The sequence below is a fragment of the Bos javanicus genome, chromosome X, assembly GCF_032452875.1.
Source record: "Bos javanicus breed banteng chromosome X, ARS-OSU_banteng_1.0, whole genome shotgun sequence".
Classification (NCBI taxonomy): Eukaryota; Metazoa; Chordata; class Mammalia; order Artiodactyla; family Bovidae; genus Bos; species Bos javanicus.
In genome coordinates this window covers 141,763,637-141,835,725 of record NC_083897.1, presented here as the reverse complement: position 1 = coordinate 141,835,725, position 72,089 = coordinate 141,763,637, and positions in this window count along the sequence as shown.

The following is a 72,089-nucleotide window of genomic DNA, read 5'->3' as shown; positions in this document are numbered from 1 at the left end:
CATTGAGACTGAACCACAACAATCACTGGTTGACCCACTGCAACTTTTTTTATATTTTTTAGATTTTATAAGGGCTTCCCTGGTATACCGCTCACCTAGTAAAGAGTCCACCTGCAATGCAGGAGACGCTGGTTTGATTCCTGGGTTGGGAAGATCCCCTGGAGATGGAGCAGGCTACCCATTCCAGTATTCTGGGGCTTCCCTTGTGGCTCAGTTGGTAAAGAATCTGCCTGCAATGCAGGAGACCCTGGTTTGATTCCTGGGTTGGGAAGATCCCCTGGAGATGGGGCAGGCTACCCATTCCAGTATTCTGGGGCTTCCCTTGTGGCTCAGTTGGTAAAGAATCTGCCTGCAATGCAGGAGACCCTGGTTCCAAACCTGGGTCAGGAAGATCTTCTGGAGGAGGGCATGGCAACCCACTCTAGTATTCTTGCCTGGAGAATCCCATGGACAGAGGAGCCTGACGGGCTACAGTCAATGGGGTTGCAAAGTCGAACACGACTGAGCGACTATGCACAGCACAGCAAAGACTTTATAAATGCCTGACTTTAAGAGATGAACTTTCTCCTCAGCATCCCAGCGACCATGATCTGAAGCGTCTTAGCAATTCTGAGTTCCATCATGTCTGACTCTCTGTCTGAAATGAAAAACCACTAGCCTCCACGAGAGACAGGAAAAACAAAAAAGCTCTAAATGAATGCATTGAAGTTCTCCACCACACCCTGTGTAGGGATTGTCTGGCTGGATCCAATATCACTGATGTTCTTTCAATCACTTTTAATCACAAATGCATCGGAGCAATTTGAGGGAAGTGAGTCAGCCATGACTGAGCGACTGAACTGAAGAAGTTAAGGACTAGATATCAAGATCCTATTATTAAAGAACAAACTTTTTTTTTTCATGTCTTTCAAAAAGGAAAAAATAACATTTAAAAAAAACAGTTGCTTTGGTGACATTAATAGACTGGGTAACTTGCAGTGGATTGTTTAAGTGCTGAAGGCCAGTAAGAAGACAATGCAACAGTTCAAGGGAATAACAGAGCTTCATATACAGGTTCGCATAATCAAAGTCTTTAGTCCCCTTTTAAAAGAGCGTGTTGTTTCCTTGGGAACATTACTGTTCACATTCAACTGCACTCAGGAGGTCAAGCTCATCTGAATCATTTTAATTCTCAGTTAAATTTTTAAAAATGTCTCCTAACTCACTCAAGCATTGCCGGAATCTAAGACTTTTTGGCCCGTGAATTATGTCAGTTGCCAAACTGAGAAGGCAAGTTTTACCCGTATTTTTTTCCTGTCTCATGATTTTACAGACTGCAGCTCAGCATGAAAAGCAATGGGAATTTAACTCTTATAATGGGAACCTCTTACACTGCTGGTGGGAATGCAAACTAGTACAGCCACTATGGAGAACAGTGTGGAGATTCCTTAAAAAAACTGGAAATAGAACTGCCTTATGATCCAGCAATCCCACTGCTGGGCATACACACTGAGGAAACCAGAAGGGAAAGAGACACGTGTACCCCAATGTTCATCGCAGCACTGTTTATAATAGCCAGGACATGGAAGCAACCTAGATGTCCATCAGCAGATGAATGGCTAAGAAAGCTGTGGGACATATACACAATGGAGTATTACTCAGCCATTAAAAAGAATACATTTGAATCAGTTCTAATGAGGTGGATGAAACTGGAGCCTATTATACAGAGTGAAGTAAGCCAGAAAGAAAAACACCAATACAGTATACTAACGCATATATATGGAATTGAGAAACATGGTAACGATAACCATGTATGTGAGACAGCAAAAGAGACACAGATGTACAGAACAGTCTTCTGGACTCTGGGAGAGGGCGAGGATGGGATGATTTGGGAGAATGGCATTGAAACATGTCAATTATCACATGTGAAAAGAGTCGCCAGTCCAGGTTCGATGCATGAGACAGGGTGCTCGGATCTGGTGCAGTGGGATGACTCAGAGGGATGGGATGGGGAGGGAGGTGGGTGGGGTGTTCAGGATGGGGAACACATGTACACCCATGGCTGATTCATGTCAAGTATGGCAAAACCAGTACAATATTGTAAAGTAAAAAAAATTAATTAATTAATTTTTTAAAAAAAGAAAGAAAAGCAATGGGAATTTAACTCTTATAAAGATGAAGCCTAGGAAGTACTTGCCTGGTGGCAGGGTGGATAAGAATCTGCCCGCCAATGCTGGGGACATGGGTTCGATCCTTGGTCCCGGAAGACCCCACGTTCCACAGAGCAAGTAAGGGAGCACAGTGAGAAGCCCAAACACCTTAACTAGAGAAGGCCCACACATAGCAACGAAGACCCAGCACAGCCAAAGATAATTTAAAAATAAGTAAATATTTTAAAGATGAACCCCTTCTGCATTTAAACACACGAGCCCATGGACTATATAGTCCATGGAATTCACCAGGCCAGAATACTGGAGTGGGTAGCCTTTCCCTTCTCCAGGGGAATCTTCCCAACCCAGGGATGGAACCCAGGTCTCCCGCATTGCAGGCGGATTCTTTACCAGCTGAGCCACAAGGGAAGCCCAAGAATACTGGAGTGGGTAGCCTTTCCCTTCTCCACGGGAATTTTCCCAACCCAGGGATGGAACCCAGGTCTCCCGCATTGCAGGTGGATTCTTTACCAGCTGAGCCACAAAGGAAACCCATGTAAACACACACTAAATTGCAATATAGGGAAAAGATAAAAATAAAAAGACAAAAATAGCTTACCTAGAAGTTGATTGAATGGAAGCTTCATTCTTGTCCTGTTCATCTGAAATTTAGCAGGAGTTCAAACTGCTGTTTTTCTCTCATTTACTTATTTCCTGCCCATCCCATTCAGAGTCTTTTTTTTTTTTTTTTGGTATCCTCTCAACATTTCTACCTACATCAGTTTGACCAAGCACCAGGAGTTGGTGATGGACAGGGAAGCCTGGTGAGCTGCAGTCCATAGGGTCGCAAAGAGTCGGACACAACTGAGCGACTGAACTGAACTGAACCTACATTTTGAGTGGAGGCGTAGAAGCCAGTGGAACTGTAGGATCTGCTGTGCATTTATGTAAAGGTGAGTATCCTGAGGTTTGGGTATAAATAACACTACTGGGAGGGGGGGTCTGTCATTTTTCAAGAGATTCATCTTTCAGCCAGTGGATAAATATCAAACGTAGGCTCTATTCCAAATCCTGATGTAGGAGTCTTCATCAGTAAAACGATCTTTCACTTCCATCGTCACTTCAGTAAAACGAACTGTCACAGACATCTATTCCAGAGGCTTTATATTCAAGGAGAAATGGATGGAGGAAGAAAAAAAAATGATTAAAATAAACCACAGACGATGGGGGAAAAAATTATAGCTGTTATGGAAAAAAATATCTGCTCTACCCCTCGGAGAAGGCAATGTCACCCCACTCCAGTACTCTTGCCTGGAAAATCCCATGGACGGAGGAGCCTGGTAGGCTGCAGTCCATGGGGTTTCGAAGAGTCGGACACGACTGAGCAACTTCATTTTCACTTTTCACTTTCTTGCATTGGAGAAGGAAATGGCAACCCATTCCAGTGTTCTTGCCTGGAGAATCCCAGGGATGGGGGAGCTTGGTGGGCTGCCGTCTCTGGGGTCGCACAGAATCAGACACAACTGAAGGGACTTAGTAGCAGCAGCAGCAGCAGCAGCAGCAGCTCTACCCCTTGGATTCTGTAACAATGGATTATTATACCTGCTTTGTAATTTCATTTTTTTTAACTTTTCATTTTGTATTGAGGTATAGCAGATGAACGGGCTTATCTAGAAGTTGATTAGCTTATCCAGAAGTTGATTGAATGGAAGCTCAGTTCTTGTTCTTCCCATCATCTGAAATTTAGCAGGAGTTCAACCTATGGGATCGCACAGAGTCGGACACGACTGAAGCAACTTAGCAGCAGCAGCAGCAAACTGCTCTTTTTCTCTCATTTACTTGTTTGACTCCCAGATGCTGCTACTGGTAAAGAACCTTCTTGCCAATACAGGAGACATCAGAGACATGAGTTCAATCCGTGGGTTGGGAAGATCCCCTGGAGGAGGGCATGGCAACCCGCTCCAGTGTTCTTGCCTGGAGAATCCCATGCACAAAGGAGCCTGGCGGGCTACAGTCCACGGGGGTCAGAAAGAGTTGAAGAATACTGAGTGCCTGAGCACACACACACACACACACACACACACACACACACACATAGCCGATTTACAATGTTGTGACAATTTCAGGTGAACAACTAACGGACTAAGCCATACATTTCATTTTTCACATAACAAAAACCTGTGAAGTCTGACATAGAATGACTGAAGATTATTAATACTTCCTATTTTATTTTTTATTATTTTATTTTATTTTTTAACTGTACAATATTGTATTGGTTTTGCCATATATCAACATGAATCTGCCACAGGTATACACGTGTTCCCCATCCTGAACCCTCCTCCCTCCTCCCTCCCTGTACCATCCCTCTGCGTCGTCCCAGTGCACCAGCCTGTTTCCAGGGAGATCGGATATTTAAGTGTAGAACTATTAGAACCAATCTTATTGAAGGTTTTATCACAAAAGGATTTTATTGAATGCTTATAATAAACTAATGAATGATAAGTTAGATTGGCACATTTGTTGCTTATTAATCAGAAAAACATATGGAGTTACAAAAAAAAATTGTGCTATAGTCTAAATGTGCCCCACCAGAATTTGGGCTCCAGTCCTTCGGCCGCTGCGAAGAGCCTGTTTATTGGAAGAGACCCTGATTCTGGGAAAGACTGAGGGCAAGAGGAGAAGGGGATGACAGAGGATGAGACGGTTGGATGGCATCACTGACTCCATGCACATGGGTTTGAGCAGCTTCACCAGGGAGACAGTGAAGGACAGGGAAGCCTGGCGTGCTGCAGTCCATGGGGTCGCCAAGAGTCACACATAGTGACTGAACAACAACAAAATTCATACGCTAAATCTTAACGCCCTGTTTCTTAATTGACTCTACCCCAATTCAAAAATAACAAGTTTTCTTGTTTTTAAAGGAATATATTGTACAGCACAGGGAAATATAGCCATGATTTTGCAGTAAGTTTAAATGGAGTATAATCTATAAAAGAGTAATACTACTGTACTCAAAACGTAATGTATTTACTTGGTACATTTTCTGCCTTGTTTGTTAGGTATATTATATAGTCATGTTAGTTTCTTACTTTCTTTTATTTGCGGCAATATCACTGGGGAAAAAAAAAGAGAGAGAGAGTGCAAACAACAACCCAGCAAGCCCCCTAACTTAACCACCATGCAGTATTTTTATTATCTTTACTGACATAATACTGTAGTGCAAAATAATAAATCTTAGAACATCATCTAAAATTTCTCCCAGGAAAAATAAAATATATGACAATAAAAGTCTAAGACATAATCTATAATTTATCAGTTGATGTATTATCACAGGACAGCATAAAAGAAGTGAATAATACTTTTCATCACCTACTGATCCTTTCCCTTGATACCCCTGGTGGCTCAAGTCGGTAAAGAAACCACCTGCAATGCAAGAGACCTGAATTTGATCCCTGGATCGGAAATATCCCATGGAGAAAGAAATGGCAACCCACTCCAGTATTCCTGCCTGGAAAACTCCACAGACAGAGGAGCCTGGTGGGCTACAGTCCATGGGGTGGCAAGAGTCAGACACGACTGAGCAACTAAACCACGACCAATCTATAAAAATATGGAATCAGTTTGTTGTACATCTGAAACTAATATAATAATGTAAATTAACTATATAGCAAAAAGGAGAAAAAAGACCCAAATGATAGAACTTGGGGAGGAAGCCTTTGGGAGTTGATGGAGCCGCCTAAGAGGATTAGCAGCCTTACAGAAGACACCCCAGGGAGAAGGAAGTGGCAACCCACTCCAGTATTCCTGCCTGGAAAAGTTTATGGACAGAGGAGCCTGGCAGGCTGCAGTCCATGGGGTTATATGACTGAGCATGCATGCATGAGGGTGGAGGGAGATGGGTTGATAGCAATAAACTGGTTGAACTAAAAGAAAAAAAAGAAAGAGTAGAAACTCTAGGGAGCCACTGGCCCCTTCCACCTGGTGAGGACTGACCTAGAAGACAGCCTTCTGTAAAGGGGTGCCTCCCCAGACCATGAATCTGATGCTGCTCTGACATTGCAGGTTCCATGTGGGAAATAAACATCTCTGGTTTACCAGTCAAGACAATCTGTATATTCTGTTACAAAAGCATGGACGGACTAAAACAAATCGCATGTTGCAACTGTATCTCAAGCTTGAATTATGGCGGAAAGCAAGAAGCTGGTTGAGGAATGGCCAATAGAGCCTTTGGCTAGGGAGCTTTCACCATTTACAGTCACAGAACCCTGTGTTCTCCCAGGAGCTGCTTAAAGAGGCTGATCCACAGACCGTGGTCCTGATGTTCTGGGGGGTGGGGTGGGGGGTTGGCACTCGGGGAGATCCCCCATCACCTGGGAGGGGGCACGAGGAAGCCAAGAGCATGTGCTTGCAAAGCGCAGCCTCTGCATTCACTCTGCACAGCTCAGCGGGCCTTGCTGCCTGCCAGACTCCCTGCCCCCTCTGCCTGCAAACAGAAACTATAACGGGATCCCAGCCACACGGGCCCCCACTGTTTCTCCAGGGAGACCCCCAGCCCCCAGTTCTTGCTGGGTGCCTGTGAGCAGAGCCTGGCTCTGCAAGGCTCCATGGAGATCAGCTCTGCGGCTGCGCCCGGAAATTCCAGGAGGCCTGGGGGGAAGGCTGGAATGTGGCGCTTTAGTTTGCACGGAAGTCGCTGAATTGAAAGGGGGAGCGGGACACCCCAGCAGGGAGCCCGGACCCGCCTACAGTCTGGCGGTGGAGGCGCTGGGCGCCCGGGGGTGGAGGCTGAGGACGCGGCGCGGGGGGCCGTTCAGGAGCCCCTGGATGGAGCCACGGCTGACCCCGGGGAGAGACGCCCTGGACGGGGAAGGGGCTCCTCTCCGCCTCTGACTTCTCCTCGGTTTGTGCCTCTCCGCCCCACACCCCATTTGCTCTCCCTTTCTCTGTCCGTCTCTGCAGCTCCGTCTCCCATCTCTCTCCCACCCTATCTCCATTTCTTTAATGCTCTCTCTCTCTGTCTCTCTCTTTCTCTCTGGGTGCCTGTCTCTCCCTCTTTCTCTGTGTGTGTGTCTATCTCTCTGTGTCACTCTCTGTCTCTGTGTGTCTCTCTCTCTGTCCCTCTCTCTCATCTCTGTGTCTCTCTGTCTCTATGTCTCTCCCTCTCTCTCTGTGTCTCTCTCCCTCTCTCTGTGTCTCTGTATCTCTCTGTCTCTCTGTGTGTCTCTCTCTCTCTGTCTCTCTCTGTGTCTCTCTCTCTCTCTGTCTGTCCCTCTCTCTCTCTTTCTGTCCCTCTGCTGAGGCTCTCTTTCTCTCCCTCTCTCTGTCTCTCCCTCTCTGTGTCTCTCTCTGTTCTCTGTCTGTCTCTCTCTCTCTGTCCCTCTCTCTGTCTGTCCCTCTCTCTCTCTACACCTCTCTCCCTCTCTCTCTGTCTCCATCTCTTTAACACTCTGTCTCTCCCTCTCTCTGACTCTCCTTATCTCTGTCTCTCAGACTCTCTGTGTCTGTCTCTCTCACTTTCTCTTTCTCAGGTCTGAGTTTACTTGCCCCCAAAACAATCCTGAAACAGTCCTGAATCCTCCATTCACGAAGTCATTCCTCTCAAGTTCTTGGGAGTAATTCAGTGAACTCTTAAATACAGGATAAGAGACAGTCCCCAACTGCATAGTATTCACCAAAGGGGAAAAAAAAAAAAAAAAGGATAAAACCCTCTGCCTGCCATCCATCTGAGGATGGAGCTAGATTACAAAGCAGTCTCACGCTGTGTGATGAAATGGTGCTAATGAAGGCGTGTGCTCCTGCAGGAGAGGTGGGAGGAACCCTCTGCTTGAAGGAATCGCCATTAATTACATTTCCCTAGGTCTATGCCAGCACAGATACTATGTGGCTCTGCACAACACCGAGTCCTTGAACTAATATTTTTTCCTTTGTGATGCTGTTTTGGAAAAGAAAGTGGGGTTTTTAGTCATTTTAAAGGGAAAGATTACAGGAAAATATCACATTTACATATTTTATGTATGTTTTATACATGTATCTATAAATACGTTGAGGCTGAAACTCCAATCCTTTGGCCACCTGATGCGAAGAGCTGACTCACTGGAAAAGGCCCTGATGCTGGGAAAGATTGAAGGCAGGAGGAGAAGGGGACGACAGAGGATGAGATGGCTGGATGGCACCATGGAATAGATGGACATGGGTTTGGGTGAACTCCGGGAGTTGGTGATGGACAGGGAGGCCTGGCGTGCTGCGGTTCATGGGGTCACAAAGAGTTGGACACGACTGAGCGGCTGAACTGAACTGAAGTGATGTATGTATATATACATATACACATATATTATATATATATATATCTGTGTGTATATACATATATATATAGAGAGAGAGACACACAGACAGACAGAGAGACAGAGAAAGGGCTTCCATGATAGCTCAGCTGGTAAAGAATCCACCTGCAATGCAGGAGACCCCGGTTCGATTCCTAGGTTCGGAGGATCCACTGGAGAAGGGAAAGGCTACCCACTCCAGTGTTCTTGGACTTCTCTTGTGGCTCAGCTGGTAAAGAATCTGCCTGCAATGCAGAGACCTGGGTTCAGTCCCTGGACTGGGGAGATCTCTGGCATTCAGAGAGAGGAAATATGTGTGTGTGTATATATGTATATATAGAGAGGAAATATGTGTGTATATATATATAAAGAGAGAGAAAGAAAATGTGTATATATATATACAGAAAGAGGAATATACATATATATAGTCTGTGATTCATATTTTGGGGCTGCATATTTCTTTTAGGGGCTTCCCAGATGGCACTAGGAGTAAAGAACCTGCCTGCCAATACAGGAAATGTAAGAGACAGGAGTTTGATCCCTGGGTCAGGAAGATCCCCTGGAGGAGGGCATGGCAACCCACTCCAGTATTGTTGCCTGGAGAATCCCTTGGACAGAGGAGCCTGGCGGGCTACAGTCCATAGGGTTTCGAAAAGAGACAGGACTTAGCGATTAAACAATCCATGAAGTGTACATATAGCAATTTATATCTATCTATCCATCCACAGGGTTGCAAAGAATCAGACACGACTGAGTGCACACACACACACACACACACACACACACGTGAACTTCATGAAACACGGGATGGGCTGTCCCTACATAACTGAACAGAACATGAGATTTCTGCAAGGATTCAGCCTCCCGGATTGCAGAATAAGTATCGCATCTTTGATTCACACTGCAGGTAGGCAGTTCCACTTAAATGGCACCAATTGTCAAGTCTAAAAGAGCAATGGGTCCTTACAGATTTCTTCAGAAGTGTCTGTCACCGTGTTATGGAATGATTGCTGCCTGCTTGCAGAAAAGACAGCTCTTGTTATTATCTGAAAAAAAAAAAACCTTCTGGTCAACCAAAGCATGTCTCTTTTCCACTAATGTATTTCAGAGCCTGGAGTAGCTCCAAGCCAGGTCCCAACCCTACGGCCCTGCACAGAGCTGATCCCCTGAGTATATGTTATGCCATTTGACATCACGTCTTCTCGGATGGCCCCATGAGGACCTTCATAAAGGGTCTCACCCGCCAGTGGGATTCTTCACCAACCTTCATTGTTCAGTTGAGTTCGGTTCAGTTGCTCAGTCGTGTCCAACTCTTTGCGACCCCATGAATCGCAGCACGCCAGGCATTCCTGTCCATCACCAACTCCTGGAGTTCACCCAAACCCGCGTCCATCGAGTCAGTGATGCCATCCAGCCATCTCATCCTCTGTCGTCCCCTTTTCCTCCTGCCCCCAATCCCTCCCAGCATCAGGGTCTTTTCCAATGAGTACTTATACATAATTGATGAAACAAACAAACGTGGATTCATTTTGTGTAAAAAGTAATTGTAACGACAAGGAATGTAGTCTTTGGACATATCAATCGTCATATGGCTAATGATATATCTATCATAATGTATAGATACAATGTATAATACATTAATACATCATATAATATTTACTAGCATAGTAACATGATTTTTCTATTATATGGCTCCTTTCTGTCATTGTTTTCAAAGGGTTGATATGATGAAATAGGAAGCATTTATTTTGCATGAAAATGATTCTTTAATTAATTTTAATTGGAGGCTAATTACCTTACAATATTGTGGTGGTTTTTGCCATACATTGACATACATTCATACATCGACATGAATCAGCCACAGGTGTACATGTGGCCCCCTAGAAAATGATTTTTTAAATAGTGTATCCTTCAGTCCAGTTCAGTCACTCAGTCATGTCCGACTCTTTGCAACCCCATGGACTGCAGCACGCCAGGCTCCCCTGTCCATCACTAACTCCTAGAGCTTACTCACACTCATGTCCATCGAGTCAGTGATGCCATCCAACCCTCTCATCCTTATGTCAGATTATATTGGGCTGGTCAAAAAGTTCATTCAGGTGTTTTCAAAACAGGTGTTAACAGAAAAATATGCACCAACTCTTCAGCCAACCCAATCTACTCTAGTAAATGAAACTATATCACTATTTTAATATATTATGTATAACGTATAACTGGGCTTCCCCAGTGGCTCAGATAGTAAAGACATTGCCTGCAATGCTAGACACCTGGGTTAGCAAGTATCACTAGAGAATGTCATAATTCTGTTATATTTGTTGTTGTTTATTTGCTTAGTGGTGTCTGACTCTTCTGTGACTCCATAGACCATAGCCCGCCAAGCCCCTCTATCCATGGGATTCTCCAGGCAAGAATACTGGAGTGGGTTGCCATGCTTGCCTCCAGGGGATCTTCCTGAACCTGGGATCCAAAGTACATCTCCTGCATTGCAGGCAGATTCTTTCCCACTGAGCTACCAGGAAAAGCCATTCTATTGTACAGGGCAACCATATATTATTGTATTTACACACACTGTCTTTTTATTCTGTGACAAAGCTAAACGCCTTCTACAGGTCATGGGGACTGCCTTGGGGCACAGACTTGTTCAGCACTAATACATTATTACTGTCTATACACGTGGAAGAAGCAAAAATTGATCCGTGTGAGAAGGTAACACCTCTTGACAGGATGGGGAGGTGATCTCAGTTGTTCACAGACAGGGGTGACACCACAGCAGGTGCTGAGAGGGTCAGCCCTGGAGTCCTTTCTCATCATCAGGTCAGTTCAGTCGCTCAGTCATGGCTGACTCTTTGCGACCCCATGGACCGCAGCACGCCAGGCCTCCCTGTCCATCACCATCTCCCGGAGCTTGCTCAAACTCATGTCCATCGAGTCGGTGATGCCATCCAACCATCTCATCCTCTGTCGTCCCTTCCCCTCCCGCCTTCAATCTTTCCCAGCATCAGGGTCTTTTGCAATGAGTCAGTCTTTCGCATCAGGTGGCCCAAGCATTGGAGCTTCAGCTTCAACATCAGTCCTGCCAATGAATATTCAGGACCTCTGATCTCAGATGCCTGTCTACAGTCAGTCAGACTGCGGCTGAGTCACAAGCCTACCCGCCCGTGGCAGGCAGCTACGCACGCATAGGCATTGGTTACACGTCCACAGCTGGTTAACAAAAAGCAGGGCGTGCCAGAGACAGAGGCAGTGACAGCCATCCAGGGAGTCAGAAATCAAAGCCTCCCAACTATCCCCTCTAAAGCCTGCCCTGTAACACTGACCCGGGAACGCTGCTGAGAACATCTGCTTGCATGTCGCTGGCCCGTCGAGGACCGGGACATCCCTCTGTCTTCGACGAGCCCGGAGCAGGCGATGGGGAGGATTTTGTTCCTCCAAGCTCCTCCCCTCTCTTCCCTCCCTTAGTGTCTCCTATTCTGCCCTCTCTCCCGCCCTGCCCTTCCATCATTCATCACTCCCTTTCCTCTTTCTTCCCTTTCTCCATCAATCCTTCCTTCCATCCTTTCTCCCTCTCTCTGCTCCCTTCCTTCCTTCCTACCGCCATCCAGCACTTCTGACAGTGAGGTCACTGAACTGAGCAGTCCAGCAGCTCACAGCAGAGGATCTAAAATTACTGTTGACCACCGGCATCCTCAGTTGCAGTGTCCTGTCTGACTCTTTGCGACCCCGGGGACTGTAGTCCGCCAGGCTTCTCTGTCCATGGGGATTCTCCAGGCAAGAACGCTGGAGGGGCTTGCCACTTCCTTCTCCAGGGCATCTTCCCAACCCAGGGATGGAACCCACGTCTCTTTTGTCTCCTGCACCGGCAGGCAAGGTCTTGAACACTACGCCACCTGGGATATGACATCAAAATGTGGGCTGGAGAAATGGAAACGGCTCATGTCCGAGGACTACAGAGAATGAAACAAACACAGAATTTGTGTGTGTGTGTGTGTGTGTGTGTGTGTGTGTATGTGTGTGTGTGTAACACTATGCCAAAAGATTACAGCAAGAATGAAAACCACTCTGTAAATGGATCTCCTTGCTGTATCTTTTTGGTTTCCTACATTTTAATTTCATGTGCTGGTGGACTTTATTTTCGTTCTTAAAACACGTCTAGGATTTGCTTTATGAGCCTTTCATGAAAATTAATGTTAAGAGCGAAGATTTGCATGCATTAGTCGGGTTGCCTTCGATGTGTTAAATCATTTAATCCTTACAAAATTCTGAACCCCTCTTATTACATTTTTACAGACAGGAGTGTGGCCCACAGAGACTAAGTCATCCGATATCATACCTTAGTGACAAGGACAAGATGTACTGGGTTGGCCAAAACGTTCGTTTGGGTGTTTCCGTAACACAAACCGGAATGAACTGTTTGGCCAACCCCATAAAATGAAAGCTAGGATTCTAAGGCCCATGCTCTATTCTATTATATAGACTTCCTCCCATTAAGTGTGGTACTTGCTCAGTCGTGTCTGACTCTTTGAGACCCCATGGACTGCAGCCCGCCAGTCTCCTCTGTCCATGGGATTCTCCAGGCAAGAATACTGGAGTGGGTTGCCATGCCCTCCTCCAAGGAGTCTTCCTGACCCAGGGATAGAACCCAGGTCTCTTACACCTCTTGCATTGGCAGCCGCGTTCTTTACCACTAGCACCACCTATACGCTTCTTCCCATTATTACATTACAAATATAATTACCAGCATGTAAGTTTTAATATGGACTTCCCTGGTGGCTCCGCGGTAAGGAATTTGTGTGCAATGCATGAGACATGGGTTCGATCCCTGGGTCGGGAAGATCCCCTGGAGGAGGGCATGGCAACCCGCTCAAGTATTCTTGCCTGGAGAATCCCATGGACAGAGGAGCCTGGCGGGCTACAGTCCATGGGGTCGCAGAGTCGAACACGACTGAGCGACTAACACCAGGTACATGTATGTGCCAACAGGTAGATGATAGATACATGTCAGAGATACTCAGTGCTTATGAGTTTTTAAAAATTGTTAACTCACTTGAAACTTCTAATGAGATCCCCCAAATTTCTTTGTTTTAGGATTATATCTCTTCATAGTTTCCATATTAGAAATTAAAACTGAAAACAAAAAAAAAAAAAATAGGGACTTCAAAGGTGGTCTGGTGGCTAAGACGCCAAGTTCCCAATGAGGGGCTCTGAGTTCGAACCTTGGTTGGGGAACTAGATCCCACAAGCTGCAATGAAGAGTTTGCATGTGGGATCAACTAAAGATCCTGCATGCTGCAATAAAGATAAAAGATCCCACATGCTGTAACTAAGAGCTGGTGCAGCCAAATAATTTTTTTTTAAAGAAAAAATAGATATATTTGTTTCTTCACTCATTTACACACAACAATAAAACGTCCTGACATTTTGTCATTTATAACATGCTGTTATACAATGATATTTTCTAAATTAAGAAAAAGCAGCATGCTATACTACTGATGCTATAATTTGCTTTGCAAATCTCTATCTTCACAGAAGGCACTGAGATGCTCATATCTGCGTCTGTGTTCAATCTACTGTCATGCCACATGGAACACAGCTTCTGGAAAGCTCTAGTGATAGAAAGGAATTACAAAAGGGAAATAATGTCTTTGTGCAATAATGAAAATAAAAATAGATACACGGGCATCGTGGAAGTATCTGGGGTGATCCAGAAATCTCCAGGGCAAACAACACACTTTGAGAATTACTAATCAGTCTACCTATCTGTCTGTCTATTTATCTGTGAAATCTAGCTATCATACTATCTATGCTTCTATTTACTCATTCATCTACCTACATACTGATCTAAATATTTAGGTCTATGTAGTTTTTCAACTATCTATTCAAATCTATCAACAAATCAAGCTATCCATCTATCTATCTACAAGTCTAGCAATATAACCATCCACTCATCCATACATCCTTCCAGCCATCCATCTAACCATCCATCCACCCATCCATCCATCCATCCACCCTTTCATCTATCCATCCGCCCATGCATCCAGCCAGCCAGCCATCATCCACCCACCCATCCTTCCATCCATCCATCCATCCAGCTATCCATTTATCCATCTATGCATCCTTCCACCCTTTCATCCAATCATCCATCTATCTACCCATCCACTCATGCAACCATCCACCCTTTCACCTATCCATCCATCTATCCAGCTATCCATTCATCCATCCAGCCATCCATCATCCATCCATCCTTTCATCTCATCCATCCATTATCCATCCATCATCCACCCATCCATCCATCTCCCTACATACTGATCTACTTATGTAGAGCTACATAGTTACCTAACCATTTATCATTACTTTATAATGAAATATAGAAAGCCAACAGCAAATACATGGGCATGATCATGACTTTTACCAGCAGAGTATATTCTGAGAATTCTCTCCCGGCCCTTGTATTTCTCTTGTCATCAGGAATTTTCTGCAAAAGGTGGTAAGGAAATTTTCCTCATTTACATTGACGCTATTTTGGACATTTCTCTGAATATTCTGCTTACTGATAATGAGACAGACTGCCTCTTCAGTCTATATATGTTAAGTAAACAATTTGGTGTGCACATTAATTACTCTAGGGCTAAGCCTAGGAACAAGTGAGCATTATGAATATATTCCATATTTTTATCCCTCAAAGTATGTAGTTTAGATTTGTCCTTCAATTATTTGCTCATTCATACTTTTTCCCCTAATTGTTCAGACGATTGCAATTTCCCTTATAAATTTGGAGGGATTTCTTATATAGTTAGGTATTATTTTCTCGGCTGTGAGATTAGACATAGTAGAAATGTTCCTTCAATTGACCAATACTTTAAAAAGTATTTACCCATATCAATCCTATACTTTGATGGTAAAAATACTGACCGATTTTTGTGTTATATATGTTGCAATTTAAAAAAGAAACACTCTACAAACCTAAGCCAGTTGGACATTTTCCTACATTTTTTCTATTAAAAAAGGTTTACATTTTGCATGCAGATTTATCTGTCTAGAATACAACTTTGATTATGGATCTAGAGAAAGGTGCACTAACATTTCTTACACAGATAGAGCTCATTTTCAGTGCCATATACTGAATGCTCAATCTTTTTTGCATTGATCCATGACATCGACTGATTTGTATATTAAGTTTCCAATCAGTCTTAGTTCTGCCAGTTTCTGTACTACTCTTTTAGTCTCTCTCTAATCTTTGGACCATCAACAAATTATTTTTAATATCATTTAAGTATCTTAGTTGCTCAGTCGTCTCTGTCTCTTTGCAACTTCATGAACTATAGCCCCCAGGCTCCTCACAGCATGTTAAAAAGCAGAGACATTACTTTGTCAACAAAGGTCCGTCTAGTCAAGGCTATGGTTTTTCCAGCGGTCATGTATGGATGTGAGAGTTGGACTATGAAGAAAGCTGAGCGCCAAAGAATTGATGCTTTTGAACTGTGGTGTTGGAGAAGACTCTTGAGAGTCCCTTGGACTGCAAGGAGATCCAACCAGTCCATCCTAAAGGAGATAAATCCTGAATATTCATTGGAAGGACTGAGGCTGAAGCTGAAACTCCAATCCTTTGGCTACCTGATGAAAAGAACTGACACATTGGGAAAGACCCTGATATTGGAAAAGACTGAAGGCGGGAGGAGAAGGGGACGACAGAATATGAGAAGGTTGGATGGCATCATCGACTCAACAGACATGAGTTTGAGTAAACTCCGGGAGTTGGTGATGGACAGGGGAGCCTGGTGTGCTGCAGTCGTGGGGTCACAAAGAATCGGACACGACTGAACGGCTTCACTTACTTCACTCACAGCTTTGCAAATATTTATCAGGTAAGACAGTAAACTCTGCTCATTCTTATTTTTTGGTTTTAATGTAGCTATGTTGTATTTTCTACTCTCCATTTAAACTTTCAGGTAGTTACTACAGTTTGTAAAGAACCAAGAGGAACTTTGACAGATATGTCTCTGACAGCACAATTAAATCTGGAGGGAAGTTATCTTAATATATTTGTCATGCTTGACAGAATCTGCATAATCATCTCTATTAGTTTGTGTTCCTTTGTTGAACTGTAAGCATTTAGAGAAGTTAATTCTGAGATTTGTAATACTTTCCAGTAGATATTCCAATATATTTAACTTGCATTATGCTTAACACCTCATTATTGAGTAGAAAAATACTACAGAAATTTTAAAGTTGATCTTGTAAACTAATCTTTTGTCAAATAATCTTGCTGAGTTTTCATTATATTTGAGTCATATAGAAATAGTATTTTTTTTTGTTTTGTAGGAGATCAGTTCTTCTGCAACTAATGGCAATTTTAAGTCTTCCCTTAAACTCTTTATTCAGCTAGTTTATTTTTCTTTCTACTATTTATGAGGATTGGTATTATTACTTATTGTCCAGTCTCTCAGTTGTGTCCGACTCTTTGTGACCCCATGAACTGCAGCACGCCAAGCTTCCCTATCCTCCACCATCTCCTGGAGTTTGCTCGTGTCCACTGAGATGGTGATGCCATCCAACCATCTCATCCTCTGTAATCCCCTTCTCCTCTTGCCTTTAATCTTTCCCAGCATCAGGGTCTTTTCCAAGGAAATCAGTTCTTTGCATCAGGAGGCCAAAGTATTGGAGCTTCAGCCTCAGTCCTTCCAATGACTATTCAGGACTGATGTCCTTTAGGATGGACTGGTTGGATCTCCTTGCAGTCCAAGGGACTCTCAAAGAGTCTTCTTCAACACCACAGTTCAAAAGCATCAATTCTTCAGCACTCAGCTTTCGTTATAGTCCAACTCTTATATCCATACATGACTACTAGAGAAACCATAGCTTTGACTAGATGGCCTTTTGTCAGCAAAGACAAAGATTAAGATTAAGGGAGTACAAGCCATGCTCACACCATGATCTTGCCAGACCCCAGGTCTGACTCATGGATATAAAACCTTCATCACATTTCCTGGGTGGGGTTGGGACACCGTTTTTCTTTTTTGCAGCAGAAGCCTGCTGTGGCCTCCTTTGTCTGACAAAACAATAAGGCTGCCATTTTCTACGCCACTCAAACTCTGTCTGTGGGATTTGATACGGCACCCATCCACAGAGGGGCTGAGCTTTTGGTAACAGGAAGGCAATTCTTTACCTGGATCACCACAGGGATAAGAGTTTGGGGTCTTTGCTACAACATTTTTTTTCTTCTCCATTTGTTTGTCTTTGACCTAACAGGTGCTAACAAGGGGAATCTGGCATTTGGTTACTAAAAAATAAACACTGAAGTGATGGTTTTCCATGATCAAGGATGTCAAGTTGCCATCTGCCTCTGCAATGATTAAATCATGTGCTCTAGGAGCTGCTGACCTGCAACATCCCCTGAAGGGAGGACACAGTGGAAAGCAGAAACAAGGCATCTGTGCTCTGGGAAAAACTGGTAGGACAGGTCTTCAGCTAGTTAGATATTCTCAGGAGCTGATTTTATGAGCCCATTTCTTGTATTGCCTCCTATCTAGAAAGGCACCAACATTCTGCATGGTGACGACTGTTTGTCGTGATGAACAGAAGCTCCAGGAGACTAGTAGAAAATTCCTGGAGAAAATATGTGCCTGATTGCACAATCTCCCCCTTCACCAAAAATCACATATATCCTGACCTTGCCCCGCTGCCGCTTTGGAGTATCTGAGAGATATCTGGAGCAGTCTCTCAGAGGCACCTGAGGTGCTATCTCCTGGGCTGCAATTTGCTCCCAAATAAAACTTAAATCACAACTCTGACGTTGCGCAGTTTTTTTTAGTCAACATGGAGGACATGTTTCATGATATCCCCAAAATAAACCTGAATTCTGAACCACTCGGCTGTTGGCTGGTCAGTTAGAGCCTCCTCAGGTGCTGTTTCTCTGTGTGTAGGGAGAATGTCTCTATGAAGCAAGGAGAGAGACCCCTCCTCGCATCACAAGGCATCATGAGGGGAGAGAAAGTAGCACTTCAGTGACACACGCCATCAAACTTCTGTTCTCTCAAAACTCTTGTTCTCATCCTTTAATATATATTTCACCGGGCTGGTGGGAGTTTAATCATTTTCACTTTGTTCTCTTATAGAATAAAGTTGTAGGAATACAAATGAAGAGAAAAAGGGAAAAAAAAAAAAGACTCAGAAGGCCTGTCATTATTATTAGGCTGTCAGACACTGAAAAATATCGGCAGTCATAGAATTCTGTTTTTAAAGCTACAAGTATAGTAATGACTTCTAAGCATTAATTACACGGCACGATAATTAGCATGATGGAGACACTCTATCCTTCCATTTAACATTTATTTACTTTGCTTTGGGCGATGTGTGATTTAATTTTAACACACTGCGCTCCACTCATTACATAAACCGGTGTTTACCCCAAACTGTTGTTTTTATGGCGATGAAAATGTCAGTCCTTTCTGCAAACTGATTTTTAATGAGGAAAAACATAAAGACAGCCAAGGGAGGGAGGGCAGGAAGGTGGGATGGAGGGTGGGAGAGTGGGAGGGAAAAATAGATAAGGTTTCAACTCATTTTTAAAGGAAAACAAACAAAGACAACTTCATCAAGGAGATTAGAAAAGACCTAGGAGGTAGGGATGTAAACAGTGAGTGAAGGGGAAGTTCAAGATTTCTCTTCCCCTATGTGCCCTGTTTATTTTCATGACCTGCATCTTCTTTATAACTGACAGTTGTGATTTACACACGCCACAGGACTTTGTCAGACCACTTAGCATTTCTGTAGCACAGCAGTGCTGGAGAAGACTCCTGAGAGTCCCTTGGACGGCAGGTATACCCAACCAGTCCATCCTAAAGGAGGTCCGTCCTGAATGTTCATTGGAAGGACTGATGCTGAAGCTGAAGTTCCAATACTTTGGCCACCTGAAGAGCTGACTCATTGGAAGAGACCCTGATGCTGAGAAAGATTGAAGGCAGGAGCAGAAGGGGTGGCAGAGGATGAGATGGCTGGATGATCACCAGCTCAATGGACACGAGTTTGAGCAAGCTCCAGGAGATGGTGATGGACAGGGAGGTCTGGCGGGCTGCAGTCCACGAGGTTGCAGAGTTGGACATAACAACGAGATTCTGTTATCAGGTCACTTTTAACTTTGTGGTTGGATGACCCACATCCTTTTCTACCTGTTGAGTGTAAACTTGGGTCTTTAAGTGAAAACATGTACAATGTAAGGAATATAGTATTTTACAATAACTATAAGTGGACTGTAACCTTTAAACACTGAATCACTGTCTTCTGCGCCTGTAACTTACATATAACACTGCACGTCAACTCTACCTACGTTAAAAAAGCATGAGAAAACAAAATGCAAAAATGAAAAAAATAAAAATAGGACTTCCCCGATGGCAGCGTGGATCACCTTTCTCTTCTCCCAGGGATCGTCCCAACTCAGGGATCGAACCCAGGTCTCCTGCATTGCAGGTGGTTTCTTTACCGGCTGAGCCACCAGGGAAGCCCACAGATAGGTGACGCTGAAAGAGAAATGCTTTGTGTTGCTTCACAGGAGCCTGATCCTCTGAACAACTCAATGTTCACACAGGGCAGTCTTTGGGGCACTGTACCCTGATGGCAGCGTGGTTAAGAATCTGCTTGCCAATCCAGGGGACACAGGTTCGATCCTTGGTCAGGGAAGATCCCACATGCCTCGGGGCGACTAAGCCCGTGTGCAGCAACTGCTGAGGCTGTCCTCCAGAGCTGGGAGCTGCAGCTACTGAGCTCACGTGCCCTAGAGCCTGCGCTCCACAACGAGAGAAGCCTCTGCAATGAGAAGCCCACACACCACAACTAGCGAGGAGCCCACGCACCCCACAATTAGACAAAAGCCCACCCAGCCACCAGCAGCCAGTGCAGCAGAAAATGAATAAAGTAAAAATAAAGAAATATAGCAGTGTGATCATATCAAAAAATAAAACTACTAAAATGTTTTTAAAAAGTGAGAATGGAGCCAAATGACATCAGGACATTCTAACAGATGAGTCTAAGTGAAGGTCACTCTGTCATGTCTGACTCTTTGCGACCCCATGGACTATACAGTCCATGGAATTCTCCAGGCCAGAATACTGGAGTGGGTAGCCTTTCCCTTCTCCCGGGGATTGTCCCAACTCAGGGACCAAACCCAGGTCTCCTGCATTGCAGGCGGTTTCTTTACCAGCTGAGCCACCAGGGAAGCCCACAAGACAGGTGACACTGAAAGAGAAATGCTTCGTGTTGCTTCACAGGAGCCTGATCCTCTGAACAACTCAATCTTCGCACAGGGCACAGGATACAGGGACACTGTATCCTGTTTACGATTAGTTAGGAAAGTGATATAGGCATGGTGCAGTGTTGTTGTTGTTCAGTCGCACAGTCGTGTCCGACCCTTTTGCAACCACATGGACTGCAGCCCCTCCAGGCTCCTCTGTCCATGGGATTCCCCAGGCGGGAATACTGGAGTGGGTTGCCATTTCCTTCTCCAGGGGAATCTTCCTGACCCAGGGGACTGAACCTGAGTGTCCTGCATTGCAGGCAGATTCTTTACCATCTGAGCCACCAGGGAAGCCCAGGATTGGAAGGGTGTTCACAGCAAACAGCAAAGAGCCAGCACGCACTGTTTCTTCCAGGGATGCAGGATGGGGTTTGGGGAGGGGCGTGAAGGATGATGCCAAGGCCTTGAAAACCAAAGGCAGGAGTGAGGCTGGTAGTTTTGTCAGCCCGAGGTCCTCCACTGGCTTCCAGGATAAAGTGAGAGGAGGGCGTCCGTCCTTGTCTTCTGCCCGTCATCTTAGAAGCCACTGCTCATGGCCAACCAGAGCCAAAGAGACACGTGGTGGAGCATATAACAGTGATCAGGGCTTGGAGACCACTGAGGAATTTGGTTTCCTTTTGATGGTGTGTGTGTGTGTGTGTTTTCAATGCCACCGTCTTCTGCTTTTGGTGGGAAAACCATGACTACGCAATGACCGGATACAAGTCAGAGGAAACTGGCAAGAGAAAGCTTGGTGCTTGTTTATGCCTCCAGCTCACCGCTCACGTCACACCCAACACCTTACACCAAGGTGGGAACGTCCATTGAGCTTTGGTAGCGGAATGACTATTTTCCAAGTGGTCTTCACTGCCGCTGACATCCAGCTATGAAGATGACAACTCACAGCTGACTGAATGCTTTATTTTGTATAGTTAATAATTCTGATTTTTCTATAGAATGTCCAAGTCTAGCTTGCTTCAACTGCCAAGAGTAGGGGACGACAGAGGACGAGCTGGTTGGATGGCATCACAGACTCGATGGACATGAACTTGAGCAAGCTTCGGGAGTTGGTGATGGACAGGGAGGCCTGGCGTGCTGCAGTCCATGGGGTCACAAAAGTCGGACACGACTGAGCAACTAAACTGAATGTTACGAGAAAGAAGAGAGACACCGGAGTTCACAGTGTATAGTTCTGTTTATGTCACGTGGGAAGCAGGCAAAATGAAAGAGGCATGAAGAGACATAGGTGCAGTAACCTAAATCAGGTAGAAGTTAGCGAAGAGGGACAGGGAGGGAGAAAGCCGTGTCTGGGAGGAGGCTGGAGGGAATTTGTAGAAACCTGGGGAGATCTGTTTCCTCACCTGGGTGGTGGTTACACAAGTGTGTTTGTCATAATTCATTCAGTAGAACATTAATGTTTCACATACTTTTCTATATATATGTCATATTTTGCAATAAAAGATTGCAAAAAAAAAAAAAAAAAAACGCCGAGAGAGACAACATAATTATTGTCACTTGGCTCTTTCATCATTTAAGGGTCAGTACGTGATGCTGACCAGCCCCCTCACTTGGGTTGCCCTGAACAAAAATTTGAGAGAAGGTAGCTCTGCTGATTGAGTTATGAATAAGCTTAACTATTTGGGGTGTTTAAAGGTATAATGGGGCTTCCCAGGTGGCATTAGTGGTAAACAATCTGCCTGCCAATGGAGGAGATGAAAGAGACACAGAATCAGTCCCTGGGTTGGAAAGATCCCCTGGAGGAGGAAATGGAAACCAACTCCAGCATTCTTGCCTGGAGAATTGCATGGACATAGGAGCGACTTCCCTTTCACTTTTCACTTTCATGCACTGGAGAAGGAAATGGCAACCCACTCCAGTGTTCTTGCCTGGAGAATCCCAGGGATGGTGGAGCCTGGTGGGCTGCCGTCTATGGGGTCGCACAGAGTCGGACACGACTGAAGCGACTTAGCAGCAGCAACAGCAGCAGCAGCAGGAGCCTGGTGGGCAGCCCAGTGAAGCAACTTAGCACAGACAAGATATATTGAGCACTTCTGTCAACAACAACCAAAAACAAGTTAGCTCTACATGTGCTAAATGAGGAGGGCATGGCAACCCACTCCAGTATTCTTGCCTAGAGAATTCACATGGACAGAGGAGCCTAGCGGGCTGCAGTCCATGCAGTTGCACAGAGTCAGATGTGACTGAGCGACTAAGCACAGCACAGCACATGTGGTAAATGGATTTCCACTTATAATGAATTAATTCAGACACTGACATGCTTAGCCAAAGTGTCAACCACGCATCGGCACTTGCCGTGGGCATCTGCCATCCACCTCTACAAGGATTAAATCAGGTGCTGCTCCAGCTGCTGACCTTCAACAGCCCCTGAAAGCGGCTCAGGGTGGAGAGCAGACAGGAGGCATCCGTGTTCTGGGAAAGACTGATAGGACAGGTCTTCAGATGGCTAGATATTTCCAGGAGCTGATTCCGAGAGCCTGATTCTTGTATCTCCTCATGTCTAGAAAAGCAGTAAGATCTTTTATGGTGATGACTGTTCCTCGTGACTAGCAGTAACCCTCACGAGACCAGCAGAAAGTTTCTACAGGGGAAAAAAAAAATATATATATATATATATATGTGTGTGTGTGTGTGTGTGTGTGTGCGCTTGATTGTATGTATTCCCCCTTCACCAAAATCACAAACATACTGACCTCCCCACTCCACACCTCTTTGGGGCCGTTTCTCAGAGCTATCTCAGGGGCTGTCTCCCGGACTACAGTCCTCCTTTTGCCCCAAATAAAACCTGACACACAGCCTTAAGGTTGTGCATTTTTTAAGTTCACAAAAGGTACTGAAAACTGAAAGTGAAAGGTACTCATTTGTGTCCCAGTCTTTGCGACCCCACGGACTACACAGTCCATGGAATTCTCCAGACCAGAATACCTGGAGTGCGTAGCGTTTCCCTTCTCCAGGGGATCTTCCCAACCCAGGGATCGAACCTGGGCCTCCCACGTTGCAGGCGGATTCTTGACCAGCTGAGCCACAAGGGAAGCCCCACAAAAGCTACTGCTGCTAAGTCGCTTCAGTCATGTCCGACTCTGAGTGACCCCATAGACGGCAGCCCACCAGGCTCCCCCTTCCCTGGGATTCTCCAGGCAAGAACACTGGAGTGGGTTGACATTTCCTTCTCCAATGCATGAAAGTGAAAAGTGAAAGTGAAGTCGCTTAGTCATGTCCGACCCTCAGCGACCCCATGGACTGCAGCCTTCCAGGCTCCTCCATCCATGGGATTTTGCAGGCAAGAGTACTGGAGTGGGGTGCCACTGCCTTCTCCACAAAAGGTACTAGTTTACTGAAAATATTAAGTCTGGTTTAGTGTCAAACCACATTAAATAGGTCAGACAACAGGCACCTGTATACATTTGTGGAGAAAAACAAGTAATAATATCAAAGGCGTATTTTAAAACTGTAATTTTTAAAGTGGAAACTTTTCCCAGAGCAATCAGCAAGTAAGGTAATCTGACATATATCTGAATCACAGCACAGCAAACAGAATTGATTAAATATGGTTCTGTCACTTGCTTAATAATTTAAACTGTATACTCTTCAATGATTCAATAAAGAGTAAATTTTAAAATGAAAACTCAGGGGTTTTAAACATTATTAAGAGAAGGAGTTTCAAGTTGCATTTGTCTTTATAATGTCTCTCAAATTTTTCTCAGCAGCTGCACAAATCCCGTTATTGCAATTATTTATAGCAGACTTGTTTTCTACAATCAGGATATAAACGTTATTGGTGAGCTCGTCCACAGTGAAGTATTTCAGTCACGATCCAACCAGAACTCATTCATCTTTACGAATCGACATGATCTTCCTCCAACAATAGAACAAGGCTGGTGAGGAGCTTCCCTGGTGGACTACTGGTTAACAATCCACCTGCCAATGCAGGAGACACAGGTTTGATCCCTTGTCCTGGAAGATCCCACGTGCCAGGGAGCACCTAAGTCCGTGCGTCACAACTGCTGAGCGTTCGCTCTAGAGCCCATGAGCAGCACCTACAGAGCTTACATGCCACAAATACTGAAGCTCGTGTGCCAGAGCCTGTGCTGTGAAACAAGAGAAACCACTGCAATGAGAAGACCATGCAACTGTAACGACAGAGTAGCCCCTCGCTCGCCACAACCAGAGACAAGCCTGCATGACAACGAAGACCCAGCACAGCCAAGAATAAATAAATACATACAATTAAAAAAAAAAAAAACTTATCATTAAAAAAATAAGGATGCTGAATAAAATGGCTTCTAAAGCAACTTCCGTTTCCAACATTCCTAAGATCTGGTAAAGCACAGAGGCATTCCTAGGCTTCAGGAAATGGATTTTTTTCCAACCCCAAGGTGACCTTGACTTAGATATTCAAATGCAATGAAGACAGGCAGCGATGCATTCCCTGTGAACATGTGAAAGTACTTAATTAATCTGAACAGCCTGAGTGAATCAGAAGGAAGTGATGAAGTAAGAGGTTGTCTCCATGCATAAGCAATATCCCTCCCATGAAGTCCATTGGGATGTCTGTCCTTCTCCATCTCCTGCTCAGCATCCCGCCCACCACCCACCATGGCAAGCCTGCATGCTGTGAGTTACCATCCCCATCAATTCAAGGTGGCACCCGCAAGGTTTGGGGCAAGTACACAGGGGCTGCTCTTGGTACACCTCTGCTCTAGGAAGAAGGGGAACAGAAGCTTGAATCCCTCACAGGGGAAGGGAAGCTCACTCAGACCTTAAGGCTTGAATGAATTCGAGCTGTGTCTGACTCTTGGCTTCCCCATGGACTGTAGCTCGCCAGGCTCCTCTGTCCACGGGATTCTCCAGACAAGAATACTGGAGTGGGTTGCCATTTCCTCCTCCAGGGGGACCTTCCCGACCCAGGGATTGAACTCGCATCTCTTGAGGTTCCTGCATTGGAAGGCAAATTCTTTACCACTGAGCCACCTGGGAATCCTCTTAGATCTATATCAAAATAATAAATTAAACCAACCCTTTGTGTAGCTCTGTTATATTTTCTTCACCAGAAAGGAAGTGCTTTTGGATATTCTTCACATCAATCTCTCTGAATATTTTTGAACCAAAAATAAAACAGAGATGCAAATTCTAGCAGAGGAATTTCCAAAGAGAAACAAATTCTAGCAGAAGAAATCCAATAGTGTCTGCACCTTTAACAGTCTGCACTTGGACAGACAATTCAACAACGGCCTTGGGCTGTAGCTCAGTTTACGGTTTTACATTTTTAAAATTGGTAACCAGCACAGGGTAGTTGAGTCATGGATACATACAATGTCCTTCCTCCCAGCGTCAGGCAGAATCAAGGGATTGCTTCGCTCTTGTAATTGCTTGACATTGTTTAAGGGTTTCATTCTTGACCCAGGCTCAATGATTGCGCAGAATGACAGTCAGTTCTGGAAGAAGTCCAAAGCCTTATTTTAAGTAATAAACACGTCTCCTTCACCACGGAAAAGCAATTGTTACTAAGTTCAATCAATTCGCTAATAGCTCTCCCCCTCTTTCTCCAGGAACTCAAGCTTTTTGTTAGGTATGGCATTTTACTTTAGAAATCTCTCTCTCTTCTTCTTCTTTTTTTTTGGCAATAATCATTTATTTACTCTCAATAGTTTTGAAGATTAAAAATATATATATACATATATTCATTTAAAATGACGATCAGTGTCTGCTCCTGTTACCAAAAGCCGGGTCCGTCTGCTTGCAGCCCAAAAGGCAATAAGGAAGCCAGGTTGCTGGACAGCAAAGTTTGCTTTATTTTGTTGCTGGCACTTGTGGGGCAGGGGTGGGGGCGGGAGCCTGTACAAAGGCTGACTACCTGCCCCTGACAATTGCGGGCTAAAAGCTTTTATAGACAAAGGGAGGAGGCTTCTTGAAACACACAGTCAGCTCTGACAAGTCATCTTGAAGCTGGTCAGCGGTGGTCTGATCCTTGGTTGTTTCAACTGCAGCTGATCTTCACTTCCAGGGTCGGTTTCTTCCCACATCTTGAGGCCAGTTCCCGGAATCATGAGAGCTTATGTCCTGGCTGCAGCGTGGTCATCACGTCATTAACTTCTGCACCTGGTAAGAGTTTCAGTATCTATAAACAGCTCACAGGACATCAGTTCAGTTCAGTCGCTCAGTCGTGTCCCACTCTTGGCGACCCCACAGACCACAGCATGCCAGGCCTCCCTGTCCATCACGAACTCCTGGAGCTTGCTCAAACTCATGTCCATCTAGTCAGTCATGTCATCGCAGGACATGGGTCAGAATATTCTATAGTCCTTGAGGAGGAACTAAAGGGCCTTGGCTTTGCTTAGTGAGTACATGATTATTATTTGGTCTGCTCTGACGGCTTTCCTTTGCTTCTGCACATTCTGCCTTCTCTGATTAAAGTGTTCCTTCGGCTAACATTTTCCACAAACAAAAGGCAGGTGGAGGATATGGCAGGCAAGGACCAAAGTCTCTGGCTACATTTCATTACCATACAGTGTCACATCTTAAAACATGACAAGTCTGCTTTGTTTAAATTATTTTCTATATGTACTAAAAAAGAAAACCAACATTCAAAAGTACTTTTACACAAACAGCTTTGTGTGCAGATGTGTGTGTGTGTGTGTGTGGTCACATCTTAAAACATTAGAAGTCTCCTTTGCTTTCTATGCACTTCTCTGGTGGCTCAGATGGTAAAGTGTCTGCCTACAATGCGGGAGACCAGGGTTCAGTCCCTGGGTCAGGAAGATATCCTGGAGACGGAAATTGCAACCCACTCCAGTACTCTTGCCTGGAAAATCCCATGGACGAAGGAGCCTGGTGGGCTACAGTCTATGGGGTCGCAAGGAGTCGGATATGACTGAGCAACTGCACTTTCTTTTGCTTTCTATATGGACTGAAAAAGAAAAGCTATATTCAAATGCACTTTTACAAAAAACAGCTTTGTGTGCAGGTGTGTGTGTGTGTGTGTGTGTGTGTGTGTGTGTGTATAATTTCCTGGGTAGTTTCTCCCGGAAGAGACTCTACTTTCAGTTGGGTCTGCATCTCTGCTTGGCACATGGGCATGCTGGTGATAAACTATGTCTTGACTATTCAAGGTGACTAACAGGCACGGTGGACAAAAATGAGACACTGAAGATGCTCTGGGGAAGGCGATTTAAATCATTCTTTAAATAGTAATTTTTTTTTCAACTGGAGGATAATTGCATTACAGTATTGTGTTAGCTTCTGCTGTCCAACGACGTGAATCAACCACAGGTACACACAAACCCCCTCCCTCCTGAGCCTGCCTCCCGCCCTCATGCCACCCCTGCAGGTCATCACAGAGCATCAGGCTGAGCTCCCTGTGTTATAAAGCAGCTTCCCACGAGCTGTCTGTTTTACACATGCTGGCGTGTATGTGCCAATGCTGCTCACTGCTACTCTCCATTCATCCCAGCCTCTCCTTCCCCAGCTGTGTCTTCACAAGCCTGTTCTCTACGTCGGCACCTCCATTTCTTCTCTGCAAACAGGTTCACCTCTACCATTTTTCTAGATGCCACGTGCAGGTGTTAATAAGCGATACTTGATTTTCTTTTTTTGACTTGGCTTCACTCTACACGGGGCTTCCCTGGTGGCTCAGTCGTTAAACCGTCTGCCTGCAATGCGGGAGACCCAGGTTCAATCTCGGTTGGGAAGCTCCTCTGGAGAAGGAAATGGCAACCCATTCCAGTATTCTTGCCTGGAGAATTCCATGGAGCAAGGAGCCTAGCTATAGTCCACGGGGTCACAAAGCATCTCGCAAGTGAGCGGCCCTGTGTGAGTGAGGTGGGGATGGGCGTGGGTAGAACGCCAATTTTTTTCCCCAAAGGCAAGCGAATGCAGTCACTATTGTGCCTCAGCTCCTTCGTGCTCCAGGCTGAATAGAGATGTTTGGCAAATGCAGTTCATTTTCAGAGAAATACGGCTGTCTGCCTGTTAAAATTGCTGTGCGTGGATGACATGGGCTTTTGGTCAAAGAAATCAAGCCCTCCTAAAGTGAGTCCCTTTTTTTATTGCCTCAGTTCACAGAGGGGGATGAATACGACTCTGATATGGTTGTTACGTTCTGATATACACTATTCCTAAAATAGTTTTATGAATGGATGCTTTCAACTCGTGTATTTCTCAGACAGCTAGAAAAAGCAACGCCATTTCCCTCTTCCCTTCCAAAAAAAAAGGACAATCATTGTTACAAAACTTTGAATATGTGGACCTTCCCCTGCAAAAATGATCCAAATGTCATGTGATGTCATGTACATGTGGATTCTTAAAAACAAACAAACAAACAAACAAAAATGACACAAACAAACTCACACAAAAGAGAAACAGACTCAGACATAGAAAACAAACTTACGGTTACCAAAGTGGAAAGGTGGTGTTGGTGGGGACAAGTTAGAAGTTTGGGATTCACATATAGAGACTACTATATATAAAAAGGTAACAAACAAGCACCTGCTGTAGAGCGCAGGGAACTATACTCAATATTCTCTAATAACCTATATGGGAAAAGATTCAGAAAAAGAATGGATGTGTATATGTGTGTGTGTGTGTGTGTGTGTGTGTATGTGTGTTAGTCTCTCATTCGTGTCCGTCTCTGCGACCCCATGGACTGTAGCCGGCCAGGCTCCTCTGTCCAAGGGATTCTCCAGGCAAGAATACTGGAGTGGGTTGCCATTTCCTTCTGTGGGATATATGTATATGTATAACTAAATCACTTTTCCAGGGCTTCCAAGGTGGCTCTGTGGTGTTGGAGAAGACTCTTGAGAGTCCCTCGGACTGCAAGGAGATCCAACCAGTCCATTCTAAAGGAGATCAGCCCCGGATGTTCTTTGGAAGGAACGATGCTAAAGCTGAAACTCCAGTACTTTGGCCACCTCGTGCAAAGAGTTGACTCACTGGAAAAGACTCTGATGCTGGGAGGGATTGGGGGCAGGAGGAAAAGGGGACGACAGAGGATGAGATGGCTGGATGGCATCACCGACTCGATGGACGTGAGTCTGAGTGAACTCCAGGAGATGGTGAAAGACAGGGAGGCCTGGCATGCTCCGATTCATGGGGTCGCAAAGAGTTGGACACGACTGAGCGACTGAACTGAACTAAACTGACAACTAAATCACTTTTCCAGGGCTTCCAAGGTGGCTCAGTGGCAAATATGCCACCCACGGCAAGAGACACGGGTTGTATTCCTGGTCCGGGAAGCCCACATGCCTCGGAACAACTAGGCCCATGCACCACGACCATTGAGCCTGTGCTCGAGAGCCTGGGAGCCACAGCTACTGAACCCATGTGCTGCAACTATTAAAATCCGTGTGCCGGGAGCCCGTGCCCCACAACGAGAGAAGCCACTGCGATGAGAAGCCCACACCAGCACACCTAGAGAAAGCCAGCTCGTAACGATGAAGACCCAGCACAGCCATAAATAAATCACTCAAATGACTCAGATAACTCAACAAATAAATCACCTTTCTGTACATGTGAAACTAAGCCAACATTGTAAATCAACTGTACACCAATATAAAATTTTAAAAAATGTAAAAATAACAAAAGCTTAAAAAATAAGCAAAAAGCAAAACATACAAACCAGAAACTCCACCTATTGCTTCATGATGCAACGTATGCATTTTACTTTAAACCTGAATGGAGAGACGCATATCTCACATATACAGTAAAAATCACCTAGGGAGAACTCACTTCTGAGGGCCTGTCCTTCACTATCCAACCACAACACTGGCTTTCTGGTCACCAAACACGTGCGTGAGGTCCCCCAGTAAGCTGGGTTCCTGCAGTTCAATATGACACTAGCTGGGCTTGGTGCAGACCCCACAGGTCACAGGTTCAGCCCCACAGGACGGCCATCACCAGAGGTCACCTGGAAGACCCAGATTGGCCAACCGGCTGTGAATTTGGGTTCCCATCACTCCCTGCTTCGGTCTGATCATTTCCTAGACCAGGTTACAGAACTCAGGGAAAGTTAATTACATTTACAAATTCACTATCAAAAATATAATAAAGGATGGCAGGAAGTGAAGAAGAACTAAAGAGCCTCTTGATGAAAGTGAAAGAAGAGAGTGAAAAAGTTGGCTTAATAAAGCTCAGCATTCGGAAAACTAAGATCATGGCATCCGGTCCCATCACTTCATGGGAAATAGATGGGGAAACAGTGGAAACAGTGTCAGACTGTATTATCAACAATATAATAAAGGATCCACCCAGAGAAAAACATGGCCCAAAAGGATTCATGCACCCCAGCGTTCACTGCAGTGCTGTTTACGATACCCAAGACATGGGAAAAAAAAACTCAATGTCCACCAACAGAGAAATGGATAAAGAAGATGTGGTACATAGATACAATGGAATATTATTCAGCCATAAAAAGGAATGAAATAATGCCATTTGCAGGAACGTGGATGGACCTAGAGAGGATCATACTGACTGAAATAAGTCGGAAACAGAAAGACAAGTATCATATGATATCATTTATATTTGGAATCTAAAATGCAATGATAGAAATGAAATTACAAAACAGAAACAGACTCACAGACTTAGAGAATAAACTTGTGGTTTCTCGGTTGGACGGGTAGGGAGAAGGGATAGTTAGAGAGTTTGGGATGGACATGGACACACTGCTGTATTTAACATGGAGAACCGGCAAGGACCTGCTGGACAGCACAGGGAACTCTGCTCAAGGACAGGTGGCAGCCTGGATGGGAGGGGAGTTTGGGGGAGAATGGATATGTGTGTATATGTCTGGCTGAGTCCCTTTGTTGTCCACCTGAAACTACCACAGCATTGTTAATCAGCTGTGTGTTGCTCAGTCATGTCTGACTCTTTGCAATGCTATGGACTGTAGCCTGCCAGGCTCCTCTGTCCATGGGATTTCCCAGACCAGAATATTGCAGTGGGTTGCCATTAATCAGCTAGACTCTAACATATTTTTTTAAGGCACACACCAAAAAAAAAGGATATAAAGAAAGATCCAGATGAACAGTGAGATGAAGGGATACACTGGCTGAGGTCAGGAAGGGTCCTAAGTACATGAGCTCTGTCCCCTCCCGCTCCCAACTCCTGTTGAGGAGCCGGGGTGCACCACCCTCCCAACATGGGACTGTGTTGACCTGCTGGGATCAACTCTGAACCCCTTAAGATGGGGATTTTCACGGAGGTTTCATCAAGGGAGCTCGGTCACTAACTCAGCCTCCCGCCTGCCCGCACTCTGAAGATGGAGAGTTCCAAAGTCCTAATCTTCCCGCTCCACCTGCGCTCTGAAGATGGGGAGTTCCGAGGTCCTAATCAAGGCGGGGTCTTGCCGGTGATGAGCCCCCACCCAGGGGCCCCACTGAGAGGCTCCTGAATACAACCAAAGACACTGGCGTCCCCCAGGAGTTTTGGTGATGGACAGAGAAGCCTGGCCTGCTGCAGTCACTCGCCAAGGGTCGGACAGGGCTGAGCGACTAAACTGAGCTGATCACCCACGAAGTTCTGAGGGATTTAGGAAGGTTCAGTCTGCAAAAGGGGCCAAAACCAACTATCAGAAGAAAAGATGCTTCTAGGATACAGCACACATAAACTTATCTAGGACACAGAAGTAGACTCACAGTCAGAGGGAGCAGAGTTGTGCTTGTCAAGGAAGGGGAGGGGATGGACTGGAAGTTTGGAGTGAGCCGATGCAAACTGTTGTATACAGAATGGATAAACAATCAGGTCCTACCGTACAGCCCAGGGAACTCTATACAATATCCTGTGATAAATCTCATCACGGGAAATAATACAAAAAGAAAGAATGTAATATATGTGTATAACTGAATCACTTTGCTGGGCAGCAGAGATAGGCATGGCACTGTGAATCAACTATACTTCAATTTTAAAAAGTAATAATAAACATAAAAGATGCTCCCAGGAGCTGTGCCAGGAACCTGGGGTGAAACCAATATATATGTTTCCTTTCATTTCACATTAGATGTCTGAAGTCTGCTTAACGTTTTCAAGCTCACCTAAGATTTTAAAATCCAGACATGTATATTATCATATGTGAAACAGATCGCCAGTCCAGGTTTGATGCATGAGACAGGGTGCTCAGGGCTGGTGCACTGGGATGACCCTGAGGGATGGGATGGGGAGGGATGTGGGAGAGGGGATTCAGGATGGGGAACGCATGGACACCCGTGGCAGATTCATGTCAATGTACGGCAAAAACCACTACAATATTGTAAAGTCATTAGCCTCCAATTAAAATAAAAAGAAAAAAATAAAATAAAATCCAGAAGGAATACCAATATCTTCACTCCCACTCAACTATGACAGGAGCCAGAGTTAGTGCATCCCTGACGAATCACTGTCTTCCCAGGTTAAACGATGACATTATGTAATGGTAGGAAATGGCAATCTACTCCAGTATTCTTGCCTGGAAAACCCCATGCACAGAGGAGCCTGGCCAGCTACAGTCCACAGGGTCGCAAAGAATCGCACACCACTTAGCAAGGAGCACTTCTGCTTTCACTGAACATACACTGCTGATTCTTTCACACTGAGCTCACAGCGTGTGACTCACCCCTCAACAAACACGTGCATTTGCTCCGTGAAACACATCACAGTGTTGCTGTGGTTAAGATGCTAGACAGCACCTCAGCCCTTCACTGGCAGTGGTGGGGGCATGGTAAATAGCAAAGTTACCCCTCAAAAGCCCAGAAACAGGAAATGTGTGGCACTCAACAGACCACAAGCAGTACCCTTTATAGGAACAGAACTTTATAGGAAGGAACACAAGAAAAGAGAGTGACTGTGTTCCACTGCACTTGGAAACTGGCCTAACAGGCGACAAATGGCTGCCTGCTCAGCAAAAGCCTGAGAAAGACCTGGAGACAGTGAATACTGACTTGGGGGTTACAGAATAAATCTTAGTGGGCTGACGAGTTTGCAAATACGGAGTCAATAAACAATAAGGATTGAATAGAGATGGGTGCGTGTGTGCGTGCGTGCAAAGTCGCTCCAGTCATGTCCAACTCTTTGCAACCCTTTGGACTATAGCCCACCAGGCTCCTCTGTCCCTGGGATCCTCTAGGCAAGAATACTGGAGTGGGTTGCCATGCCCTTCTCCAAGAAATACAGCGAATGGACAGAAAGATAGATATTGCTAATAAATATGTAGTTAGACAGATATTGATGATAGATGATAGATACTTATAACAGATAGGTAGGTAGATAATAATAGATAACAGATACTTAGAGAGGCACATTTTGCCTGAACTCTCCACTATGACCGTCCGTCTTGGGTGGCCCTACGTGGCATGGCTCATAGTTTCACTGAGTTACACCAGGCTGTGATCCATATGATCAGTTCCGTTAGTTTTCTGTGACTATGGTTTTCATTCTTTCTGGCCTCTCCAGATAATAATAGATAGATTAAAAATGATACATACAGAGCGTGCGTGCTCAGTTGTATATGACTCTTTGCAACCCCATGGACTGTAGCCTCCCAGGTTCCTCTGTCCATGAGATTTCTCCAGTGTTACATAGATCATGATAATGGATTAAACATATATATATGTATTTATATATATATATAGGTAGAAACATATATGTATATATATAAAGACTACATAGAGAGAGTATATGTATAAAGGATATATATATCTATCTGTAGATAATCAAATCTACATAAATCCCATGGACAGAGCCTGGCAGGCTTCAGTCTTGTGAGTTCACAAAGAGTCAGACACAACTGAGCGATTAAGCAACAAAAACATACTGCCGTTATAGCTTCATCTGTCTTGACTGCAAAATCATTTTGAGGCCCAAAGATTAGAAAATCGGATGCTAAATGTTTAACAATCTATGAACAGCAAATCACAGGTTTGAAACTTTTGATTTCCGATTTAACAAAAGTACCCTGAATTTACTTATAATTTTCACTTGAAATTGGGCTCTTGTTGGTACAAGTGGATCGCCTGTCATAGTAAGTGAAGTAAGTCAGAGAAAGACAAATATCATATGATGTCACTTATGTGCGGAATCAAGAAATTATGCAAACAATATTTTTTTGTGGAACACTCATTCATTAAAAACAACCAGACAATCGGTAACTGGTTACCCCATGCAATTTTTCAGAATCTGAGCAAAGTAGTTCAAAAGTAAGAAATAGTCTTAGTAGACTTTTGGTGGTTCTTTAAACCCGGTTTGATGAATATACAGTTGGCCATCAAATGGGAGCATAAGAATAGAAAGGAGAAAAAAGGAAAGGAAAGGAAAAGTAATTTTTTGATATCCCCAAAGGAAAATAAGATACCTTTACATATTATCTGGGGCTTCTGTGATAGCTCAGTTGGTAAAGAATCTGCCTGCAATGCACGAGACCCCGGTTCAATTCCTGGGTCAGAAAGATCCCGTGGGGAAGGGATAGGCTACGCATTCCAGTATTCTTGGGCTTCCCTTGTGGCTCAGCTGGTAAAGAATCTGTGTGCAATGCAGGAGACCTGGGTTCGATTCCTGGGTTGGGAAGCTTCCCTGAGAATGGAAAGGCTGCTACTGCTACTGCTGCTAAGTCACTTCAGTCGTGCCCGACTGTGCGACCCCATAGATGGCAGCCCACCAGGCTCCCCCGTCCCTGGGATTCTCCAGGCAAGAACGCTGGAGTGGGTTGCCATTTCCTTCTCCAAGGCATGAAAGTGAAAAGTGAAAGTGAAGTCGCTCAGTCGTGTCCGACTCATCTCGACCCCATGGACTGCAGCCCACCAGGCTCCCCCGTCCCTGGGATTCTCCAGGCAAGAATACTGGAGTGGGGTGCCACTGCCTTCTCCAATGGAAAGGCTACCCACTGCATTATTCTGGCCTAGAGAATTCCATGGACTCTATATTCCATGGGGTCTCAAAGAGTCAGACACAAATGAGCGACTTTCACTCACGTCACCTATGTTAATAGAGCTAATCCTGAAAACAGTAGAGTGTTTTTTCAATAGCTTAACTCAGAATTACGCTTTTGAGTCAGAATCCCAGTCAGTAGTTAAAAAGTCATTTTCAAAATCCTAATATTGTACAAGTGGGCTTGTGCCCTCGTTCCTCATTGGAATAAAATTTTACGCGAGGCATTTATTATTCATTAGGCTTGAGTCTTGGCTTTAAATCACTCTAATGAGGAGGTAGGAGGGACAGAAATGTCCTATTATATCCTTTCACAGGAAACGTTTCAACACGTTGCCTCTGCATTATTTAAAACAGCAGCAAGAGCCATTCTGAAATACCATCCACCTACTCCAGCACCTATGCCCACTAACATTTAAATCCATTCAGGTTCTATGGAAAATGGAGGAGGAGAAGCGTGATGAGGCCGTTTAGAATCGCATTAGGGGCTGTCCGCCTAACGGGAAGGAGTGGACTAGAAAGGGAGGTGGTTAATTACAGGGGACGGCCGAGAACAGCACTGAGGCAGTGGAGAAGGCTCCAGTTCTGTCTTTGGTCATGGTAAACGAGCAAACGATTCTGCTGAATCCTCATGGCGAATGGGAACAAGTCATGAGAAAGCTATCATAAGAGAAATTAAAAAAAAAAATAATTGTCTTGGATGAGTGAGGGTGTCAAACTAGGAAAACTCAGACATCCCTGGAGGTTCGGTGATTAATACTCCACGCTTCCACTACAAGGGGTGTGGGTTCCTTTTACGGTCTGTAAAGTGCCACATACCGGGAGTTGTGGCCAAAAAAAAGGAAAAAACAACAGCAAAAAATATACACAAGGAAAGCTTTACCTTAGGTGTTTGGAATTAGCAGGGAGACCCTATTAGGTATAAACTAGATAAGCAACAGTGACCTGTAGTATAGCACAGGAAACTATAATAATACACAGCTTGTAGTAAACTATACTGAAAAATAATCTGAAAATTATATATATATATATACATTTACATACACACACATATGTACAACTGAATCAGTTTGCTGTACACCTGAAGCTAATACAATGTTGTAAATAAACTATAGCTCAATTGTAAGAAAAAAGAAAAAAAAACTTTGAGTGATGCTCTAGATAACACTGGGAATGTCCTTGGACTTTCTGAGCCTTGGCAGGACCGATACTGGGGGCCAGCTTCAACTGGGTTGCAGGGTATTGTCCTGGACGTTTATAGAAGCCTCCGTGGCTCCCATGCCCTAGACATCAGAAGCACCCCTTCTCTACTTATGACAGCCAAAAACATCTCTACCTCTCTCCTGAGGGGCCAAATTACCCCACCTGAGGACCAGCATCAATGGAAAGCTGTAGCACGTCACTTCTAATCTGTAGGATACAAGAGAATTCATAATTCCAGGTCATCAACAGACTCCTCTTCTATCTACACTAGATATTCTGTTGGTCTTTGTCAAGTCTTGGCACTAGTCATAAAGAATCTGCCTTCAGGTTCGATTCCTGGGTTGGGAAGATCCCCTGAAGAAGAAAATGGCAAACCACTGCAGTATTCTTGCCTGGAGAATCCCACAGACAGAGGAGCCTGGTGGGCTATGGTCCATAAGCTCGCAAAGAGTCAGATAGGACTAAAATGATTTTTTGTACACACATAGCTGCTAGCATAATATATATATACATATATATATATATATATTACATGCACTTGACTTTCCAATACAAATCTAATAGCATAATTCCTAATACAATGAATCTAGAAGGAATTCCTGGTTATATCCTTTGATATTCAAAGTTTTAAAGGATTGTCATTTCAGGCTTCCCTGGTGGCTCAGTGGTAAAGAGTCTGCCTGCCAATGCAAGAGACCTGGGTTTGATCCCTGGGTTGGGAAGACTCCCTGGAGAAGCTAATGGCAACCCACTCCAGTGTTCTTGCCTGGAGAATCTCATGGACAGAGAAGCCTGGCAGGCCATAGTTCATGGATTACAAAAGAGTTGGAACAACTGAGAGAGTAAACAACAAACATTTCAATCCATCACTTATATAAAACCCAGTTTTCTCTTCCTAATTTGCAGAGTGTCCCATTAAAATGTGTCAAGAGGTCATGCATTTCTGCCTTGTACATCACATATTTTTACCTCTGTATTGAGACAGTTTCAAATTTGAGAGGGTAGTCTATGGATATTTTTATCACAATACTCAACATATGAGGAAAACTCTCAATGATTTCTGTAGTGAGAACCAGCATAGTTTCTTCATTTTTATAGACTGAATTCCATCTTCTCCCTTTCCCCAAAATGTATACGTTGAAATTCTAACTCTCAGGAGTTCAGAATGGGACTGTTTGGTCTTTAAAGGGGGAGTGAAGGTAAAACTCGGAGAAGGCAATGGCACCCCACTCCAGTACTCTTGCCTGGAAAATCCCATGGACGGAGGAGCCTAGTGGGCTGTAGTCCATGGGGTTGCTAAGAGTCGGACATTTACTGAGAGACTTCACTTTCACTTTTCACTTTCATGCATTGGAGAAGGAAATGGCAACCCACTCCAGTGTTCTTGCCTGGAGAATCCCAGGGACGGGGAGCCTGGTGGGCTGCCGTTTATGGGGTCGCACAGAGTCGGACACGACTGCAGCGACTTAGCAGCATCAGTAGCAGAAGGTAAAACAAGGTCACTAGTTTGGGTCCTGATGTCATAGGACTGCGATCCTTAATAAGAGCTCAGGACACAGACGCACCCAGAGGCATGACCGCGTGGGGACACAGGGAGCAGATGGCCGTCCACAGGCCCAGGACAGAGGTCTCAGGAGGAACCAGCCCTGGCCACACATGGGTCTCAGACTCCAGCCTCCAGGACTGGGGGAGACATTACAGTCTATTATTGCTCCAGCCACTCCCTCCTCAGTATTTTGTCATGGAAACCCAAGCAGAGGAATACAATCAGGTTCAGCCTTACCAATGCTGTTTGATAAATAATCTTACCTTAACTTGGAATAAAAAAAAAAAAAAACCAGAGAGAGAGAAAATGACATTTTTTAAACTGAAATATCTACTTCTTCACCCTCAATGATGCTAACGGACTGAATAAAACAGGAATGAAGAATTATTATTGCTCCTGTTATGTTAAATTTAAATTTATATCTTTGAAATCATGATCCGAGAAGATACTTCAAAACACTTATTCACATTCACAACTGTAATCGTATTCCTTCAGATGACTATTGTATTTTTAAAGCAAAGCCGTGGCCATTTCCTTAACATTCTTTATTAATCATGTTTAGATTTGGTTCCTGATGTTAGTTACTTTAGAATCCAGATGACAGAATGACCGGCAATCATATTTCCACATTCTAATAAAAAAAAAAGAAAGAAAGTGTAGTCACTCAGTCTCGTCTGACTCTTTGTGACTCCATGGACTGTAGCCCGCCAGGCTCCTCTGTCCATGGGATTCTCCAGGCAAGAATACTGGAGTTGTTTCCATTTCCTTCTCCAGGGGATCTTCCTGACTTAGGGACTGAACCCAGGTCTCTTACACTGCAGGCAGATACGTTACTGCCTAAGCCACCAAGGAAGCACCTCTAATAAAGTGAAGTGAAGTGTTAGTCACAGAGTCCTGTCTGTATTTGCAACCCCATGGCTTGTAGCCCCCCAGGTTCCTCTGTCTATGGAATTCTCCAGGCAACAACACTGGAGGGGGTTGCCATTTCCTTCTCTGGAGGATGTTCCTGACCCAGGGATCCAACCCAGGTCTCTCACATTGCAGGCAGATTCTTTACCATCTGAGCCACCAAGGAAATCTGTCTAATAAAGTGAAGTGTTAGTTACTCAGTCCTGGCCCAGTCTTTGCAACCCCATAGACTGTAGCCCACCCGGCTCCTCTGTCCATGGGATTCTCCAGGCAAGAACACTGAAGTGGGTTGCCATTTTTTCCCCCAGGGGATCTTCCCAACTCAGGGATTGAACCCACGTCTCCTGAATTGGCAGGCAGATCCTTTACCGCTGAGCCATTGGGGAAGCCCAGCATGACATCAAGTACCTTAAATTTACTGTTGAACTTGAGTGGCATTCCTCCACCCTGCACCCTCAGGCTGCCTCTCTTCCATGCCCACCTCAGATCACGGTCATAAGCAAGAAGACATATTCCTCTGGTGGGCTTTCCTGGCAGCTCAGCTGGTAAAGAATCCTCCTGCAATGCAGGAGACCCTGGTTCGATTCCTGGGTTGGGAAGGTCCCCTGGAGAAGGGAAAGGCTACCCACTCCAGTATTCTTGGGGCTTCCCTGGTGGCTCAGCTGGTAAAGAATCTGTCTGCAAGGCAGGAGACCTGGGTTCCATCCCTGGGTTAGGAAGATCCACTCCAGTATTCTGGCCATGGAGAATCCCATGGACTGTATAGCCCATGGGGGTCACAAAGAGTTGGACTTGACTGAGCAATGTTCAGTTCTTCACGTTCCTCCGGCATGCTGACATCACCAAAAAGGCCTTGTGCAAGACATATGCAAAGCAAAAACAACACAGAGACCCTGGGTTTCTGCAGAACCCTGGAGTAGTTCACCAGTGGAAACTCAGCCAGCACAGGTCTCCAAAGTCACATCTGTGGTAGATAAGCGAGTTGGAGAAAGTAGTGCTGGATAAGAGAGACACGCACGATTCATGTCAGGTAAGGGGGCTTTATCCCGTAGGAACTACACCACCACCCATCAGTCCTTCAGTGCTACATGAGAATCACCTGGGCTCTTGTTACAACGCGGCTTCTAACTCTGCACACCTGCAGGGGGGGGCTGTGTTTCCACCCAGTTCGCCCGACACACTGCAAGCCAGTGATCCTCACAAGAGTGGTCCCCAACCTTTTTTTGCACTAGGAACTCGTTTCGTGCAAGAGACTTTTTTCCAAGGACCTGGGAGTCAGGGGGATGGTTTCTGGATGATTCAAGCACTTTACATTGTTGCCACTTTATTTCTATTTTTAGTACATCAGCTCCACCTCAGATCCTCAGGCATTAGATCCTGAAGGCCGCGGATCTCTACCCTGGACTCTACCGTGCATAGCAAGCCCATAGGCCTCGACGACACAGAGATTACAAAGGAAAAACGATGTACTGATAGTTCACTTACTTGGACAAAAGTCATGCCATGTAGGTGATATTAGAACGTTCCAGCCAAGGTGCATGATCTTAATAGAAAAGTAATCATTCAAACGGGAAAAAGAAAAAAAAAAACAACCAACTCAGGGCTTCCCTGGGGGTCCTGTGGTTTGTTGCAGAAACCAGTAATCAAGAAACCAAGCACCACACTCAGAGAGTTGGAGAACTCAGGTTTATTACACCAGCGGGCCTAGAGGAGTTAACTCTCCAAGCTCTGAGCCGAACTCCAAACAAAGGAGTTATATAGAGTTTTTTTAGACAGACTATAGTGGGCAAGACTGGCTGTTAATAAGCTGGTTTAAACTAAGGGGTTTTGCACGCTGGGAACAGCAATCAAGAAGGGGAAGGGGATGCCTGACCTTTACACAGACAGGCATGGTTAAGCAGGTTTGCAGGGGCCAGGCAATAGTAAAGAGCAGGACAACCGCGAGTGAGATAAGCTCCAGTTCCTAGTATTGTTAAGTCCCGACTTTCTGAGACTATGAGATCTATGTGATCCAGAGTTTTCAAGGAGCAAGCTGAGTTGCAGAGGCAGAACCAGCAGGAGGTTATATAAAATTTTAACTTTTCCTCTTCAGTTAAGAACCCACCTGCCAATTCAGGGGACAAGGGTTCCATCCCCGGTCTGGGAAGATCCCACATGCTGCAGAGCAAGTAAGCAAGTGCACGACAGATACCGAGCCCGCCTGCACCTGGAGCCGGATGCTCCGCAACAAGAGAAGCCACCGCAATGAGAAGTCCAGTGCAAAACCGTTACTAGAGAGTAGCCCCCTGCTCGCTGCAACTAGAGAAAGCCCATGCACTGCAAGGAAGACCCAGCACAACCTAAAATAAATAAATATTTTAAAAATTAAAAAAAAAAAAAAAAAAGCCAGCACTGAGTCTCAGAGCACGAAGGATATGGAGCCTGGGGTTGACGCATTTGCAAACACATAAGGAAATCAAGAGAGGGAAAGAGAAGCGGGCAATCATACAAACAGCAACAACGTTACTGAACTCAATAAACAGTGCATGTCTGAAAAGCACAGAGGAAGGCAAGCTGGGGCCGTGTGCAGTCAGGCCCAGGCGGCCCAGACCCAGGCTGCTAGACTCAGTGGCACCTGGAAAAAAAAAAAAAACCTGCAAAAAGTCTTACCAACAAAGGAAGGAAAGAGATGAGCGCAGGCAAACCAAAAACTTGCCAGGCTGAGCACAGGGTCGCAAGTGTGCCAACAACGCAACCAGGGAGATTTAGATGCAGGAAGTGAACTTACCTCCTCAGCTGCAAGCCTCGGGGAGGAAACTGAGGTGTCCTGGTCACAGGGAAATCCCAGAGGACACAGCGTGTCCAGCGAGCAATCCCGGGAGGGCCGAGGTGCAGAGCTGCAAACTGAGCAAAGGTCTCCGCTCTAGCCATCTACGCCTGATCTGCCGTAAAGCTACGTCGTAAACGTAGGTCGTACGGCTGGGTCTGCTTTTCGACCTGCCTGCTGCACTAGCTTATGCTATGCTATGCTATGCTAAGTCACTTCAGTCGTGTCCGACTCTGCGACCCCATAGACGGCAGCCTACCAGGCTCCCCCATCCCTGGGATTCTCCAGGCAAGAACACTGGAGTGGGTTGCCATTTCCTTCTCCAATGCATGAAAGTGAAAGTGAAGTCGCTAAGTCGTGTCCGACCCTCAGCGACCCCATGGACTGCAGCCTACCAGGCTCCTCCGTCCATGGGATTTTTCAAGCAAGTGTACTGGAGTGGGGTGCCATTGTGTTCAAACCTAGGCAGCATATGAAAATGCAGAGACGTTACATTGTCAACAAAGGTCCGTCTAGTCAAGGCTATGGTTTTTCTAGTAGTCATGCATGGATGTGAGAGTTGGACTATAAAGAAGGCTGAGCGCCAAAGAATTGATGCTTTTGAACTGTGGTGTTGGAGAAGACTCTTGAGAGTCCCTTGGACTGCAAGGAGATCCAACCAGTCCATCCTAAAGGAAATCAGTCCTGAATATTCATTGGAAGGACTGATCATTCATTCAGTTTGAAGCTGAAACTCCAATCCTTTGGCCACCTGATGTGAAGAGCTGACTCATTGGAAAAGACCCTGATGCTGGGAAAGATTGAAGGCAGAAGGAGAAGGGGATGACAGAGGATGAGATGGTTGGATGGCATTACTGACTCGATGGACATGAGTTTGAGTAAACTCCAGGGGTTGGTGATGGACAGGGAAGCCTGGCGTGCTGCAGTCCATGGGGTCGAAAAGAGTAAGACACGACTGAGCAACTGAACAGTACTGAACTTGAGAATACACTAAGTGTAATCCCAACTCAAATTACCTTCAGCCTGATTTCAAAAATGTAGATGGCCACCTCAAGACGACCAGACTTGAAGAGAAGTATGAGAGAGGGGAGGTAAAAACTTGACATTCCTTTTTCTAAACCGTGTATGGGCAGAATTCATACACCAAAGAAGACTTGGAGTCAGTGGAAGTTTTATTTCAATATTTAGTTGAAGCTTTTTTTTTTTTTTTTTAAAGAGGGGCTTCCTTGGTGGCTCAGACAGTAAAGAATCTGCCTGCAATGTAAGAGATCTGGGTTCGATCCCTGGGTCTGGAGGATCCCCTGGAGAAAAAAATGGCAACCCACTGCAGTATTCTTGCCTGGAGAATCCCATGGACAGAGGAGCCTGGCGGGCTGCAGTCCACGGGGTCTCATAGAGTCAGACACGACTGAAGAATAACAACCAAGCAGACATCCTCTTATTCATAAGCAGTGCCACAGAACGAACACAGGTTGTGGAATCCAAGCTGAGTTTGGGTGACCTTGACTGGCTTTATCCATGGTCGGTCTTAACAGGGAAATGAAAATGCGTGTCCAGGGTCCAAGAGAGCACTCAAACGGTAGCTGCTTAATTCAACGTTAGTTACTGTTGCGTTTATTGTAGAGGAAATGCTATTCTTGGTTGAATCTCCGGACCTCAGGGCTACTCCAGGTTCTCTGAATTCTCATTGGTTGGTGGCGTGGGTCACCAGCAGAGTACCTTGTTGAGGATCTGAGTGGGAGGAAGCATGCACGCTCAAAGCACAGGTGCTTTGGCTAGGTATATGGGAAAAGGTGGTGAGAGTGTTTAATGCCAACGAGGCAATATTAAAAAAAAAAAAAAAAACCCACAGGTCTAGTGGCTAAGACTCTGTGCTCCCAAAGCAGGCAGCCAGGGTTCAATCCCTGGTCAGGGAGCTAGATGCCAGATACTGCAGCTAAGACTTTGCAAGACCCCACATGTCACTACAAGAGACCCCAGAAGCCACAACCACAAAACCTACATGCCACAACTAAACACCCCACATGCCACAACTAAGATCTGGCATGATCAAATAAATACATTAAAAAAAATTTTTTTTAATCACTGGGAGAAGCAGTGGCTTCCAAAAGCGACCAGTCCCAGTTTCCAGCCTCCTGCCACATTCCCCAGCTGGTAGCATCTTGCCGGTGGGCAGCACCACCCAGACATCACCCCCCCACCGCCCCACCCCCGGATGTGTGAGTCCTGCCGGGTGAACCCTTCTCCAGGCGCCTGAAGAGCCAGCAAGCCTCATCCTCCTCAGAAGTCGGGGTCCCAGGCCCCCAGACTTGGAGTTCTGTGAAGCTCAGTCTCTCCCCTCTGATCTCCGCCTCCGGGAGTGGCAGCTGCTTTCTTGGGTAACTAGCTCTGTGACCACAGATGCTCTCTTGCCCTTTTCAGTCTTCCAATAGCCTCTGAACCATTACCCGCTATTAAATTCTCTGCTTAAAAAAAAAAAAAAAATTCACAGGGAGAAGGGTGAGTTCATTGACAGAAAGGCTACATTCTGCAATGGAGGCTGTGGGGCAGGTCTGTGGCTTTAGGCTACTAGGGTTGTTACTAGGTACCTCAGCCACTGTTATATCTGTAGCTAGGACTTGCCAGGTGGCAGAGTGGTAAACAATCTGCCTGCCAATGCAGGATACGTGAATTCGATCCCTGTGTCGTGAAGATCCCCTGGAGGAGGGCATGGCATCCCACTGCAGTATTCTTGCCTGGAGAATCCCATGGACAGAGGAGCCTGGCGAGCTGCAGTCCCTGGGGTCACAAAGAGTCTGACACGACTGAACGTCTCAGCACATAGATGCCCCTGAACATAAGGAATGCAAATTCTTCCAAGTGATCTTTCTAACAAAGAATTCAGAGGGAGCTGTGTGTGTTCCCAGGTTAAGCAGTGTAACTATCTGTTGCCTCTGTAAGTGTGGCAGTTTAGACTATATAAAACTAACGCAGCGGGAAGGGATAAGGAGTTTGGGAGGGACATGGACACGCTACTGTATTCAACATGGAGAACCAACAAGGACCTGCTGTCCAGCACAGGGAACTCTACTCAATACTCTGTAATAGCCTTATGGTTCCCAGGGGGAAGGATGGGGAAGGGATAGTCAGGGAGTCTGGGATGGACATGGACACACTGCTGTATTTAACATGGAGAACCAGCAAGGACCTGCTGTCCAGCACAGGGAATTCTGCTCAATACTCTGTAATAATCTTATGGTTCCCAGGGGAAAGGATGGGGGAAGGGATGGTTAGGGAGTTTGGGATGGACATGGACACACTGCTGTATTTAATATGGAGAACCAACAAGAACCTGCTGTCCAGCACAGGGAACTCTGCTCAGTGTCACGTGGCAGCCTGGATGGGAGGGGAGTTTGGGGGAGAACGGATACATGTGTATATATGGCTGGGTCCCTTTGCTGTCCATCCAAAACCATCCCAACATTGTTAATCGACTATACCCAGGGGGGTCAAACCCAGGTCTCCCGCATTGCAGGCAGTTTCTTTACCAGCTGACCAACAAGGGAAGCCCGACCATACCTCAATACAAAATAAAAAATTCAAAAGGAAAAAAAAAAAAACTCAAGAACCACCCACCCTGTATGCTTAGGCAGTCAGCCAGGTGGAGCCTCGGTTTTGAGTGTGATAAACTAACGTGGAAACTGAGACTTGTCCCATCTCTGCTCTTAAACCTCCTGAAATTCTGCAGCCAGTGCCTCAGACGTTAGTGGGAACCGAACTGAAGGGAACCTGGACTCTTAATTAGGTGTTTGCCTGTGATGTGAGAGACTGTTGTACTTTTATTCTTTTACATGTAGCTGTCTGGTTTTCCCAGGAGCCTTTATCAAAGAGACTTGTCTTTTCTACAGTGAATAGTCTTGCCTTCTTTACATAGATTAACGGACTTAGGCATGTGGGTTTCCCTCTGGGTTCTCTACTCTGAGTCACTGATCGGTGTGTGTATGCCTCTGCTACTGCTATGCTAATTACTTACCTTTGTAGCATGGTCTGAAGTCCCCTGATTTATTCTTCCTTCTCAAGACTGGTTCAGCTACTCAGGGTCTCTTGTGTTTGCGTACAAACTCTTGGCCCAATTCTGTGAAAGATTCCATCTGTGATGAGATAGGAATTGCACTGAATCTATAGGTTGCCCTGGAAAACACGCTCTTTTCTAAGAAGATTGATTCTTCCAGTCCAAGAACACAGTATTTCATGCCATCCATTTGTGTCCTCTTCAGTTATTTTCCTCAACTTCTTAAATGTTTTTGGATCACAGGTGTTTTGGTTCCTTTCTTGTTGCTGTTCGGTCGCTCAGTCATGTCCGACTCTCAGCTCCCCTGGGTAGGTTTGTTCTTAGGTGTTGTATTCTTTTTGACGTGAATGATAAATGTGATTGTTTCCTTAATTTCTCTAATAGTTCACTGTTTGTGTGTAGAAATGCTGCAGATTTCTGTATATTAATTTTGTATCCTTCAACTTTCACTGAACTGATGAGGTCTCGTAGTTTTCGCATGTCTTTAGGATTTTCTGTGTATGTATATGGAGAAGGCAATGGCACCCCACTCCAGTATTCTTGCCTGGAGAATCCCAGGGACAGAGGAGCCTAGTGGGCTGCCGTCTATGGGGTTGCACAGAGTTGGACATGACTGAAGCGAGGCAGCAGCAGTATATGTATATGTTCAGTAAGTGTGTGCTCCGTCACTTCAGTCTTGCTTCAGTTCAGTTCAGTTCAGTTCAGTCACTCAGTTGTGTCCGACTGTTTGCAACTCCATGAACTGCAGCTCGCCAGGCCTCCCTGTCCATCACCAACTCCCGGAGTTTACCCTAACTCATGTCCATTGAGTCGGTGATGCCATCTAACCATCTCATCCTCTGTTGTCCCCTTCTCGTCCTGACCTCAATCTTTCCCAGCATCAGGATCTTTTCACATGAGTCAGCTCTTTGCATCAGGTGGCCAAAGTATTGGAGTTTCAACTTCAGCATCAGTCCTTCCAATGAACACTCAAGACTGATCTCCTTTAGGGTGGACTGGTTGGATCTCCGTGCAGTCCAAGGGACGCTCAAGAGTCTTCTCCAACACCACAGTTCAAAAGCATCAATCCTTCTGCACTCAGCTTTCTTTATAGTCCAACTCTCACATCCATACATGACCACTGGAAAATCCATAGCCTTGACTAGACGGACCTTTGTTGACAAAGTAATGTGTCTGCTTTTTAATATGCGGTCTAGGTTGGTCATCAGTCTCCTTCCAAGGAGTAAGCGTCGGTCTTGCTTAGACTTCCACTGTGAGCTGTGTCTGATTCTTTGCAACCCCATGGATTACAGCCTGCCAGGCTCCTCTGTCCATGGGATTCTCCAGGCAAGAATCCTGGAGTGAGTTGTCATGCCCTATTCCAGGGGATCTCCCCAACCCAGGCACAGAACCCGCATCTCTTATGTCTCCTGCACTGACAGGCAGGTTCTTTACCACTAGCACCACTTGGGAAGCCGTGTATGTATAGCAAACAGTGACAGTTTTACTCTTCCTTTTCCAGTTTGTGTTCCTTTTATTTGATTTTGTTTTCCTCTGCTCGGACTAGGCCTTCTAAAACGGTGTTGAATAATAGTGGTGAGAGTGGACACCCTTGTCTTGTTCCTCATCTTAGAGGGAAAGCTGTCAGCTTTTCACCATCGAGTACTACATTACCCGATAGCTCAGTTGGTAGAGAATCCGCTTGCAATGCAGGAGACCTGGGTTTGATTCCTGAGTTGGGAAGATCCCTTAGAGAAGGGATAGGCCACCCACTCCAGTATTCTTGGGCTTCCCCGTGGCTCAGCTGGTAAAGAATCCACCTGCAATGTGGGAGGCCTGGGTTCAATCCGTGGGTTGGGAAGATCCCCTGGAGAAGGGAACAGCTACCCACTCCAGTATTCTTTAGCTTCCCTGTGGCTCAGCTGGTAAAGAATCCACCTGCAATGCAGGAGACCTGGGTTTGATTCCTGAGTTGGGAAGATCCCCTGGAGAAGGGATAGGCTACCCACTACAGTATTCTTGGGCTTCCCTGGTGGCTCAGCTGGTAAACAATCCACCTGCAATGTGGTAGACCTGGGTTCAATCCGTGGGTTGGGAAAATCCCCTGGAGAAGGGAAAGGCTACCCACTCCAGTATTCTGGCCTGGAGAATTCCATGGACTGTATAGTCTGTGGGGTTGCAAAGAGTCAGACACTACTGAATGACTTTCACTTTCCTTTCACTTTGTCATTTATGGGCTTTATTTTGTTGAGGTAGGTTTCCTCTCTGCCCACTTTCTGGAGAGGTTTTCTCATAAATGGATCTTGACATAACAGCCTTTTTATGAGCAAGCTCTTCGTTTATGGGATCAATCTTGCTGGTGCATTTTCCTGGTCTATGTGAAGAGAACAATCGTACGACAAGGGAAGAAAACCAAATGCCTCCCAATTACCAGGTGAAAGGTACTTCCAGCCTCCTCGAGTCCTGTTTTACTGTGGATGCTGCAGACATATTTTAATCGCTTTTTTAGGAGTTTCTTTATTTTAACTGGAGGATAATTACAATATTGTGATAGTTTCTGCAATACATCAGTATGAATCGGGCATAGGTATCAGTGTGTCCACTCCATCCTGAACCCGCCTCCCACCTCTCTCCCCACCACTTCCCTCTAGTCTGTGATCAAAGCGTTGGCTTTGGCTGCCCTGAGTCATACATCAAACTCCCACTGTCTATCTGTTTGACATATGGTAGCATATATGTTTCAACGCTAGTCTCTCAAATCAGCCCACCTTGCCCTTCTCCCACTGAATCCAAAAGTCTGTTCTTTATGTGTCTGTCTCCTTTACTGCCCTGCATGTAGGACCATCTTTCTAGATTCCATATTTATGCATTAATATATGATATTTGTCCTTCTGTTTCTGACTTACTTCACTCTGTATAATAGGTTCTAGGCTCATCCACCCCATTAGAACTGGCTCAAATGTGTTCCTTTTTATAGTTGAGTAATATTCCATTCTGTATATGTACCACAACTTAGTTATCCATTCATCTGTCAATGAACATTTAGGCTGCTCGTGTGTCCTGGCTATTGTAAATAGTGCTTCAGTGAACATTGGGATATGTGTGTCTTTTTCAATTCTGGTTTCCTCAGGATAATAGCTTCTTAAAATCGAAGTAGAGTTGAATTTACTGTGCTTTGCTGATTTCTCCTGTACAGCAAAGTGATTCAGTTATACATCTGTATACATTTTTCTTCATATTCTTTTCTGTTGGGGTTTGGACAATGACATGGCAACCCAGTCCAGTATTCTTGCCGGGAGAATCACATGGACAGAAGAGCCTGGTGGGCTATGGTCCATAGGGTCACAAAGAGTCAGACATGACTGAAGTGACTAAGAATGCATGATTTATCCCAGGAGCTTGGATATAGGTCCCTGTGCTATACAGAAGGATCTTGTCATTCATCCATTGTAATATTAATAGTTTGCGTCACTTAACTCCAAACTCCCAGTCCTTCGCTCTCCCGTTTCTGTCCCTGGTGAGGACCACAAGTCTGTTCTCTGTGTCTGAGTCTGCTGTAGGCTCATTTCTGCTGTATTGTAGATTTCACATATAAATGGTATCGTGCAATGTTTTTCTTTGTCTGACTTGAAACCACTCAGTATGATCATCTGTATTTGCCTCTGTGTTGCTGCAGAGAGACTGCAGCCTGCCAGGCTCCTCTGTCCATGGGATTCTCCAGGAAAGAATACTGGAGTGGGTTGCCCTTTCCTCCTCCAGGGGATCTTCCCGACCCAGGGATGGAACCCATGTCTCCTGCTTGGCAGGCAGATTCTTTACCGCTGAGCCACTGGGGAAGCCTTGAATGTTTTATTCTAGAACCCTACTAAAGACAGTAGCCCTGATGTGTCCACTCAGGTAGCCCTGACTGACTGCTCCAAAGAGGTAAGTGGGGAGCCACAATATATAGATGTTTCTGCTTGGGGGCTGGTACATGTAGTGGAACATCAAAAGATGACATCTATTCACAAAAAGCCAAACATCTGACGGTAATAATGTTAACTCTTCTTCTGTCTTTGGGAAGTAAGTATCTTTTGGCATTTTTATACAGTAAAAAGATGGTTGGATGGCATCACTGACTCGATGGACATGAGTTTGAGCAAGCTCCAGGAGTTGGTGATGGACAGGGAAGCCTGGCGTGCTGCAGTCCCCGGGGTCGCAAAGAGTCCAAACCGAGCTGGTTACTGAACAACAGAAATGTTTGGGAACGTGTAAGGGTCTGGGCTCACTGAAGACATTCCAGGATGTCTTCCAGGGACAGTAATAAAGGCAATTGTGCTTGGCGGTATCTTTTCAAAGATGTTTGTGTGGTTAATTACTTTTTAACGTCCCAGGATGCTGGTGAGTCATTGTCAGTGGGGACGCAGAATGGTACAGGCACTCTGGGAGATAATTTGTAAGTTCTGGCTTCTTACCAAATTTATTATTTTTTATTTTTTTGGCTGAGCCAGGTCTTAGTCACACCACATGAGATTTTTTAATTCCAGCACACAAGATGTTTAGTTGTGTCATGCAAATTCTTAGCTGTGGCATAAGGAATCCAGTTCCCAGACCAGGGGTCACACTGGGGCCCCCTACATCGGGAGCACAGAGTCTTAGCCACTGGACCACCAGGGAAGTCCCTGGCACTTTCTTAAAAGTAAACATACTGTTAACCATGCGAAGCAGCAGTAACAGTCCTTGGCATTTCCCCTAAGGAGTTGAGAACTTCACATCTGCACTGTAACCTGCCCATGGATGTTTGTGGCATCTGTATTCACAACTTGGAAGCAGCCACGATGTCCTTCAGTAGGTGAACCGGCTAATAAAATGTGGTTCATCCCCATAACAGGCTGTTAGTCGTCACTAAAAAGAAATGAGCCGTCAAGCCGTGAAAGGACACGGAAGAGACATAAACGCATTTCACTGAGTGGAGGAAGCTAGTCTGAAAAAGCTACCTTCTCTGCGATGCCGACCTGGTGAAATTCTAAGGAAGGAAAAAATGATAGGAGAGGTAGAAAGATCAGCGGCTGCCTGGGTGGGGAAGGGGTGAACAGCTGGGGCACACGAATTTTAGTAGTGAGAATACCGGTATTAGAATGGTGGATAATAGGACTATGCGTGTGTGGGTGCTACGCGGCTTCGGTCTTCTCCCACTCTTTGCGGCCCCATGGACTGTAGCCCAATGGGCTCCTCTGTTCATGGGCTTCTCCAGGCATGAATACTGGAGTAGGTTGCCATGCCTTCCTCCTGGTGTGTGTGTGTGTGTATGTGTATGAATATACATATATACATTTGAATATACACATATACATTTGAATATAGATGTATATGTGTGACTAGATGTGTATACGTTTGAATATACATGTATACATTAGAATATGTATGCATACATAGAATATGCACACATTTGAATGTACACACATATATTTGAATATAGACATGTATATTTGAATATGCGTGTATATATTTGAATATGCACGTGTGTATTTGAATATACACACATGCACATGTATGTTTGAATGTGCATTTATACATTTTAATATTCATATATATGAATATATGTTCAAGTCCATAGAACATATTAACACCAAGAATGAAGCCCAATGTAAGCGATGGGGTGGTGGTTATCTGTCATATAGGTCTGTTAGTTTAACAAACATACCACTCTGGGTGGTGAGAGGAACATTCATGATGGGGGAGGCTGTGCATATGTGCAGGGCGTGGGGATGGGTATCTGGAAACTCTCTCTGCCTTCCTCTCAATTATGCTGGAAACCTCCTAGCACAGGGAACTCTATTCAATATTTTATAATAACCTATACAGGAAAAGAATCTGAAAAAGAATACATATATATTACATATATGTATATGTGTGTGTATAACTGAATCACTGCTGTACATCTGAAACTAAAAAACATCATAAATCAACTCCGTTCAGTCGCTCAGTCGTGTCCGACTCTTTGCGATCCCATGGACTGAAGCACACTAGGCTTCCCTGTCCATCACCAACTCCCAGAGTTTACTCAAACTCATGTCCATTGAGCTGGTGATGCCGTCCAACCATCTCATCCTCTGTCGTCTCCTTCTCCTCCCGCCTTCAATCTTTCCCAGCATCAGGGTCTTTTCAAATGAGTCAGTTCTCCGCATCAGGTGGCCAGCGTATTGGAGCTTCAGCTTCAGCATCAGTCCTTCTAATGAACACTCAGGACTGATTTCCTTTAGGATGGACTGGTTGGATCTCCTTGCAGTCCAAGGGACTCTTAAGAGTCTTCTACAACACCACAGTTCAAAAGCATCGATTCTTTGGCACTCAGCTTTCTTTATAGTCTTTATATAAATCTTTATGTTTATAAATATGTATAATATACCGGAGAAGGCAATGGCAACCCACTCCAGTACTCTTACCTGGAAAATCCCATGGATGGAGGAGCCTGGTGGGCTGCAGTCCATGGGGTCGCTGAGGGTCAGACACAACTGAACGACTTCACTTTCACTTTTCACTTTCATGCATTGGAAAAGGAAATGGCAACCCACTCCAGTGTTCTTGCCTGGACAATCCTAGGGATGGGGGAGCCTGGTGGGCCGTCTATGAGGTTGCACAGAGTCGGACATGACTGAAGCAACTTAGCAGCAGCATATATAATATACAAATATAATATATATATATATATGTCTTCATATAAATCAAGTAAATTCAATTAAAAAAGAAATAAATGCTAAAATAAATTTTAAAAACAAAAAGATTATGCTGTGAAACTAAATCAGCTATGCAATCTTTAAACTCCACAGATACCTCTCATAGCTTAAATCATAAGTATCAGTTTCACATACTGTCTTAAAAAGAGCACACTATATTTGCTCAGCCACAAAGAAGTCTGGGCAACGTGAGTCATCTATGGCCTTTCCTTAAAAATTCAAAGTCCCCAGGGAATCCACCAATTGCCCTCCACATAGAGAGCCAAACTAAGTGAAGTCACAGACTGAGTAGCTATCTGTACACAGATGTTCACAGCGGTGTGATTTACAGTATCTGGAAAGTGCCAACAATCTAACTGTCCATCCATGGGTGAGTGGATAAACAGCGTGGTGTATCCATATTATGGACTATTGAAAAAACGTGAAAGTGTTAAGCCACTCACTCCTCTTCAACTCTTTGTGATCCCCTGGACTGTAGACTGCCAGGTTCCTCTGTCCATGGGATTCTCCAGGCAAGGATACTGGAGTGGGTTGCCATGCCCTCCTCCAAGGGATCTTCCTGACCCAGGGATCGGAACTGGGTCTCCTGCATCTCCTGAATTGCAGACAGACTTCTTTACCTCCTGTGCCACCAGGGAAATCCCAATTCAGCCTTCAAAAGGAAAATCTCTTGACACAGGCTACAATGTGAATGAACCTTGAGGACAGGATGCTACATGATGCAAACCAGATAGAAAGAGAAATATTGCGTGATTCCTTATATGTGAGGCACTTAGAGCAGGTATCTACATAAGCAGAGTGGGGTTGCGGGGTTAGGGCTGAAGGAGACAGGATGGAGTAGCTAATGCATACATAATTTTAGTTTTGCCCAAAAAGCTTTGGACACAGATGGTGGGGGGGGTGACGGCTGCTCAAGTACTATGTAAGTACTTAATGTGACTGAACTACTCTTTAGATTTTTTTCTAAGCCTTTATTAAACTTTTTACAATACTGCTTAAGTTTTATGTTCTGGTTTTGTGGCCATGAGTCCTGTGGGATCTTAGCTTCGAAACGAGGGATTGAACCCACACTCCCTGAGTTGGAAGGTAAGTCTCAACCACCGGAGTTCCAGGGAAGTCCTCTACTCTTCAGTTTAAAGGGATAAAATTTATGTGTGTGTGTTTTAACCACAGTTTAAAAAAATAATAGTAATAATAATAAGCTGGCCCTAGGGATACAGACGGAGAAGGCAATGGCACCCCACTCCAATACTCTTGCCTGGAAAATCCCATGGATGGAGGAGCCTGGTGGGCTGCCGTCTATGGGGTCGAACAGAGTCGGACACGACTGAAGTGACTTAGCAGCAGGGATACAGAAGCGTGAGGTTGAAAGCCCCATGAAGTCATCAATCCATGTGTGCATAGTAAGTCGCTTCAGTCATGTCTGACTCTTTGCGACTCCATGGACTGTAGCCCACCAGGCTCCTCTGTCCATGGGATTCTCCAGGCAAGAATACTGGAATGGGTTGTCATTTCCTCCTGCAGAGGATCTTGTCAACCCAGGGATTGGACTTGCATCTCTTGTGTCTCCTGCACTGCAAGCAGATTCTTTACCACCCGCAGCCACCTCGTTGGGGGTTGTATATATATTTGAAGCCTAGACATAACCAGGCTTCAAATGACACACCTCCAGAAAGTGTTGGAGATATAAGGAGATTTAAACATGGGTTGGCTCCCCTGATAGCTCAGTTGATAAAGAATCCACCTGCAATGCAGGAGACCCCAGTTCATTTCCTGGGTCAGGAAGATGTGCTGGAGAAGGAATAGGCTACCCACTCCAGTATTTTGGGCTTCCCTGGTGGCTCAGCTGGTAAAGAATCTGCCTGCAATGGGGGAGACCTGGGTTAAATCCCCCAGTTGGGAAGATCCCCTGGAGGAGGGAAAGGCTACCCACTTCAGTATTCTGGCCTGGAGAATCCCATGGACTCTATGGTCCATGGGGTCTCAGAGTTGGACACGACTGAGTTTTGCTTTTACTTTCAAACATAGGTACCCTGGAAAGAAAAGGATATTTTCACATTGAAGGTTATCTAAAAAAAAGAATTTCTATTAAAAAACAAAAAAAAAACTTCATGGCTCTGCTCTCCATTAGGTGCTAAAAAGGTCACGCTTTTAAAAGGAAAATGGCTCATTAGCATTTTCTTCCTAGTTCTTTGATTATACTTGCCACTGCACCACTGCTTCTGAGCAGACTGTATTGTTTAAGACTATCACTTGGCTGAAGTTTCACCAAACCTGTGGCCACTGACCTAAAATAAAAATTGCTCAATTAGGAAGTTAACCTAAAACAAATGTTAAGGAAATCATGCAGGAAGAACATAAAAAAAAAAAAAAAAAAACACCACATTTCTTTTTGTGTTACGATAGGAAAAGAAAGCCCATTAGCCAAGTGCTATGTGTAACCTTCGGTGTTTGTACAAATGCAGAATTTCATGGCTTGCCTGTTTCTTCATTGGGAGATTTTACTAATAGAAGAGGGAGCGGACAAAGCCTCTTGAAAAGCCAGTGTTAATATACGATAGTTGTTTTTCTATTTCTGAGTTACTTTATTCTGTATGACAGACTCGAGGTCCATCCACCTCTCGACTATTGATTTACATTCATTCCTTTTCATGGCTGAGTAATATTCCATTGCGTGTGTATACCAAAGCTTTACCCGTTCATCTGTCAATGGTTGTCTAGATGGCTTCCTTGTCTTGCCAGCTGCAAGCATGACTGCTGTGAATATTGGGGTACATAAGTCTTTGTGAATTATGGTTTTCATCAAGGGTATATGCCCAGTAGTGGGATTACTGAGTCATATGGTAACCTTACTCCTAGCTTTTTAAGAAGTCTGCTTACTGTTCTGCATAGTGGGTGGATCAGTTTACTTTCTCATTAACGGTGCAAGAAGGGTTCCCTTTTTTCCACATCCTCTCCAGCATTTATTGTTTGTAGATTTTTTTCAATTTTATTGTTTTTGGCTGTGCTGGGTCTCTGTTGCTGTGCCAGCTTTTCTCTGGTTGTGGCGAGCGGAGGCAACTCTCCAGTTGTGGTATGTGTGCTTCTCACTGAGCTGGCTTCTACTGTCGCAGAGCATGACCTCTAGGGCACATGGATTCAGTGGTTGCAGCTCCCGGACTCTGGAGTAGTTGTGGTTCAAGGGCTTTGTTTGCTCCATGGCATGTGGGATCTTCCTGGACCAGGGATCAAACACGTGTCTCCTGCATTGGCAGGCGGATTCTTTACCAGTGAGCCACCAAGGAAGCCCCCTTTGTAGATATTTTTGGTGATAGCCATTCTAACCGGTGTGAGGGGATACCTCTTTTCTAATCACTGCTGCTGCTGCTGCTGAGTCACTTCGGTCATGTCCGACTCTGTGCGACCCCATAGACAGCAGCCCACCAGGCTCCCTCGTCCCTGGGATTCTCCGGGCAAGAACACTGGTGTGCGTTGCCGTTTCCTTCTCCAATGCATGAACGTGAAAAGTGAAAGTGAAGTCGCTCAGTCGTGTCCGACCCTCAGCGACCCCATGGACTACAGCCCACCAGGCTCCTCCATCCATGGGATTTTCCAGGCAAGAGTACTAGAGTGGGGTGCCATTGCCTTCTCTGTTGTAATCACTACCATGTGTAAAATAAATAGTTAGTGGGAAGCTGCTGTATAACACAGGGAGCTCAGCTTGGTGCTCTGTGATGAACCTAGAGAGGTGGGGTGGTGTGGGGGGAGGAGGGAGGCTTAACAAGAAGGGGGTATAGTTTACATATGGCTGACTTAAACAGCAGAAACCAACACAGCATCATAAAGCAATTATCTTGCAATCAAAGAATAATTCTAAAAGGAAAAGCCAAGGTGAGTTCCTCTCTTTGAGCAACAGTAGGGTCTCCCGACCATCTCTCCCAAAAGGAGGCTTCCTTATGAATCAAGCCCTTTGGCTTCACACAAAACAAAGACAAACACGTGTGTCTCCCTGACATCCTGTCCCAGGTGGAGCAGATGTTTTTGAGTCGCTCAGTCACGTCTGATTCTCTGTCGCCCCATGGACTGCAACACACCACGCTCCTCTGTCCTCCACTATCTCCCAAAGATTGCTCAAACTCATATTCATCAAGTCAGTGATGCCATCCAACCATCTCATCCTCTGTCATCCCCTTCTCCTCTTGCCCTCAATCTTTCCCAGCATCAGGGTCTTTTCCAAAGAACGGGCTCTTTGCATCAGGTGGCCAAAGTATTGGAGCTTCAGCATCAGTCCTTCCAATGAATATTCAGGGTTGATTTCCTTTAGGATTGACTGGTTTGATCTCCTTGCAGTCCAAGGGACTCTCAAGAGTCTTCTCCAGCACCACAGTTTCAAAGCATCAATTCTTTGTCACCCAGCCCTCTTTATAGTCCAACTCTCACATCCATACATGACTCCTGGAAAAATCATAGCTTTGACTAAATGGACCTTTATCAATAAAGTGATGTCTCTGCTTTTTAATATGCTGTCTAGATTGGTCATAGCTGTTCTCCCAAGGAGCAAGCGGCTTTTTAATTTCATGGCTGTAGTCACCATCCACAGCAATTTTGGAGTCCAAGAAAATAAAGTCTGTCACTGTTTCCATCTTTCCCCATCTGTTTGTCATGAAGTGATGGCTGGATGCCATGATCTTAGGTATTTGAACGTTGAGTCTAAAACCAGCTTTTTCACTCTCCTTTCCCCTTCATCTAGAGGCTCTTTAGTTCCTCTTCACTGCCTGCCATAAGGGTGGTATCATCTGCATATCTGAGACTGATAGTTCTCCCAACAATCTTGATTCCAGCTTGTGCTTCAAGAAAACCCTGTCCCAGAGTGAGCACATAGTTCAGGAAACTTAACTTCAGGTGGCAAGAGGCAGGCGGACTACACCCTAGGACGTGTTTTCCTGCAGATACTATCACAAATACCACAGGTTGAGGGGATTACAACCAGAAATGTATCATCTCCCAGGACTGGAGGCCACGAGTCCAAAACCAAGATGCTGATAGGCCACCCTGCCTCGGAAATCTGAGAGGGACAGTGTGTGTTTGCCTCTTGGAGCATTAGGTGATTGTTGGTGCTCCTTGGTCTTCCTGGGTGTGAACGTGTTGGGTGGGCCAGAAAATCCATTTGGATTTTTCCATAGCATCTTATAGGAAAACTCACAAATGTTTTTGACCAACCAGATACATCACTTTAGTCTCTGCCTCTATCATGACAAGGTCATCCACCCCCCAACCCCTGCATCATTATATGGTCTTCCCTTCTCTGTCTGTATCATTTTTTCCTTTATTCCTGGCCCTGCCGTGCGCCTTGTGGGGTCTTGGTTTCCTGGCCAGGGATGGAACCTGGGCCCTTGGCCATGGAAGTGCACAGTCCCAACCACTGGGGACCGTCAGGGAAGTCTCCCTCTGTGTCTGCGTCTTAATCCTTATCCCTTAAGTGGACACTATTGACGGTGGGTTAGAACCCGCCCTACTGAGCTCATCTCACATTGATCGCATCTTCCCTGTCCATCATATCTGCCTCCTATGACATCTATTCAGAATGATGACATCTGCTCATGATGACTGGGAATTCCCAGGTGGCACTAGAGGTGAAGAATCTGCTTACCAATGCAGGAGATGTAAGAGACATGGGTTTGATCCCTGGGTGGAGAAGATCCCCTGAAGGAGAGGGCATGGCAACCCACTCCAGTATTCTTGCCTGGAGAATCCTATGGACAGAGGAGCCTGGCGGGCTACAGTCCATGGGGTCACCAAGAGTCAGACTCGACTGACTGATTAACAGTTTTAAATTTCAATTTCATAGAGAGATACATAGAAATAGATGATAAATAATGAATAAACAGATGATAGATAATAGATTACTAGACCACCTGACCAGCCTCTTGAGAAACCTGTATGCAGGGCAAGAAGCAACAGTTAGAACTGGACATGGAACAACAGACTGGTTCCAAATAGGAAAAGGAGTACGTCAAGGCTGTATATTGTCACCCTGCTTATTTAACTTATATGTGGAGTACATCATGCAAAATGCCAGGCTGGATGAGGTACAAGCTGGAATCAAGATTGCTGGCAGAAATGTTAGTAACCTCAGATATGCAGATGACACCACCCTTATGGCAGAAAGCAAAGAACTACTAAAGGGCGTCTTGATGAAAGTAAAAGAGGAGAGTGAAAAAGTTGGCTTAAAGTTCAACATTCAGAAAACTAAGATCATGGCATCTGATCCCATCACTTCATGGCAAATAGATGGGGAAACAATGGAAAGAGTGAGATACTTCATTTTGGGGGGCTCCAAAATCACTGCAGATGGTAACTGCAACCATGAAATTAAAAGATGCTTGCTCCTTGGAAGAAAAGCTGTAACCAACTTAGACAGCATATTAAAAAGCAGAGACATTACTTAGCCAATAAAGGTCTGTCTGGTCAAAGCTATGGTTTTTCCAGTAGTCATGTATGGATGTGAGACTCAGACTATAAAGAAAGCTGACTACTGAAGAATTGATTATTTTGAACTGTGGTGTTGGAGAAGACTCTTGAGAGTCCCTTGGATGGCAAGGAGATCCAACCAGTCCATATGAAAGGAAATCAGTCCTGAATATTCATTGGAAGAACTGATGCTGAGGCTGAAACTCCGATACTTTGGCCACCAGATGTGAAGAACTGACTCACTGGAAAAGACCCTGATGCTGGGAAAGATTGAAGGCAGGAGGAGAAGGGGACGACAGACGATGAGATGATTGGATGGCATCACCACTTGATGGACATGAGTTTGAATGAACGCCTTGAGTTGGTGATGGACAGGGAGGCCGGGCATGCCGCGGTTCAAAGAGTCGGACATGATGGAGTGACTGAACTGAACTGAAGATAACAGATAGATATGGATAGATAGATACATTGAAAGGTGGATAGAGAGACAGACACAGATGATAGACAGATAATAGGTAAAGAAATGATAGGTAGATAATAGATAAATAGATGGATAATGGATAGATAGGTGATAAATAATCAACAAATGATAGATATACACTTGGAAATATAGATAGAAGATGGAACGCATAATAGATAGATGGAAGATGACAGACATGTAGAATGGATGATAGGTAGATAGATGGTTCGGTAAGAAATCCGCCTTTAATGCAGGAGACACAGGTTTGATTCCTGGGTTGGGAAGATCCCCTGGAGGAGGAAATGGCAACCCACTCCAGTATTCTAGCCTGGAGAATCCCATGGACAGAGGAGCCTGGTGGGCTGCAGTCCATGGAGTTGCTAAGAATTGGGCACAACTGAGCGACTTCACTTTCACTTTTCACTTTCATGCATTGGAGAAGGACATGGCAACCCACTCCAGTGTTCTTGCCTGGAGAATCCCAGGGACGGGGGAGCCTCGTGGGCTGCCGTCTATGAGGTCGCACAGAGTTGGACATGACTGAGTGACTTAGTACACTGGCACTCATGATGATTACAACCATTTGAAAAAGAGCCTATTTCCAGGAAAAGTTCATGTTCTTACTGCCAAGTATTTGGACTTGGAAATATATCTTCTTGCAGGACACGATTCACCCCCGTCGCACCACCCACGTGAGTTTGGAGGGCAATGAGTATAAGCATTGAGGATCCCACGGTCTTAGAGCCAGTGAGTGGATGAGGCTCTGTGTGTGACCTTAATCCTGGCTGACCCCTGGGTGAATGACCGCACCATTACTCAGACCATCACCCACACAAGGAGTAATACCAAAGGACGGGGTTGGGCAGGTGTTCCTGCATCTGGTGACCATCCCAGTGGTCCTCACCCCAACCCCAGCCTGCTCAAACCCTGTGGTCATGTGTACAGTTTCAACATTTTGTTCACTACAGATTTCATGGCATTAATTTTGCTTTTCACAAACATGGCCTTAAACGCTATCATTCTGATGCCTGAATTTTCAGAACCGTTCAACTTCTCTACCCCAGATAAGACTCCTTGTCCCCTCACCCTAGTCCTCGCCTGGACCAATGATTATCAGAACGTGGTCCCAGATATAATATTCGAGCCCCCCTAACGTGGTCAAGTTGCCCCGAGTGATAACATTCTCTGAAAAGCTCAGTGACTTCTTGAAGCTCACGTCCGCTGGCTGTCTCAGACCCAAGGCAATTTACAACCTGCTTGCACCCAGGTTTTATTACTTCAAATGGATATTTAAATAGGCATTTCAATAATTTAAGCAGGCGTGCCAATAATTCATTGAGCATCAGATCACTGGTGAGGGGCAAAATGAGAAAGCAGAATGGGATGCACATTTCCTGAGTTCATTTCTTTCCAGTTCAGTACATCCAGACATCCAGATGCTGGTACAACCAGACGTGCTGAGTGGGAGGTAAGCCCAGGACAGAGTTGCGCTGGGCCCACGGGGGTCAAGACGTGGAAATCTCATCTTTAAGACTTGTGTTCTCTCTCTCATGTTGATGTAGTAAGTAAAGTCGCTCAGTCGTGTCCAACTCTTTGCGACCCCATGGACTGTAGCCTACCAGGCTCCTCTGTCCATGGGATTTTCCAGGCAAGAGTACTAGAGTGGGTTGCCATCTCCTTCTCCAGGGGATCTTCCCGACCCAGGGATCAAACCCAGGGGGATCGATCTCAAGTGAGTGTAGAGGGCTCACTTAATTATATCAGGGCTTACTAGATTCGCATTCCCTGGTAGCTGTTCTAACTGTTGCTTCTTGACCTGCATACAGATTTCTCAGCAGGCAGGTAAGGTGATCTCGTATCCCCATCTGTTTCAGAATTTTTCAGTCTGTTGTGAGCCACACAGGATTATAAGGTAGAACTATACAATTTCGTTTTGGAGGGTTTTATGTACTAGTTCCCTGGGACAGTATCCCAGTTTGGGGTAAAATACGCTGGAGTATTTTATGTGAGACAGCAGGTAGGTATGCTTCATACTGCTATTTCCAGTTTGGTTTTTTTTATTATACTTGAAATGCCTGAACCGTAAATTACTTTTCAAAAGAACCCTGTGAAAACCAAGCCATAAAGAGCAGAGATGATATCAAGCTTCATTATGGAAGCCAAGCCTTAACCACATTCAGTTCACCCAGAGCAGGGCTGCTAATCCGTCTTGCAGGAGTCCATGTGTTATTAACAGGCACGATGGGCTTCCCTGGTGGCTCAGACGATAAAGAATCTGCCTGCCAAATCAGGCAACCTGGGTTTGATCCCTGAGTGGGGAAGATCCCCTGGAGGAAGGCAGAGCAACCCACTCCAGTCCTCTTGCCTGGAGAATCCCATGGACAGAGAAGCTGGGTGGGCTATAGTCCATGGGGTCACAAAGAATCAGACATGACTGAGTGACTTTCACGTTCATTCTGGTAAGATTATAATAGGGGCAACTGGGTCTTGAGTACTGTGGACGACGTGGATTGAGTAGAAATGGTGGGGTAGCTGGATTCTAGTTTTCCACCTCAAACCACACGCACACACACACACACAAACTGGTAAAACTAATACGTGAATTCAGTAACACTGCAGAGTTTTTGCGCGTGTGTTTGTTTTGTTTCAATTCCACACAACGAGACCATATATGGATAGTATTTGTCTTATACAGAGCTTGACTGGATCAGAGCTCCCTTGAGCATAAAGGCGTCCCTGGTGGCTCAGATGGTCAGGAATCTGCCTGCAATGCGGGAGACCCCGGGTTTGATTCCCGGGTCGGGAACATCCCCTGGAGGAGGGCCTGGCAACCCATTCCAGTATTCTTGCCTGGAGAATCCCTTGATAATATCAGACTAGGATCCTCACATTCTGAGTTCATTTCTTTCCGTCCCTGAAAACCCACCTAAAAACACCACTGGCAGTAGAGATAACTAACATTCCTAGGAAACGTGACTAAGAAATGTGCTATGTGTCTGACAGACTCATGATCACACTTGGCTAATGAGACAGAAACTTAACTGTACACTTTTTTCACATGTTCTGTTGAGATAGAATGGATGTATTAGTTCAGCTGGGTAGCATACAAATTTGATATTTGTAATACACTGTAAAATTATTGCAATAAGTCTGCTTAACATTTGTCAACATCCATAGTTCCAGAAAATTGTTTTCTTGTAAGAAATCTAAAAACCTGCTTTCCTGGTAGTTTTTTTTTTTTTTTTTTTTTTTTTACAATATTGCATTGGTTTTCAAATATGCACTTCATGGTCACCATGGTTACCATGCTATACACTACACCCCAATGTGTGCTCAGATGCTAAGTTGTGTCTGACTTGTTTGCAACCCCATGGACTGTAGCCCACCATGCTCCTCTCTCCATGGGATTTTTGCAGGCAAGAATACTGGAGTGGGGTGCCACTTCCTGTTCTAGGAGATCTTCCCGACCCCGGAATCGAACCTGGGTCTCCTGCACTGGCATGCATTTTCTCTACCACTGAGCCACCAGGGAACCCCACATTATATCCCCATGAATTCCTTATTTTGTAACAGAGACACTGTACCTTTTCACTCCCTTCATCCATGCCACCTTGCCCCCACCCGCTTGTCTTTGTCTCTTCTCTGTAAGTAAAAGTATTTTTTTTATTGTGTGTTTTTTGTTTGTTTTGATTCCATACGTTGAGATCATATAGTATCTCTCTCTGACTTATTTTAGTTAGCGTAATTCTTCCATGCATGTTGTCACAAATGGCAAGGCGTCATTCTCTGTTCTGGCATGATATTTTCACACACACACACACCGTGTTGTCTGTATCCATTCATCCACAGATGAACATGTATTTAGGTTGTTTCCATATCTTAGGTCTTCTAAACAACGCTGCGCTGAATGCAGGGAGCGGGTACACTCAGTAACCTCAGTGTTTTCGATTGCTTAATTGCCATGAATACCGAGAGATGCAATTGCCGATCGCAAGCTAATTCTCTTTCAACTTTTCTGAGGAACCTCCTCCTAGTTGCCATATTCTGTGCACCAGTTTACACTACCAACAGTAGTACCCAAGAATTCTCATTTCTCTGCATCCTGAGCAAGGCTTCCGATTTGTCCCTTTGATGACAGCCATTCTGACAAGTGTGAGGTGATTGCCTCACTGTGGTTTTCATTTGCATACACTGTTTCATTATTCCCTTTTTAAAAAAAAATTTGGTGGCATTTTAAAATTTTTTACAATTTTTTTCATTAAAAAATTTTTTTAATTGTTTATTTTTAAATTTTTCATTGAGACATGGAGGCTCTTTCTTCTGGTGCACGGGGCTTTCTCCAGTTTCTGAGAGCAGGGGCTAAATTCTAGCCACTCTCTCTAGCTGTGACACACGGGCTTCATTGCCCTGCCACCTGTGGGATCCTAGTTCCCAGACCAGGGATCGAACCCGTGTTCCCTGAGTTGGCAGGCAGATTCTAAACCACTGAACCACCAAGGGAAGTCCCCGACCCCGTCTTATCCTTGATGAGTCCTGATGTTCAGCATTTTCTCCTGTACCTGTTGGCCCTCTCCATGTCCTCTTTAAGAAACACATGTATTCAAATTCTCTTGCCATTGTTAAATAGGACTTTTTCCCCCCTACTAATAATTTATTTATATATTCTTTAAATATTAATCCCTTATCAGACATATAATTTGCAGATCACATTTTTTTTCCCCTCTGCACTAAATTGCCTGTTTTGATGGTTGTCTTTTGTGGCTCAGCTGGTAAAGAATCCGTCTGCAATGCAGGAGATCTAAGTCTGATCCCTGGGTTGGGAAGATCCCCTGGAAAAGCGATAGCTACCCACTCCAGTATTCTTGGGCTTCCCTGGTGGCTCAGCTGGTAAAGAATTTGCCTGCAGTGTGGGAGACCAGGATTCGATTCCTGGGTTGGGAAGATGCCCTGGAGAAGGGAAGGGCTACCCACTCCACTATTCTGTCCTGAAGAATTGCCCAGACTGTATATACTCCAGGGGGTCGAAAAGAGTCGGACACGACTGAGTGACTTTCACTTTCAGTTTCACTTTCTTTGCTGTGCAGAACAGTTTTTTTTTTTTTTTTTTTTTTTTTAGTTTGACGTTGTCCCATTTGTTTGTATCTGCTTCTGTTGTCAGATCAAAAAAACCATGACAAAGACCTATGTTGAGAAGCTTTTGTGGGTTTTCTCCCGTGGATGTTACAGCCTCAGTTCTTAACATTCAAATCTTTGATCGGTTTTAAGTTGAATCTTGTGAGTGCGGTGTAAGATCAGGCTCCAGCTTCATTCCTTCGAGTATGACTATCCAGATGTCCTACTTCCGTCATTTTAAAATTAGTTTTTGCTGTGCTGGGTCTCTGTTGCTGCACACAGCAACGGTATTCTCTAGTTGGTGGCAAGCGGGAGCTTAGCTTTAGTTGTGGAGCATGGGTTTCCCATTTCGGTGGGTTCTTTTGCTCAGCCTGGGGTCCGCAGCTCAGGCTTCAGTAGATGCTCTGCAGCATGCGGAGTTTGCAGCTGGATTCTTAACCACTGGATCAACCAGGGAAGTCTTCCCACTACCATTTATCGAAGACACAGTACTTTCCCTACAGAATATTCTTGGTTTCTTTGCTATATGTTTGCCAAATGCGTGTAGGTAAATTTTCAGGTTCTCTATTCTCTTCCATTGATGTGTATGTGTGTGTGTCTGTGTATTTAAGCCAAGAGCACACTGTTTTCATCACTGTAGCTTTGTAATAGAGTTTGACATCAGAAAGGATGATGCCGCTGACTTTTCCATCAAGGTTACTGTGGCTTCTTGGGTCTCTTGTGGTTTCATAGCAATCTCAGAATTGTTTTAATCTCTTTCTGTGAAAGATGCCACCAGAATTTTGATGGAGATTGCATTGAGTCTGTAGAGTTTTGCGGTAGTACAGACATTTTTTTAGAATTTAATTTTTATTTTATATTACAGTATAGTTTGTGGCTGTCTGAGCCACTGTGGCTCAGAGAGTAAAAAAAATCTGCCTACAGTGCAGGAGACCCGAGTTCGATCCCTGGGTCAGGAAGATCCCCTGGAGGACAGCATGGCAGCCCACTCCAGTATTCTTGCCTGGAGAATCCCATGGACAGAGGAGCCCGGTGGGCTACGGTCCATGGGGTTGCAGAGAGTCAGATGTGACTGAGCGACTAACACACACACACGGTTGATTCACAATGTTGTGTTGGTTTCAGGCATCCAGCACAGTGATTCAATTATACATTAAAAAAAAAAATTCCATGCTTTTTCCATAAAGGTTATTACTGAATACTGAGTAGAGTTCCCTGTGCTATACAGTATGTGTTTGTTGATTACCTATTTTATATTTAGTAGTGTGTATAATACTCTTGCCTGGAAAATCCCATGGACGAGGGAGCCTGGTGGGCTGCCATCTATGGGGTCACACAGAGTCGGACACGATGGAGGCGACTTAGCAGCAGCAGCAGCTGCAGTGTATATAAAGTGAAACTGAAAGTCGCTCAGTCATGTCTGACTCTTTGTGACCCCATGGACTGTAGCCTGCCAGGTTCCTCTGTTCATGGAGTAGCACAGGCCAGAATACTGGAGTGGGTAGCTGTTCTCTTATCCAGGGGATCTTGACAACCAAGGGGTGGAAACCCAGGTCTCCCATATTGCAGGCAGATTCTTTACCAGCTGAGCCACCAGGGAAGCCAGGCAGTGTGTATATGTTAATACCAAATTCCTAATTAATTCCCCCATGCACCTTTCCCATTTGGTAACCATAAGTTTGTTTTTGAAATCTGCAAGTCTGTTTCTGCTGCTGTGTATGTAAGTTCGTTTTTATAATTTTTTTTTTTGGATTCCACATATAAATGATATCATACGGTATTTGTCTGGCTTACTTAGTATGATCAACTCTAGGACCATCCATGTTGGTGCAAGTGGAGTCACTTCATTCTCTTTCAAGGCTGAGTAATATTCCACTGTGACTATACACCACCTCATCTTTATCTATCCCTCTGATGATGGATATTTAGGTTGCTTCCATGTCTTGGCTATTGTAAACAGTGCTACAGTGAACACTGAGGTGTATGTCTCTTTACAAATTATGGTTTTCTGTGGATATATGCCCAGGAATGGAACTGCTAGATCATATATCATAGATCATCATATTCTCTTGTTAGTTTTTTAAGGAACCTCTTTACTGTTTCCCATAATGGGTGTACCAGCTGACATTCACATAGTGTAACAGGGCTCCTTTTTCTCACAGCATTTATTGTGCAGAGACTTTTTAATGATGATTCTTACTGGTGTGAGGTGGTATTAATTCTTATTTGCCTTTCTCTAATAATTAGCGATGTTGAGCATAGTTTCATGAGGTTTTTGGTCATCTGTATGTCTTCTTTGGACAAATGTCTACTTAGTTCTGATCATTTTTTGAATGGGTTATCTGTTTGGTGTTTTGTGGGGGTTTTTTTTTTTTGTTTTTTTGTTTGTTTTTTAAATGATCTGCATGAGCTGAGCTGTTTGTATATTTAGGAGATTAATCCCTTGCCGGTCACTTCGTTTGCAAATATTTTCTCCCTTTCTGTGGGTTGTCTTTTTGTTTTCTTTATGGTTTGCTTGGCTGTGATAAAGCTTTTTTTACGTTTAATGAGGGCCCATTTGTTTGCTTCTGTTCTCAGCTTCTTTACTCTAGGAGATGGAGCAGAAAACATATCGGCAGTGACTTATGTCAAGGGGTGTTCTGCCTACATTTTCCTGTGGGTGTTTTAAGGTATCAGGTTACATTTAGATCTTGAATTCATTTTGAGTTTGTGTGTGTGTGTGTGTGTGTGTGTGTGTATGTGTGTGTATGAGGTTAGAGTGTTCTAATTTCATTCTTTTACACGTAGCTGTCTAGGTGTTCGAAAACTACTTATTGAAGAGACTGTCTCTTTTCCATCATGTATTCTTCTCTATTGTGTGCTCAGTCGCTTCAGTCGTGTCCGACTCTTTGCGACCCCATGGACTGTAGCCCGCCAGACTCCACTGTCCATGGGATTCTCTAGGCGAGAATACTGGAGTCGGTTGCCATGCCCTCCTCCAGGGGATCTTCCCACCCAGGGATTGAACCTGTGTCTCTTAAGTGTCCTGCATTGGCAGGCAGGTTCTTTACCACTAGCGCCAGCTGCAAGGGTTTATTTCTGCGCATTCTGTCCTGTTCCATTCATGTACTTTTCTGTTGGGCTGGTATCATACTGTTTTGACTTTGTAGTATAGTCTACAGTATAGCTTTGTGGTATAGCCTGAAATAAGGGAGCCTCATTCCTCAAGCTACGTTTTCCTTTTTCAAGACGGCTTTGGTTGTTCAGAGTCTTTTGAGTTTGTATACTTGTTTTAAAACTTTTTGTTTTGGCTCTGTGAAAAATGCCTTTGGTCATTTGATAGACATTACATTGAATATGTAGATTGCCTTGGGCAGTACAGTCATTTCACAATATTGGTTCTTCCAGTCCAAGAACATGGTATTTATATATTATCTATTTATATCATCTTCAGTTTCTTTCATCAGCATCTTACAGGTTGCAGGGAACAGGTCTTTTGTGTCTTAGCTGGGTTTATTCCTAGGTATTTTATTCTCTTAGACACCACGGTAAATGGGATTTCCCCCTTAATTTTTCTTTCTGATTTTTCTCTGTTAGTGTATAGAAATGCAAAAGGTTTCTGTGTTTCAATTTTGTATCTTGAAACTACCAAATTCATTGGTGAGCTTTAATAGTTTCCTAGGAGCATTTTTAGGATTGTCTAGGTATAGTGTCTACTTTTGCCTGGAAAATCCCATGGATGGAGGGGCCTGGTAGGCTGCAGTCCATGGGGTCGCCAAGAGTCGGACACGACTGAGTGACTTCACTTTCAACTTTCACTTTCATGCATTGGAGAAGGAAACAGCAACCCACTCCAGTGTTCTTGCCTGGAGAATCCCAGGGACGGGGGAGCCTGGTGGACTGCCGTCTATGGGGTCACACAGAGTCGGACACGACTGAAGTGAGTTAGCAGCAGCAGCAGCAGCCGCTATAGGGTCATGCTAACTGCAAGTCTGGAGAGTCTGTCCACAATGCAGGGGACACAAGAGATGCAGGTTTGATTCCTGGGTCAGGAAGATCCCCTGGAGAAGGGAATGGCAACCCACTCCAGTATTCTTGCCTGGAGAATCCCATGGACAGAGGAGCCTGGTGGGCTACAGTCCATGGGGTCACAAAGAGTTGTACACGACTGAAGTGACTTGGTTTCTGCAAGCAGTGACAGATTTTCTTCTTCCTTTCCAATCTGCATCCCCTTTATTCTTTTTTATTCTCTGATTACTGTGGCTACAACTTCCACAACTCTGTTGAATAAAAGTGGCTAGAGAGGGTTTCCTTGTCTCGTTCCTGATATTAGAGGAAATGCTCTTTGCTGTAGGTTTGTTGTATATGGCTTTTATTTCGTTGAGGTAGGTTCCCTCTCTGCCCAGGATCTGGACAGCTTTTATCATAACTGGGTGTTGAATTTTGTCAAAAGCTTTTTCTGGAGATGAAAATGTGGTTTCTATTCTTTAGTTTGTTGACGTGGTGTATCATACTGATTGTTTGGCAAATACTGAAAAATCCTTGCATCTCTGGGACAAATCCCACTTGATCATGGTGAATGATCCTTCTAATTTACTGTTGGATTGGATTTCCTAGTATTTTGTTAAGGATTTTGCATCTGTGTTTGTCAGTGGTATTCTCCTGTAATTTTCTTTTTTTTTTGTAGTGTCTCTGGTTTTGGTATCAGTGTGATGGTGGCCTCATAAAATGATTTTTGGAGAGTTTCTTCCTCTGCAGCTTTTTGGAAGCATTTCAGAAGGATAAGTGTTAAGTGAAAGTTGCTCAGTCATGACCGACTCTTTGCAACCCCCTGAACTATACGGTCCATGGAATTCTCCAGGCCAGAACACTGGAGTGGGTAGCCTTTTCCTTCTCCAGGGGATCTTCCCAACCGAGGGATCGAACCCAAGTCTCCTGCATTGCAGGTGGATTCTTTACCAACTGAGCCACAAGGGAAGCCCAACAATACTGGAGTGGGTAGCCTATTCCTTCTCCAGCACATCTTCCTGACCCAGGAAACGAACTGGGGTCTCCTGCATTGCAGGTGGATTCTTTGCCAGCTGAGCCACCAGGGAAGCCCTTCTCTAAATGTCTGATAGAATTCCCCTGTGAAACCATCAGGTCCCATACTTTTGTGTGCTGGGAGCTTTTTAATCAGTTCCATTTTCAGTACTTATGATTGGTCTGCTCATATTTTCTGTTTCTTCCCGGCTCCATCTTGGAAGGTTGTACGTTTCTAAGAATTTGTCAATATCTTCTAGGTTTTTCCATTTTATTTGCATATCGTGGTTTGTAGTAGCTGCTTATGGTCCATTGTATTTTCTTCCCCCCTTTGGCTGCTCTGGGGTATTTGTTGTGATGTGTGGGCATCTCTGGTTGTGATATGCGGGCTCTAGAGTGTGAGGGCTCAGTGGTTGCAATGTTTGGGCTCTCTAGTTGTGATGCATGGGATCTTAGTTCCCCCTGCATTGCGAGCGTGAAGCCTTATCCACTGGCCCACCACGCAGGTCCTCTCCTTTGTATTTCTGTGGTGTCCAGGTGTTGCTTGCCCTTTTGCAGTTCCAATTGTATTTATTTGAGCGAGCCCTTTACTCTCACCCACGCTTTTTTTTCCTGGTGGGCCTGGCTAAAGGTTTATCACTTCAGTTTATCCTTTCAAAGAACCAGCTTTTAGTTTCGTTGCTCTTTTCTTTTTATTTATTTTAATTGGAGGTTAATTGCTTTAATATATTGTAGTGGTTTTGCCATACATTGACATGAATCAGCCATGGGTGTACATGTGTCCCCCATCCTGAACCCCCCTCCCACCTCCCTCCCTGTCCCATCCCTTCGGGTGGTTCCAGTGCACTGGCTTTGAGTGCCCTCTTTCCTGCATCAAACTTGGACTAGTCGTCTATTTCACATATGGTAATATACATGTTTCAATGCTATTCTCTCAAATCATCCCACCCTCGCCTTCTCCCACAGAGTCCAAAACTCTTCTTTATAGCTGTGTCTCTTTTGCTGGCTTGCATATAGGGTCATCATTGCCATCTTTCTAAATTCCATATATATGTATTAATATACTGTATTGGTGTTTTTCTTTCTGACTTACTTCACTCTGTATAATAGGCTCCAGTTTAAACCACCTCAGTAGAACTGACTCAAATGTGTTCTTTTTAATAGCTGAGTAATATTCCATTGTGTATATGTACCACACTTCCTTATCCATTCATCTGCCGATAGACGTCTAGGTTGCTTCCATGTCCCAGCTATTGTAAACAGAGCTGTGATGAACAATGGGGTACACATGTCTCTTCCTATTCTGGTTTCCTTGGTGTGTATACCCAGGAGTCAGCATCTTACATATATGACGTATGTAAGCATTTTTATCGTGTATTTTTTAAAATGCTCTTTATAAGCATTAAACTCAGCTGTCATCAGCAAAACTCTACTTAACCTAATTTATATATTGGAGTCTGTAGGATAGTACTAAATTCTCAAATCAGATGGCCAGGAAGCAGGAAAGTTGAGATCAAATATATATATATTTGATCATATATAAAAGTTGAGATCATACATCTTATGTCAGCATCTAATAAAGCAAAAGAAATTATTTCAGTACATTGTTCCCACATTTTAACAAAACTCTGTTTCTTCTTAGAATCAAGCTGTGTGTCTACCAGACTATGAACGTTTAATTAGAAAAAAAACGTATGTCGTCATCAAGTTTTGATTCAGTGACTTGATTTTAGAAAACCCACTAACAAGTGGGTGTCAAGAACAGTTGCTTCTTCATCTTCAAGCTACCAAAATAAAGCTGAATTTCCCCCATCGAGGAGAATCTGAATGGTGAACAGATATACAGATTCTAACTTACTCATCATGAAATAACAAAAATTAAAATAGAATTGCACAGACATGCGGTTAGCAAACATTTATGTATCTACTGGATGCATGAACTGCAATATGCCAAGGTTCCCTGTCTTTTACCATCTCCCAGAGTTTGCTCAAACTCATGTCCATTGAGTTGGTGATGCCATCCAACCATCTCATTCTCTGTCATCCCCTTCTCCTCCCGACTTCAATTTTTCCCAGCATCAGAGTCTTTTCCAGTGAGTCGCCTCTTCACTTCAGGTGGCCAAAGTACTGGAGCTTCAGTGTCAATCCTTCTAATGAATATTCAGTGTTGATTTCCTTTTTGGATTGATGGGTTAGATCCCCTGAGTCCCTTGGAATTGTTTAGTAAAATAGAAAAGC